The 72,089-nt window shown below is 39.9% G+C and overlaps 1 protein-coding gene across 6 annotated transcripts; it reads left to right on the top strand.

Annotated features, from left to right (window-relative positions):
* The first annotated feature begins 24,173 nt into the window (after positions 1-24,173).
* On the top strand, positions 24,174-62,562 carry RNF152 (ring finger protein 152). Of its 6 annotated transcripts, XM_087961194.1 has the most exons (5): positions 24,174-24,316; positions 26,098-26,220; positions 27,485-27,569; positions 44,300-44,452; positions 61,001-62,562. In XM_087961194.1, the coding sequence occupies exon 5, from the start codon at positions 61,174-61,176 to the stop codon at positions 61,783-61,785; it is 612 nt and encodes a 203-aa protein (XP_087817320.1). In that variant the 5' UTR covers positions 24,174-24,316; positions 26,098-26,220; positions 27,485-27,569; positions 44,300-44,452; positions 61,001-61,173; the 3' UTR covers positions 61,786-62,562. The 6 variants fall into 6 exon arrangements, with proteins under 6 accessions (XP_087817320.1, XP_087817318.1, XP_087817319.1 ...); XM_087961192.1 differs by lacking the exon at positions 44,300-44,452; XM_087961193.1 differs by lacking the exon at positions 44,300-44,452 and having other exon boundaries at positions 27,474-27,569.
* Positions 62,563-72,089: the final 9,527 nt, after the last annotated feature.

Below are 72,089 nucleotides of genomic sequence, written 5' to 3'. Positions count from 1 at the left end.
GGGCAGGGGTGGGCTTCAAAAAATTTAACAACCAGTTCTCTGCCTGGTTGCTGAGTGGTCGTGGCCATGGTAGGTGCGGCCTAGTCAGCCTCTTGCACCACGGCTGGGGAGGGGTGTTTTCGCTCTCCCTGGGCTCCAGAGGCTTTCCTTGAGCCTTCGGGAGAGCAAAAAATGGCCTCCCCGGGCTCTGGAGGCTGTCTGGAGGCTGGGAACAAGCCTGTTTCCAGTCTTCCGGAACTTCCTGGAGGCCTGCTTTTTGCCCTCCCCAAGCCTCCTCACTCCTGCACTTACCTGTGATCCAAAACGGGCCATGTGGGGACTCCTGGGAGGGGTGGGGTGGGTGGGGCCAGCCAGGGGTGAGATTTTCTGGTTTGACAAACTGGCCATAAAATTAACAACCAGATCACCCGAACTGGTGCGAACTGGTAGCAGCCAATCCCTGGGTTGGAGGCCACTGATCTAGGTAATATAGACTATGATTCTGGGTCTCATCTTTTAATATTATTTAATATTATAAATAGACAATATTTTTCCCCTTTTCCAGTCACTTTCCATGGATTGGGAAGGCTGCTCTCAGAAAATGGTACATTTTATGACTAGCAGGTTAATCTGGTTAATATTCATTAGTGTCTTCTAGGGTCATCAGGTACCGGTATTCCTCTACTTAAAACCACAATTGAGCTCAAAATTTCTGTTACTAAGCAAGGCAATTAAGTGAATTTTGCCCCATTTTATGATCTTTTTGCCACGGTTAAGTAAATAACAGAAATTATTAAGTGAATCCAGTTTCCCCCATTGACTTTCCTTGTCAGAAGCTGACTTGGAAGGTTACACGTGGTGATCACATGACCCCTTGACAATGCAACTGTCATAAATGCATGCCAGTTGCCAAGCCCCTGCATTCTGATCATGTGATCATGGGAGTGCTGAAATGGTTGTACAGGTGAAAACCAGTCATAAGTCACTTTTTTTCCAGTGCCGTTGTAAACTTCAATCACTAAATAAATGATTGTAAGTTGAAGATTGCCTGAACTACATCTTTTCTTTTTGTCGTCGTGTAGGTACTAGTTATATTTCCTCAGTTCTTCAGATCTGAAATATAAGCTTTCAGGAATCTACATTTAAAATGAACCAGTAATATTTCAAGTGTATTTAGTGGATTAAAATGGCAACCCCATGTTTATTCGCTAAAGAAATAGCTCTATTGAATACAGTGGCACTTATTCTTAATAATTTAAATCAGAACCAATATATGTAGGGAGAGGGCTTAATCTATCCTTTTCTATCCAGGAAAAAAGCATAGCATATAATATTATGCTCCCAATCATTCCCTTTTTTTTCAGTACAAGCAGTGAAAACCAGATAAAGTTAATGCAAGGTATATATAGTTCAATGTTGAGTTAAACAGCATTATTTTGTGGTGTAAAAACATTTTAAAAACTAATTACTCTAACCAGTGCTGTTGCCCAAACTTGTTACAGATGTGTTGGTAACTATAAAAATACTAAAAAGAGCAAATCTAAACAGGCTCATCCTGGGGAAGTAAGGAACATACATGAGACAACATTGATATTAGTTTGAAGGGGGAAGAATCAGTACATTAATGAATCCAAACTGCACCTGTAGATACGGTAGGTATTAAGTTATCTTGTTCATGGATGAGAAAATAGAACCTGAATGACTTATTCAAGGCCACTAAAGCTTGGAGTTAGAATTTATAATCACAACTCACCTAAGTTTCATATTGCATTAAGACAAGAAGTTTATACTTCGTGCTACTTCTTTCATAAATATATTCAGTACCTCTGCAGGCATTCAAACACTGTTTTGCAGTCCCCTCTTTCATAGAAATTCATTGACAGGGCTGGGAGGTATTCTGCTGTTTGGAGAGATACCTAGAGATTCTAAATGTCTCTGAAATATCTTCTTACTAGCTCGATACCCATGCTTCACTATGAAACTATGTGGTTGGGCTTAGTTTTGGGGGAGGAAAATAAGGGGAAAAAATTCTGCCTCTGCCTACCAGCATCTATTGGTATTCATCTGGCTAGCGTCCTGTTTGGAAACTGAAACAGTATTTGCTGTGTGAGCAAAAAGAAGATAGCAAGGAGCCTGGGTGTGGCTTAGCTCAACTGTTCTGTACTAAAGCTAGTTGGTGCTATGAAACTAAAACTGAAACTCCTCTCTTCTGCTTGTATTTTGCATTTGGAACAGATTTCTTTTCAGGTGGGGAGGGGGAGTAGAACTCCTTAGCATCAGAGTGTGTTAATAATAATATATGAAATACTAATGCTCTGATGGTCATTTCAAAAAATCCTTTCTTAGTGAGCACCTAGAAGCCAAGAGGAACATACGTGCCAAATTTCAAGTTTGTAGGCTTTACAGTTCTGGAGATTTTGTGATGATGTGTGAGTGGTATTACACTTTTATATATATAGATTTACAACTATACAATATTTTGGAAGCAGATTTATCAGAGTGAATTCTTCCCAGTTGTCTATCTCAATGGTCCCCAACCTTTTTTATGCCGCGGCCCGGTACCGGCATCAGCTGGGTGCCGCGGCCTGGTACCGGCATCAGCTGGGTGCCGCGGCCCGGTACCGGCATCAGCTGGGCGCCGCGGCCCGGTACCGGCATCAGCTGAAGCCGCCATCTTGTTTTGATGAAAAAGTGCTTCCAGTGAGCTCACCGGAAGCACTTTTTCATCAAAACAAGATGGCGGCGCCAGCGCTTCCAGTGAGCTTTTCCGGGTAGAAATGGCTTTCTACCTGGAAAAGCTCACCGAGCGCTGAGGCGCCGTCATCTTGTTTTGATGAAAAATGCTTCCGGTGAGCTTTCTACCGGAAAAGCTCACCGGAAGCACTTTTTCATCAAAACAAGATGCGGCGCGCCAGCAAACCAGCGGCCCGGTAGGATTTGTTCCACGGACCGGTATCGGTCCGCGGACCGGTGGTTGGGGACCCCTGGTCTACCTGAAGGCATCTTCTGTTGGAGGATTTTAAACCAGACTGCCTGAGTCTTACTAAACATAAATAACCCTGTGAAGAGAAACTAAGTTCCTTGAAACTTCCCACCGATGATTTGTTACCTGAAAATAGTCTAGGAAGGTAGTCCCAATCTAACTTCACTTTTATTTCAGTGGAAATTACAATAATTGTTTCTGAATGTGTATCTATTCAAATAACTTCATTATGAAAATGAAACCAGTTTCTTTTTCGTCTTCTTTCTTTGGTCAGCGTTATCTATAAGTTGGCCCAATGAACTCTTGTCAGAAAAAAAAAGGGAGGGAGGAGTAGAAGGAATGATTAAATGGGCAATCCCAGAATTGTGATCAAACCGGCCCCCAAACAATTGCATGTCATAAGGAATAGCTTATCTCCTTTTTAATTTTGTGTTGGTTAAGCAAAAGAAGCAATCTAGCTCTCTCCATTCCATAGAAAAGAGCCAGACTTATTCTACTGAATACACAGCCTATCCTGTTTTTGGTGTTATCTTCAGAAGCATGTCTGATCTGAAGTTATCTTCTCGCCAAGCTGTGGGCTATTTTATATTAGCCTAGAGTTGTAACAGTGGTGATAGGAAATGTCACAGGAGACTGATATGAAGTTGAGGGAGCATTTGGGTTTTGGTTTTTTTTTGGGGGGGGACGACAGGGGAGGGTTAACTGACTGAGGAATTCTAGGAATTGAAGTCCACACATCTTAAAAGTTGCCAAGGTTGGAAAACTCTATATGCATATTTCGTGAATCAGGATAGAAGGCTTGTATGTTTCCTAGTTCAAAATATGTGATGCTGATTATTTCTTTATTTGTTGGAGGACGGTCAGGCACAGCTCTGGGACTTCCAGTTGGTCACTTTTGTAGCAACCAGTGAGTTCAACCTGAAATCATGTAATGCATGTAAGGGACAAGGAGACAGAAAAAGGGATCATTTAAGAAATAATTATGTATTCTGAGTTTTGAGGTAGAACTCAAAAGGGGAAGCCTAAATCTCTTAGCTAGATGCTTGTAAGCTTTTTCAGAAGAAGCAAGATTTTATCCCCCCCCACCCCAAAAATCAATTTAATGTGATCATAAACAGATAGCATTTCAAGTTAGGGTGAAAAATAGTGAAAAGGGTAAGAAAAAGTGTTATATCTTCCCTTGTAATGATATTTTTTTTACTTGTTTCTTAATGTACAATACAAGGTGTCCTCAACCTCCTTGCTGGTTGACAATTGGGGCCATTGACTCCATCACTAAGTGAAACATCACGTGACCACAGCCAGCCTTAAGACCTCATTTCTGGTCCAATTATTCAGCATGCGATTGCAGGTCATTAAGTGAGATGTTATGTGATCATGACTTGTGATTTTACTGCCGGCTTCTCCTTTGACTCTACTTCTTCGAAACTGGTTCTGAAACACGCAAATAAAAACCACGTGAATGTAGGGTGCTGTGGTAATTGTAAATTCCTGCTGGTTATGAAGCATCTAATTGTCGTTCACATGATGGTAGGGAGTCTGCCACAGTCTTAAGTACAAGGACTGGTGGTGCCAATGGCGCGATTTGCCAATTCTCTGAACTGCGCAAAATTGTAACAAATGGTTTGCCTGAACCGGTCCAAACCAGCTGAATCCCACCCCTGCTGATCTCCCTTCCTACCCTGTTTCTCCAACAATATGGCCTCCCCCAGTAGGAAGTCCCAGCATGTTTTATAGGCATGAAATGAAATTAAGCCCCTCCCCCCCCCAAATGGGGAGAATGGTGGGGGGCTTGCCGTTAGGAAGTACTTTTGTTGCACACCCGGATATGGTGCTGCCTGCGTTGACCCCGATACGAAGTGCCCCACCAACGCCGAGGTCAACATCCAAGCCGTCGCCGCCCGCCCGAAGATGCAAGGGGGGGGAATTAAGTCACCCCCGAAAAGACGGCCTAGCTATTTTTTTGGGGCTCAAAAAAAAAAAAAGACCCGGCCTTATTATATGAGAAACACGGTAGCTTTTTTTTATAATTCTCCAGCATGCCTGAACCTTGTAGAAGAGGAATCCTGGAAGCTATTTTTAGGGCTTGGTATGCTGAAAGATGGAGCAACGAAAAACAGAACAGTATGAAAATGTAGAACTAACTCTACCAAAGTTGATATGGCTGAAGCATGTTCTCACTTATTGAAGGTATTAATACATCTGAGGTTCTCCCATAATGATACATACAGGTTGTTCTCGGATTTATGATCACAATTGAGTCCCAAATCTCTGTTGCTAAGCGAGACAGTTAAGTGAGTTTTGCTTCATTTTACAACCTTTCTTGCCACCATTGTTAAGTGAGTCACTGCAGTTGTTCACTTAGTAACACAGTGTGTTAAGTGAATCTGGCTTCCCCATTGACTTGATCAGGTCGCAAAAGGGGATCATAGGACCCTGGGGCGCTGCAACTGTCACAAATATGAGACAGTTGCCAAGAGTATGAAAGTTGATCACGTGACCATGGAGATGCTACAAAGATTGCAAGTGTGCAAATGGTCATAAGTCCCTTTTTTCAGGGCCGTTGTAACTTGTATAAGTTGAGGACTGCCTGTACTGACCTTACCAGAGTACAGTACATTCTGCAACCCCCCCCGCCCCAATACACACACTTAAGACTTAGGATAATTTTAAAAGGGGTTTTGATTACAAAGTGAAGTCATGCAATGAGTTTTTACCTATTTATATTTCTATGACTTTTAATGTCTGCAACTAATCAATTGGTTTATAATTAGCTATAGCCTGCACTTGCGGTCACTGAACGTAACATATAAGAATTAAAAGTCTTATTTGCTTTAGCAATGTGAGCTTGACGATGTAACTCTTTGCAATCTCGGTGCTGAAAATAATAAAGCCATATGCATAACTGCTGTTTGTGTTTCATAAATGAGACAGTGCTGCTTTAAACTATGATATTAAGTACTGCTTCACAGAATGGGAATGCCAATGCCCTGTAGCAGCTTCTAACAAAATCCAATATTAAGCCCTTGATTCTCTCATGCTTTCCAGTACATATTTACATTACTGGATTTTGATCTGTCTACCTACCCGTCCACCCACCTTTCTATTATTATACAGTAGTGGCCAAAATTGTGGAAACCTTTTGGGAAAAGTGTCTCCTTATGTATTTTATGCCATCACTACCAAACAGGGTAGATCTTGGTCTCATCACTCCAAATAACACTGTCCCTTGTTCCTCTGTCCAGGTAACATGGGTTTTAGCCCAATCTAGTCTTTTCCACCTTTGCTTGAGAGATAAAAGTGCCTTTTTTCCCACGGAATTCTAGATTTTAGGCCAAATTCCTGCAGTCTGCGCCAAACAGTCCTTGCACTCAACTTCACATTGTATTGCGTCATTTCATCTTGTATACACCCAGATGATTTTCTTTTGTCACGTAGGCACAGTCTCTTAATTCTTCTATCATCGTTTGCTGTTGTGCACCTTTTCCTGCCTTTACCAGTGTGATTTTGTAGTGACCAAGTCTCCTTATCCAGGGCCTCTTCAAAAACTTAGAAATGCCACCTTTGGTTAAGTTTCCACCAATTTTTCTTCTAATTTCTTTATAACTGTAGCCTTGTTCTCTTAATAATACTATTTTACATCACTTTCTGGGCAACCCAACTCTTTGCACCATTACTTTAATTTTATTACATTTTACATGCTCACTAAAGAACACAAAAAACCCCAACCAACTTGATAGCGATCATATAACACACTGACAAATGTCCTCCTCTCAGCTTCAATACATGACATCAATAACTAAATCCTACTGTGATCTGATTGGCTCATTGCCAAAACAAGATGACACCTGATTGGCTCTCTAAACACTCATGCTCATTGGCTACAACCAGATGAAGGAAACTACTTGATGTCAACCTAAGCAAGTTGTGCTTACTTTTTCTGGCTATTTGGCTATAACTTTTCATAGAATACATATAATTGAACAAACTTTGTTGCATTACATTCTTGATTAAATTATCTTTCCATTGATATATAATTTTATGGTACTACTCCAAAAAAGTGGTGTTATTAGCCATCAAAAAAATACACTTTTCCCAAAAGGTTTGCACAATTTTGGCCACTACTTTAAATGGTTGAAGGGGAGGGTTTTTCTCTTAATGAAAAAAGTCATATTTTTTAATTGGTCTAGGTCAGGAGTGTTAAACTCACGTCGTCATGGCAGCATCACGTGACGTATCGGGACTTCCCCCCCTCTTCGCGAATCGGGCATGGACATTGCCAACATGTGACGCATCCGGCCCGTGGGCCAGGAGTTTGACAGCCCTGGTCTAGGTACTTGAACAACACAAAAGAAAGGAAAAATATTTTTTTCTTCTGTTGGCTTTAGAGATGGATGACTACTATTCATACAAAAAATGTGCTTTCACTTTATCCTATTATTTAGCACTGTAAGCAATAATGAAGACAGAATCAAAATTAATACCTTTAAAACAAACTTGATGCTGTGTTACTTGTATCTAACCACACCCTGCTAACCCTGGAGTTGCAGTCTATTGAAATCTGAACAAATAGTAACATGAATCAGATACCTAAAAAAAAAAAAAAAACCACCACCACCACACAAAAAAAACAACAACCTCTGAAGGGTTCACCAGGAACAAACAACCGGTAGATGAAGCTCAGAGACATGCATACTTGGTGCACTGTAAATTATCCAATTCTGTTTAAAATCCCATACATACACTATGGGCAATTTGGAAAAAAGGCAGATTCAACCAAATTTTCTGATTATAGGTGACCTAGATAAAAGAACAATTAGAATCAATTACCCTAGGAAGATCTTCTTAGTTATAGACCCAAGCTTCACAGCGGCTTCCAGAGGATTAAAATATATATATATAATGCTCCTATTTCTTTCTCTCTTTTTTACCATTAATTTAAATGTAAAGGCAATTTGTTTGTTCAAGCATGATTGATAGTATAAATAAGGGGAAAGCCCTTATTTGCGGGAAAATTATTGTAATTTCCAGTTGAGTTTGTACCTAATATACTTTCAAACAATCATGAAATCCAGATCAGAACAAGCACTAACACCACTGAAATCAGGTAGCAAAAAAAAAAAAAAAAAAGAGTTTATGTATTAAATATCAGCAAACATCAAAAACAGTTAACTAGCAAAATGAGACAAAAAGCAGGCACAAGAAACAGGCAAGAATTTACATTATCTTATCTGTATAGCTAACTTCTATCAGAAGGCAAGTTTCAGGGCCACTGGAAACAATAGTATAGAGATAATTAGTGTGGCCTTTTGTTACTCCACTTTTAACCCTTTTATGTACATAATGGCAGCACAACAGAGATTGAAATAGGACACCAGGTGAGCTTTTCCTCTATTCCATACCATTAAAGACACAATTTGGTGGACAGGGCTGATGCATCCCACATTATTTCTATTATTGCTAATAGAAATGGAACATTATTGCTCCAGAAATTAGCATAACCCTCAAAGGAAGTAGCCTCTAGTTGTTCAATTTTTTTCTTAATTTTGCTAGATTTCTATTTTAATAACTGATGATGTTTGTTATTTTATGGATACTTATTTTTTTCTGTGGCTTCCAATTAAGAAACAGTAGAAACACATGGATTTAAAATAAAGTAGTAAACAAATTTATGCAATGCATCCTGAGATTATTGGGCTAGAAAAGGCTTAACCATCAGTCTGTTTGGCAGAGAATTGTTGAATCTCTTCACACATAGGTTATTTATTATCCGGCATAACAGACAAGAAAATTGGAAAACAAAAGAAACAGTGGGTCTGTTTGTAGATTATTGTTCATGGTTTGGAAACATGAGGGGATTATGGCTATCTGATTGCTCTTCATCAAAGAAAGCTAGGAAAAACACTTTTTATATTCCCTTTTGTCAACAAAGCAAATCAGAGACTGCAGGAAATACAGTGAGCAGATTGCATCTGAATCTTCCATGACTATTATTGGCTGCTTACTTGGGGCAATAGAGTGGACAGATGGAAGTTTATTTTTGGCAGTGTGCTTATTTTTTTGATATCAGTCAGATCAGAAGCACAATGCTGATCCAAACCAAGAAGTTAGGTTATTTATTTATTTTTTTAGCATAAAGAGTTTGACCAAGTTTTAATTGTGATATTTGACTGTCAGTTTACCTTCAAGAGCATAGACAACCTTCTACAGTATAGCTAAAACAATGTTTCTCAAACTTGGCAATTTTAAGATGTGTTGACTCCAACTCCCAGAATCCCTCAGCCAGTACACTAACTGCTAGGGAATTCTGGGAGTTGGAGTCCACACATCTTAGATGTCAACTTTGAGAAACACTGAGCTAAAGCTTCAGTGACAGAATGATCACTTGAAATCCAAAGAGCAGGGGTGGGATTAAAAAATCCCAACAACCGGTTCTCTGCCCGGTTGCTGGGTGGGCGTGGCCATGGTGGGCATGGCCTACTGGAACTTCCGGGAGGGCCGTTTTTCACCAGAGGCTACCCTTGGGCCTCTGGGAGGGTGAAAACAGCCTCCCCCTGGCTCTGGAGGCCCTTCAGAAGCCAGAAACAGGCCTGTTTCCAGACTTCTGGAACTTCCAAAAGGGTCATTTTTTGCCCTCTCAGAGCCTCCACACAGACCCTGCACTTACCTGCATCCAAAACAGGCCACATGGAGACTCCTGGGAGGGGCGGGATGGAATGGACGGGGCCAGCCGGTCGGTTCAACTACCAATTTAGCGAACCAGATGTAAATTTAATATCCGGTTTGCCTGAACCAGCTGAATCCCACCCCTGCCAAAGAGATCCCTCAACTGTGAATTTATCTCTATAACCAAAGGAAAGCAGGAAGTGACTTACTCTCAGCAATCTTTGTGATTGGTATGGCTGAACAGACCCAAGAATTATTGGTCTCTAGCAAGCAGCAACTTACAAGGGCAGCTGTTTCTGGAACATAAAAAATAAACTAATAAAAAAGGAGGAGAAGACTGTGCCAGGAGTCAAAACAACAGGAGCAAGAAATCTAGACGATTCTCCATTTTCCTTTAGGTTTATAATCTGCTTGTATTAAGAAGGATTATCCCAGACTTCTGCAAAATTCCTCTTTTCCCTTTCTGTTTTTTTTTTTTTTTTGCAGGCAAAAATGGCTGCCTAGTCCTCTTTTACCAAAACTAGTTATCTAATGGCTCATCTGTTGTTTTTGTCTTCTCTTTTTATTAACTTTGCAGAGAGAGCATCAAATCAGAAATAGTCTTACTGTTTTCTCCCCTGCTAATTAGAAATGCTCCCTGAGATTCCTTGAAAGGGAAATTCTGTAAGTATAGACAGAAGCTTCCTCCACCTTCCCTGGAAATAATAGCAGCTTGGGGAATTGCATGACTTATTGTTGTGAGGGATGTTGTTGATTGTTACGTTCTTGTCCCTCAGCCACCTCCTTTTGGTGATCAGTTTGGAGGAAAAGCAACCGAAATGCCTTTAAATTCCTGCTTCCCTTCTAGTTCTGGATTTCTCACATATAAGACTATCGTACAATATAGCACAACACATTGCCATACTGCTCAGAGCCTTGAATATGCAACATAAACAAGTCAAGGAAATGGCCTGGAGGAACATTCTTGGCATGTTTCCTCACTATCTTAAAATGTTTATTTTCCCTGTCAGGCTGGGATGTAGTGCCTAGCCTTTTAAAACTTTGGAAGCTGCCTGAGATCTTTACCCAGGCAGTTAGTTAAAATGCTAAAATATGGTGTGTGGAGATTTCTCTTGCTTTCTTACTGTTGTGAATGTTCTTGGGACTCATACTATCCCTCATTAAAGCTTAGCAAATTCTTGCTGTTGTGCTAAGCGTGGCTACGATCCCCAAATATGGTCTCTTAACTTTGCTTAACACAGAGTTAAGTATGTGTTTTTGCTTCACCCTTGTGGAATTTGCAAAAGCCTTAAATAATATTCCTGAGGGAAAGGAGCTGCTTGAATCTACAAGGGAGGTGATCTATCTAAGCATTTTTTGCTGTTTGACAGAATGAATGAACTTCTGCAGGCAGCTGGTTTTTAATACAAGCCTTTTTATTTGTAGTTTGAAAGGGCTGCAAACTGGTCATTATATAACTGGATTTTACTACTGGAAAGGGGAAAATGCTTTCTGTATACAGTAAATGGTCACTGCCAAAATAAATTGGCTGGCCTTGGCTGATAGGCTACTTGATCATGAAAGAAAGTCCTTTTGCTGCTCCACCTGAGCAATATTAATTTGTAAGAGAAAAATCCTTTAAATAACTCACCTTCAACTTCCAAGCAACTGGCCCGGATAGATGCTATACAAGCAGCAGCCAAGGGTAGAAATGCATGTGGCAATTGTATGATGATGGCAGCAACCACCCAGAGACCTCCATTTTACTTTTCTTGTCCTGAGACACAAACCTGGACACAATGAAGGTGTCAGGATTCCAGCAATCGCTCTAATTAAATCATGATTCTCAAGCCAAACTTCAAAAAACTTCAAAGGATTCATTAGAGGCGACATACTGGCACTGCCCTGTATAAAGCTAACTCTGGCACACGTAATTTACAGTCACCTGTGACTCTGTTTCCCCCCTCCCCCCTGGGTGTCTTATAAACCAGATTCTCCAATTGAGTACTCTCACAGGCTGGGTGTCATCATTCACATTCTCCAATTAAATACAGTATATTTGTGGGCAGAAACTCTGGTATTTTAGTTACAATCTTTTAAAGATAAGAGTTGGACTGTACTTTCACTTTCAACTGTTCTTCCAGATTTCCTTCCTCCCCCGCTTTTTTAAATGGCAACTACTAAAACAGGCATAGGATTGTTTTATGAGTTGACAGAAGGATTTTTGTGTTGCCTGGTACTTTATTTGGGATGGAAGCATCACAGGAGCATAAACATCCTCCTTGGTGGAAGATTTACGTTACTGATAGTCCTCGGTTTAGGACAATTGATCCCCAAATTTCTATTGCTAAGTAAGACAGTTGTTAAGTGAGACAGTTATTAAGTGACTTTTGCTCCATTTTATGACCTTTCTTGCCACAGTTGTTAGGTGAATCAGTGCTGTTGTTAAGTTAATAACACGGTTGCAAAGCAAATCTGGTTTCCCCATTGACTTTGCTTGTCAGAAGATCGCAAAAGGTGATCACATGAGGCCGGGACAACTGCAACCTTCATAAATATGAACCAATTACTAAGCATCCAAATTTTGATCATATGACCATGGGGAGGCTTCAATGGCCGTAAATGTGAAAAACAGGTCATAAGTCACTTTTCTTAGTGCTGCTGAAACTTTGAATGGTCACTAAACAAATGGTTGTGTAGCTGTTTGCAGATCCACTGTCAGCCTATAAGTTATGGGGAGCTATTATACATAAAATAAGAAATCAGACATACAGCCATTGGTATCTATTAAGAAGGGGACCTCTAACTAAAAAGCTCAAATTATTTCTCAACCTGTGGAAAACCTGGGAGAGAAAATACTTCTTGGGATGACCCAGGGTGGAATACAAAATAAACACAGTCACAAAAAACAGGTGAAGCCCCTTTTATTCCCTCACTTTGCTTCCAAGCTCCAAATATCCTTGATTGGAGACAAAAAAACCTCCCACACAAGCAGTTACAAGAAGGAGGAAATGCCGTTTAAATTATAAAGAGTAAAAAACAACACAAACCAGGCAAGATAAGGGCTTGAAGATGTCCACAGATATCAGAACACACTGGGAAGGATGCCAAACTCAGAGAGGAACAATAAACTAGAGATATTTCCATGCTTTGTTTCCAGCACTCGCTCGTACGCATGTCCGTCCTCTTATCCAGTTGTCACAGCTGCAGCCCATGAAGAGGATCAAGGGCCTCTCCTCCCCAGTAGACCACGTCTCTCCCTTATCCTCTCCTCCCTGCATGCCCTAGGATGGAGATGGGATGGGCCTGGGTGCTCCTCTGACTGCCCAGCTGGCCTCTGCCCTTCCCTAGCCTCCTCCACAACCTCCACAGCCACACTTCCACTCCCTGTCGGCTGATCCTCCTCTCCCTCAGAGTCAGTCTCCACCAGGGGCATGACACTTCTCTTTTCCACAGGTTAATATCCAACTTGAGCTTGGATTGCTTCTCGACAGGGGAAAGCAGAAATAGATCATAGCATTTTGCTGACGTTGCCAGTCAGTCTATAATACATGTTGATTTCTTCATCAGATTTTATGGCATGCAATCATATCTGATCAGTGCAACTGATACAACTTTAGAAACTGTTATCTTTGAAAAGAAAAGCCACTATCTTTATGTATCTGTCTATTCCAAAGATCATTACTATAAGGAAAAGGTTGTTGCCCATTACTTCTGGATTGTTACTCCCGCGTTCCAACATATAGCAGCTAAAAATGAAGTAATTACTGGAGTTCATGTTCATGAGAGACATACTGAGTTATGAAGTGTGATGACAAATTGTTAGGACCGATAAACTTTTTCTTAAGTTCTGTAAAAAATTTAAGAAATTAGCACTTCTATAGAATATAGGTAAACATACAGGATTCAATTATTTTTTTCCTAATATGTACCCCTTTAAAAATATAGTCAATCTTTCTGATACTTTTCTTACACCAAGTATAAAAAAAATTCTGGCTCCATTAGTCATTTGATCAAGTATTTTCAAAAATATTATTAAAAATATAAACCCAGCTCCACTGATCCTTTTCTCAACAGTATACACTATAAAATAGAAGTTAACTAAATTTAAGCAAGAATGCTTTTCTATATAGACAATACATCATCCAGCTTGGCAAATACCGGTATAATTATTTATAATCATGAATATCAAATGTAATCAGTTATAATAATGATATAATGAAATATAATAATTTATAATCATATTTATAATCATATAATCAAATATAATCATTTATAATCATGGCAAATATAATCATAGGTTTCTAAGGGAGCCCAAAAGTTATAGACAATGTAAATAAGCAGATATACAAAAAGAGAGAAATTAGAAACCTAATAATCTTTCTCCATTATTTTTGGTATTTTGTTAAATTTGCTTTTTTATTTTTTTCCTTTATCAACATGTACATAAAACATTAACAATACAATGGATACCTTAACATTAATTAATTGGCTGAAGACCAAAACCTTTATTGTACAATACATACTTTGATGCAAAAGATGCTGTATTCAATTCTGGATTTAAAAATACGATCCTGACATACAAAACTGTAATTAACATTGTTATAATAACTCTTTTTTTATCCTCAATAGTCTAAGTTATCTAAAGATTAAATTGTTAATAATCATCAATTAATACTGTACAAACACCACTGTATCAAAACAATATAATGTGTTAACAATACTTTAAAAATAATAGTGCAGAAAAAATGGAGAACCCCTGTGTTAGCAATTCAAATTCGATTATGAAAAGCAAAATATTTATTTCTATCCAGGTCTTCCAACCTTGGCACTTTAGACTTGTAGGATTCAACTCCCAGAGTTCCTCAACAAGCTTTTCTTGCTGAGGAACTCTGGGAGTTGAAGTCCACAAGTCTTAAATTGCCAAGGTTGGAGACCCTGTCTATACAACCCTAACATCAGTATAGTTTATTTTATTTAAGAAGGGTCATACAAAAATAATGTATCAGAGGGTCTTTTTCTGGAACTGTTAATAATTAATGGGTAAATCTTACAAAACAGCATTAGCCCCTCCTTTCAGAAAATAGCATCAAATAGATGAAAATATCACCCATCGTAAAAATATTATGTATAGGTGTATAGTTAATGTTACTATAACGCGAAGTTGATTCACAAATACTTGTTTATCACTATTTGCCTATAACATCAATGGAGGACTTCAAATACAGTATCTAAATGACTCATCTCAGATCCAATTACCTCAGAAGGAATTTTGCACTATCCCAAAGACAAATACGGTATTTTCAGTAATATCTGCTCTCTAGTACTAGTCAGAGGAATGACTTTAAGTGAAAATTTCTGAATTTGGGGGGGGCGGGGTAGGTGTTAATCAAAAATTGCATCAAAAACTTTTCCTTATCTTCCTAAAATAATAATACTGCACAAATCACTTGTCTAATCTGCAGCACTTCTGACCGAAATGTGAAAACAAATATAAATTTATGTGAAAACAAATATAAATTTGGTCTCTGATTGCCTCCCATTCTTGCTTGAGAAGAAAGCAATCCAGGAAGGTGTTTATCATCTACATTTCTTAGTTTATAAACCTACTGTATTTTCAGTACAATCCAGTACAATTCAGTACTTTCCACATGTAACATACTTTAGCATCTGTAAACCAAAGTGTAATAGATCCGGTTACCTGTAGTTCATCATATCTGGAGAGTATACCAGATTGGGGACTATTGTTTTATTGTTGACCAAGCTTTAGGCTAGTGTTTCTCAACCTCATCAGCTTTAAGATGCGTGCACCTCAATTTCCAACATTGCTGGCTGGGGAATTCTGGGAGTTGAAGTTTATACGTCTTAAAGTGAGAAACACTGCTTTAAATTAATTCTTCAATTTTTTAGTTAAGGGATATCTACCAAGGAAAAGGAGCTTGACACTAGGCTCGCTTGCAATAGTTCTAACACAGGTAGTCCTTGACTTACAACAGTCCATTTAGTGACCAAAGTTACAACAGCACTGAAAAAGTGACTTATGACTGTTTTCACACTTACGACCATTGCAGGATCCACATGGTCACATGATCAAAATTCAGATGCTTGGCAAGTGATATTTAGGAGGGTTGCAGTGTCCTGGGGTCATGTGATCACCTTTTGTGACCATTTGCCAAGCAAATTCAATAAGGATCCAGTTTCAGTTAACAACCGAGTGCAATGATTCATTCACAGGACTTAAGAACTGTGACAAGAAAAGTTGTAAAATGAGGCAAACTCACTTAACAAATGTTTTACTTAGCAACATAAATTTTGGGCACAATTGTGGTTTGTAACTCAAGGACTACTTATCTTCAAAGTTAGCATTAGTGGTGAGGTAATCATAGTACACACCCATGGAGAAGAGTGATAGTAATAAGACTTGTGAAGTTGAAGGAAGAATACTCTCTGAAATAACTTAATCAGTAGTTTACGTTGTGATCCCTGATGGTTGTACATGAAAGGCTGTAAAAGTATATTTATTTATTTATTGAATTTATATTCCCGCCTATTTGCTCATGGCGAGTCTAGGTGGCTTACAGAATGTAAAACCATATTTAAAATAAAAAACAGTAAAAACTAACTAAAAAGAATCAAAGAAATTAATAAAGTACAACAGAACAAAATCTGGAAAAAAAAAAAATCACCCCCAACTCCCACCTCCCGCCCCAACAACAGCGGATGATATGAGTCATTTGATGAGCTCTATCCTGCTCAGGGTTCCCCAGGCCCGCTGGCACAACCAGGTCTTCAGTGCCTTCCGGAAGAGTATTAGTGAGGGGGCCATTCTAATCTCTCGGTGAATGATGTTCCAGAGAGAGGGAGCCATCATGGAGAAGGCCCTTCTTCTGGATCCCACCATGTATATCGCCCTCAGGGATGGGACCCGCAGCTTCCCCGCTCTAATGGGTCAGGTAGGTGACCAGTAAGAGATGTTCCCTCAGATAACCTGGTCCCAAGCCATGAAAGGCTTTAAAGGTGACAACCAGCACCTTGAATATGCAGAAGTTAACCATGAAGTTGTTCACATGTTGTCACTTACCAATTGAGCACCCCATCCCAAATCCATGTTAATCTTGAAAATTAAAAAGTTCCCCATTCTTATCTTTATGAAAGAAAATGGAAAATATAATCCAAGGTTATTTTTTTATACTATGGCCTGTATATGAAATTTTATGGACTCTGCTGTACAGCAATAAGGGGTTATAAACTCAGAGGCAATTCATCACGTGGATTAGACAAGTACACAAATCAGATATGAGTTCTGAGTGAACTATGATAAATGACTCAAACAGGCCCGGTGAAGTCACTGCAAGCACGCATCTCATCAGTATGGACTGATGCAAGCAATACCAATTATGTCAAGTGAACCATATCTCATATTATTTTCTGAAATAGGTGTACTTTAACAAATTTATTCACAAAGTGTGGGTAGTATCAGGGCACCAATGCAATTGTTTCAAACTCTGAAACTTTTTTCTTAATTTCCAGTCCATATATGTCAATATCTGTTGCTTCTTTCATATGGTATGTTGATGCAACTATTATCTTTCCAGATGTCCCAGCTTTTTTCACCCTCATTCATGTAAACAAATCCAATGTGGTTTTATGTTCCCTACTATGTCTGCTGGGTCTTCCTCCCTCTGAACCTGTGTATATATACAGAATATATCCCACTGAAGATAGTGAACCTTATTTCCCACACAGATATTCATAGCATCTTCTGCTAGCATAAAAATGATTGCATGTTTAACAATCATAATTTTAATACACTTGTGCAATTTAATATTTTGAAACAGCAATTTAAAAAGTTATTTGAAACAGTTAAATAATGTGTTATGAATCAATAAAGTAACTAATATAAAATGCAAAGTAGGTTTTGAAGGCCTGCACACCTGATTGCTCTCCTCAAACTTCTCTGCGAGGATTGGTTTGTTATTGGTTATTATTTGAACTTATCGCAAAGACTATTGGTTAATAGGGCAGCAGCCAAGGACTGCTGCCCATAGAGTTTGCTCTGTTCTATTCTATTACTGTTATTATTAAAGAGTTGAAGTCACTGGTCAGATGTCTGGTCTCCTTATTCTCCAAACTTAACACTGGTGGTTGGGATGCAGAGACCGAAGAGCTGACTGATCTACAGAGCAACCAACAGAGCACGTGGTTGAACGCACTATCTGAGCCAAAGAGGCCAGCTACTAATCCTCCGGCTTTGCTCCGCTTCTCCAATGGTCCGGCACCACCCTTTTCTTCTTGTGCTGCGGAAAGAGGCGGCTAATGATCTCCGGCTCCGCTCTGCTTCTCCAACATCCGGCGCCACCCTGTTCTGTGTCAGGCCCAGCAAGTCCGAGCAGCCGGCGCACAGAACAGGGCAGCGCCGGATGTTGGAGAAGCAGAGTGGAGCCGAGAAGAAGCCTCCCCAACTGGCAGCACAAGAAGCCTCCCCAACTGGCCAGGTGCTCTCCTCCTTCTCTGCCTCCTTCTCTGCCTCTCCCCTCTTGCTCCTCACAGTTGCCCTGAGCTGGTGCGGTTCTTTACTTGGGCAGCCAGATGCCCGCAGCAGCGCCCGCAGCAGCAACAGGCAGTTCTGCCCGGGCTCTGCTCAGGTGTCCAGCTGGGGCTGTCAGGAGTTGCTACCACCGGCGCAGCTCCGCGCGGCTCCAGTCCCAAGTTTCCTTGGGAAGGGAAAGGCAAAACCAGGAGCCGCTGAGCCTGAACCTCCGGTGCCGCTGCTGCCGTTGCAAAGCACCGCCGCGGCTCTTCCTTTTTGCCTTTCCTTCCCGAGGCAACGTGGGACTGGAGCCGCGTGGAGCCGTGCCGGCAGTAGCAACTCCTGACTCAGGGGGCCTCCGAGGGGAGGGGGAGGAGAAGAAGGGGGAAGGGGGCGATTCCCAAAAATCTTGTGCTGACCCGGCCCGTCTGTCAAATTTTAAAAGTGAATGCGGCCCCCCGAGCCAAAAAGTTTGCCCACCCCTGATATAGACAATTCATCATCCAGCTTGGCAAATACCGGTATAATTATTTATAATCATGAATATCAAATGTAATCAGTTATAATAATGATATAATGAAATATAATAATTTATAATCATATTTATAATCATATAATCAAATATAATCATTTATAATCATGGCAAATATAATCATAGGTTTCTAAGGGAGCCCAAAAGTTATAGACAATGTAAATAAGCAGATATACAAAAAGAGAGAAATTAGAAACCTAATAATCTTTTTCCATTATTTTTGGTATTTTGTTAAATTTGCTTTTTTATTTTTTTCCTTTATCAACATGTACATAAAACATTAACAATACAATGGATACCTTAACATTAATTAATTGGCTGAAGACCAAAACCTTTATTGTACAATACATACTTTGATGCAAAAGATGCTGTATTCAATTCTGGATTTAAAAAAATACGATCCTGACATACAAAACTGTAATTAACATTGTTATAATAACTCTTTTTTTATCCTCAATAGTCTAAGTTATCTAAAGATTAAATTGTTAATAATCATCAATTAATACTGTACAAACACCACTGTATCAAAACAATATAATGTGTTAACAATACTTTAAAAAATAATAGTGCAGAAAAAATGGAGAACCCCTGTGTTAGCAATTCAAATTCGATTATGAAAAGCAAAATATTTATTTCCTATCCAGCGGTCTCCAACCTTGGCAATTTTAAGACTTGTGGACTTCAACTCCCAGAGTTCCTCAACAAGCTTTGCTTGTTGAGGAACTCTGGGAGTTGAAGTCCACAAGTCTTAAAGTTGCCAAGGTTGGAGACCCCTGTCTATACAACCCTAACATCAGTATAGTTTATTTTATTTAAGAAGGGGTCATACAAAATAATGTATCAGAGGGTCTTTTCTGGAACTGTTAATAATTAATGGGTAAATCTTACAAAACAGCATTAGCCCCCTCCTTTCAGAAAATAGCATCAAATAGATGAAAAATATCACCCATCGTAAAAATATTATGTATAGGTGTATAGTTAATGTTACTATAACGCGAAGTTGATTCACAAATACTTGTTTATCACTATTTGCCTATAACATCAATGGAGGACTTCAAATACAGTATCTAAATGACTCATCTCAGATCCAATTACCTCAGAAGGAATTTTGCACTATCCCAAAGACAAATACGGTATTTTCAGTAATATCTGCTCTCTAGTACTAGTCAGAGGAATGACTTTAAGTGAAAATTTCTGAATTTGTGGGGGGCGGGGTAGGTGTTAATCAAAAATTGCATCAAAAACTTTTCCTTATCTTCCTAAAATAATAATACTGCACAAATCACTTGTCTAATATTTATCTGCAGCACTTCTGACCGAAATGTGAAAACAAATATAAATTTATGTGAAAACAACTATAAATTTGGTCTCTGATTGCCTCCCATTCTTGCTTGAGAAGAAAGCAATCCAGGAAGGTGTTTATCATCTACATTTCTTAGTTTATAAATCTACTGTATTTTCAGTACAATCCAGTAGAATTCAGTACTTTCCACATGTAACATACTTTAGCATCTGTAAACCAAAGTGTAATAGATCCGGTTACCTGTAGTTCATCATATCTGGAGAGTATACCAGATTGGGGACTATTGTTTTATTGTTGACCAAGCTTTAGGCTAGTGTTTCTCAACCTCATCAGCTTTAAGATGCGTGCACCTCAATTTCCAACATTGCTGGCTGGGGAATTCTGGGAGTTGAAGTTTATACGTCTTAAAGTGAGAAACACTGCTTTAAATTAATTCTTCATTTTTTTTTAGTTAAGGGATATCTACCAAGGAAAAGCAGCTTGACACTAGGCTCGCTTGCAATAGTTCTAACACAGGTAGTCCTTGACTTACAATAGTCCATTTAGTGACCAAAGTTACAACAGCACTAAAAAAGTGACTTATGACTGTTTTCACACGACCATTGCAGCATCCACATGGTCACATGATCAAAATTCAGATGCTTGGCAAGTGATATTTAGGAGGGTTGCAGTGTCCTGGGGTCATGTGATCACCTTTTGCGACCTTTTGCCAAGCAAATTCAATAAGAATCCAGTTTCAGTTAACAACCGAGTGCAATGATTCATTCACAGGACTTAAGAACTGTGACAAGAAAAGTTGTAAAATGAGGCAAACTCACTTAACAAACGTTTTACTTAGCAACATAAATTTTGGGCACAATTGTGGTTTGTAACTCAAGGACTACTTATCTTCAAAGTTAGCATTAGTGGTGAGGTAATCATAGTACACACCCATGGAGAAGAGTGATAGTAATAAGGCTTGTGAAGTTGAAGGAAGAATACTCTCTGAAATAACTTAATCAGTAGTTTACGTTGTGATCCCTGATGGTTGTCTATGTAGGTACATGAAAGGCTGTAAAAGTATATTTATTTATTTATTTAATTTATATTCCCGCCTATTTGCCCATGGCGAGTCTAGGTGGCTTACAGAATGTAAAACCATATTTAAAATAAAAAACAGTAAAAACTGTTAGGGATAACATTGTTTACCCTAACTGGTTTGGGTAAAAAATAATAAATAAGTTATCATGGTTTGTTGGTTAAAGTGTGTGTAACTTTAACTACAAGAATGTAATTAAGGGTGTGGTTGTAAAAGCACCATAAAAGAAGCAAGTCAATTGCAGCTCTCTCTCTCTGGCTTAATGATCCCTAATTACTGGATGGATTGATGACTGCGTTTTTCCTTACTGTAACGGAGGAGAGAAAGGAGTGTTGATTTCTCAACGGAGGGAAGAGATAATACGGACTGATTTATTGTAAGTGAACTGACATTGGCTATTCAACACGGATTTTACAAATTGAGTATCCCCGACTGGACTGACTGAAATGATACATGACTAATGGACCGTTTATTTTGACTATGCTATAATTCCTAATGGAATAAACTATATTTTTGATAGCACAAGCGTATCTGTTTTTTACTGCGTGTTAACTAAAATACAAACTTATCTCACACATTTACCTGTCTGCCTATCTGACTACGCTACACATTCTGTTTAGTTTGTTTTCCTTAACACTCGTTGGGGAATTCAGGCTTAACAAAAACTAACTAAAAAGAATCAAAGAAATTAATAAAGTACAACAGAACAAAATCTGGGAAAAAAAAAATAACCCCCAACTCCCACCTCCCGCCCCAACAACAGCGGATGATATGAGTCATTTGATGGGCTCTATCCTGCTCAGGGTTCCCCAGGCCCGCTGGCACAACCAGGTCTTCAGTGCCTTCCGGAAGAGTATTAGTGAGGGGGCCATTCTAATCTCTGGGTGAATGATGTTCCAGAGAGAGGGAGCCATCATGGAGAAGGCCCTTCTTCTGGATCCCACCATGTGTATCGCCCTCAGGGATGGGACCCGCAGCTTCCCCGCTCTAATGGGTCAGGTAGGTGACCAGTAAGAGATGTTCCCTCAGATAACCTGGTCCCAAGCCATGAAAGGCTTTAAAGGTGACAACCAGCACCTTGAATATGCAGAAGTTAACCATGAAGTTGTTCACATGTTGTCACTTACCAATTGAGCACCCCATCCCAAATCCATGTTAATCTTGAAAATTTAAAAAGTTCCCCATTCTTATCTTTATGAAAGAAAATGGAAAATATAATCCAAGGTTATTTTTTTATACTATGGCCTGTATATGAAATTTTATGGACTCTGCTGTACAGCAATAAGGGGGTTATAAACTCAGAGGCAATTCATCACGTGGATTAGACAAGTACACAAATCAGATATGAGTTCTGAGTGAACTATGATAAATGACTCAAACAGGCCCGGTGAAGTCACTGCAAGCACGCATCTCATCAGTATGGACTGATGCAAGCAATACCAATTATGTCAAGTGAACCATATCTCATATTATTTTCTGAAATAGGTGTACTTTAACAAATTTATTCACAAAGTGTGGGTAGTATCAGGGCACCAATGCAATTGTTTCAAACTCTGAAACTTTTTTCTTAATTTCCAGTCCATATATGTCAATATCTGTTGCTTTTTTCATATGGTATGTTGATGCAACTATTATCTTTCCAGATGTCCCAGCTTTTTTCACCCTCATTCATGTAAACAAATCCAATGTGGTTTTATGTTCCCTACTATGTCTGCTGGGTCTTCCTCCCTCTGAACCTGTGTATATATACAGAATATATCCCACTGAAGATAGTGAACCTTATTTCCCACACAGATATTCATAGCATCTTCTGCTAGCATCAAAAATGATTGCATGTTCAACAATCATAATTTTAATACACTTGTGCAATTTAATATTTTGAAACAGCAATTTAAAAAGTTATTTGAAACAGTTAAATAATGGATATATATTTTCTGGATATTAAGCATTGTGCTTTTGCTTAATTAAGGCAGATATAACAGAGGAGATTTTCAGGGACTCAGTTATAATGTTTAAAATTAAATGATGCACCGATTACTGAGAATTCCAGGCTGCTGGCAGGGTCAAGGAGATCTGTGATGGTGTGTAGCTACCTGAAATTCAAAAGGAAGCAGCTTTTTTTTAGAATGGAGATAATGAAGATCAATGGCTCTTGTTGCATTACTTGTTGCAAATACAGCTAATTAGGGATTAAAAGGAAAACAGCAAGAAATCAGTTCAAGCCAAGAACCAGCTGGAAATCAGAAGTATGTGACTTTCAGAGAACTTTGTGAAGGGTGAGCAAGGACACTGGCACTACAATAAACTTTACTGCAGCTCAGCCAACATTGAAAAACACTCCAGAGAAAAATACCCAGGAGATATGCCCGCTAGTATCTTTATTTTTTAAAAAAAAAACATTTTGTTTTTATTTTTGCTGTTCCAGCACTGAATGCAACTCTACACTCTACTTCTGCAGTATAAAATAATAATAATAATCACCTGTTGGATTTCTATGTGTCAGATAGGCGAGGAGTAAAAAGGCACCAGTCAAACGGGGCAGAAAAAAGAAACAGCAACCGAGCTTATGCGTTTGGGAGATGGAATCCAATTGAATCGCGACATTAATTTCCCCTGGATCTCCCGGGCTCCGCTCTTAGCCCCGGAACGAATCTAATGTATTCCTTGGAAAAATACAGAGGAGTTGTTGTTGTTGTTTTTAGTATTTAAAAAGCTTGTTTTTCCTGGAGCAGCCTCACCCTCCCTCCCATCCCCTACCTAGGCGGGCGCGCGCACAGAGGATAACCCAGAATAACCCCACGTATCTCAAGAAGTGGTCTCTAAGCCACCATATGCCATAAACCACCATGTGGGTCGTGTGAAGCCGACAGACCACTACTACTGGGACGCTTTGACCACATCCCCGCCTGGCTCGCTCGGTTAACGCCGGCATTTGTCTTGCAGCGACCGCCTTTGGTCGGCCTCCCTTTTTTTGCAAACACATCGAGCGCTAAGAGGAATTCGGAGAGAAGAAGAGGGATTTTTGCACACTCGGGAGGTGCAAAAAGAAATACAATACCAAGCCCCTCTCCTCAAGGGGGCGGGGCTGGGACACCAAAGGGGCGGAGCTTTACCGCCACGCCTCCCCGTGTGTCTCGCCTTCACATTTGGAGCTCATTCTCCTCCCCCCGCCTGCTACCCCCGCCACCCACAGCTTTGGTCTTCAATTAGCTGCCGACGGTGGAACTGGGAAGGCGCGCGAGGCTGCGAGGATGGGGAGGAGCCATGTAAGCAAAACGTGCGGGGCTTATTTATTTTTCTTTAAAGGAATAAATTTAAAAAAAAAAAACCAACACAAATCCGCAAGCCGCTTCTCCTCTTCGGCTCTCAGGGTTGCGGGATAGCCGGGAAGGGGGAGGGGTGTCACCCACTCTTATGTGGGGCGCGAGAGAAATTAACCTGAGGTGGAATATTTCCACAGGCAGGCAGACAGACAGACAGACAGGCGCACGCGGGGAGCCGTCTGTCTGCGCACACGCGCCGAGTCTGTTTGTGTCATATATATATATATATCTTTTTTTAAGGGAAAAGGTAGCTTAGGTTGCTTAGAGAATGGTGATGATTGCAGAACATCTGATTATGCAAGTTGGCCCATAACTACATACATACATACATACACACATACATACATACATATTACTGTAATGCTGAGACGAGAACTCTTTCGGCACACTCCCCTGTCCCCCCCAGGTTTAACCCCTTCGCCTCTGCAGTCAAACTGTTGCACGCGCGTCGAGGAAGCGGTTTTGGAAGGTCTTGTTAAGTTTTAAAGGACTCCCTCCTGATACAAGAGAATGCCCTGGAGGATTTTGTAAAATATGCGTAGTAGGGGAATTGGTCGTCGTCATCCTCATCATCCTCGTTCTCATCCTCGTTTTTAGATTTTTTCTTTTCATAGGGAAACTCAACCTCATTTGTGTAGATCATGTTGTTTTTTTTAATGTTTCATAGACTGGAGAAGAACCCCCCCCCACCTAGGAAAAAAAAATGCCAAAAGGCAGCCCGATTGAATAAAAGGGATGCTGAAAAAAAAAAGAAGAAGCTTGCAGGGAGTCTTCTACGCTAGGGTGGGCAGGAGGGGTCTGAATTACTACCGAGCGGGCGAGGGGTGTCTCGGAGAAGGGACTTGGTGGTGCGGAGAAAAAGCTTTATATTTCTGCGTAAGCTTTGGTTGCAGCCAGGAGCTGTGAAAAGATAACCTTTCTCTTCAGTCTCTTAGCAGGCAGGGAAAAGACGCTAAAAGCGTCTCATCCCCCTTATGAGAAACCTTTTGCTGTTATTTTTTTTTGGAGGGGGGGGAGGAATTAGGAAAGGAAAGCAAGAAAAGCTGCCTATAAAAGACCCAGCTGCAGCTTGGGTGGTGGTGGTGGAGGGGGAAGGATGAGGAGGTTGTCTGTTTCTCTTTTCTATCTCCAGCCAGAATTCCCCCTTTTTTTTCCCTTCTTCTTCTGGAGGAGGAGATAGGAAGAGAAGAGACAGATGTCTAGGTCTTTTTCTTTTGGGCGATCCTGCTCGACAGGCTGAAGTGATTACTGCAAGGGCAAGGCAAAAAGAACAGGGGGCCTGGGGTGGATGAGCATTGCGGGTCAACCCAAAAGGGGGGAGCATTGTGTGTTTTGTCTCTTGGGAGGGACAGGGCTTTTGTTTCAGAAACCTCAACACCCCCCACCCCTTTGCATCTTTTTTTTTTTAAGGGAAAAGGTAGCTTAGGTTGCTTAGAGAATGGTGATGATTGCAGAACATCTGATTATGCAAGTTGGCCCATAACTATATACAAGCAACTATAGTCTGGCCACATAATCTGTAGTAGCCATAGCTTGCTTGTTCCTGAGGCTGCTGGTGAGGAAGATTGAGGTATCTTTGTAAGCAAGTGAATATTCCTCATTCCTGTGCCCCTCTGGCTCCCAAATATGGGCATATCCTAGCTGAAAAGGCCACTCAGATTGCCTAATTTGTTGGTTGTTGTTACTGCTGCTTTCTAACCCTGGCTTCCTGTAATACACTGCAGCCGGAACAAAGCTCTGTCACAACTGTGCTTCATGCTTGTCGCCTCCAGCCTGCAAGCAGCTGAATGTTTCCCTGGCTCGATATCAGGCAGAAAGGGATGGATGAGACACAATGAGAGATTCAGGTAATGCCATCAAAAATATGTTTGATATCTGTTGCTGTGTGAAAGCTGCTGTTGCTGGAACATTGTCTGTGCATGGCCACTTCGTTGAACTCTCTCTTCGATCTGTGGTTGAATAGCTTTTTTCTTTTCTTTTTTTTAAGTGAGAGGTGCTGAGCCCTGGAGTTGATTTACACATAGATACAAAAGCAAATGAAACTGAAGTAGAAACTACTTGCTTGTTGTTTTTAAATCCCTCCTAAAGGAGGTAGATGTTCAGTCATTCAGAGAACAATGTGGGCTGCTATAATTTTCGAGGAAAATTTTTGAAGAATAATTTTTGAAATTATTTTGAAAATAATTTGGAGACAATAACAGAAAAAGCATCCCTTGTACCATGTTTCATCTGTTTATGACAACCAATTTTGGTTGGTTACTGCTTGGGGAAAAACACTGGTTTTAAAAAACCAGATTATTAGGAAAACAAGTTGTGAAAATGTTTGAAAACTTGTGAAAGATATGAAAGTGGTATACAATTGCTGAGGTTGTGGAGATGGAGAACATAAGCGATGTGTTTGATTAATATGTGGCAGGGGATAAATGTGTGTATGTGTATATATATATGTATATAATGTGTGTATATATATATGTATATAATACACACACACACACAGTTTTTTTTTCACACAAGTTTGTTACCATTGAATCTACAAAGTATGGTCCCTTATTTTGTCCTTGTCTTCTTTCAAAGTGACACTTCTGTGTAACAGAAATTTGGTCATTAAACAAAAAAAGACAAAAAAGATACTCCATAAAATTTCCTTTTTTTCTTCAAGTGCACCAGCTGTGTATGTGTATGTGTGTGTATGTATGTATGTTTTCGGCAGAATCTCATCTGCCATCATCAGGCTTCTGTATTGAAAGAAAATGATGAACACAATACAGAAGCCTGATGATGGCAGATGAGATTCTGCTGAAACGTTGCTACAGCTTTAAAAGCACAACTGTAATGATGTGGGAAAATACCCGAACAAAGCTGAATATCATTTTTATATATATAAAATTTATTTATTTAATATGCCGGTCTCTGCCCCAACCCCATTTTTAAACTCAGGCTGAGGTAAAAGCTTGCCCCAAGAGATAATGAAAAATAACATACTACTTTGAGGGATTATGATGAAATCTGTCACGGATTTCATTTAAGTGATGAGCTTGTCATTGAGGATATGCATAGAGTGACTTTGTTTTGGTTTCTTTATTTATTATTGTGCAATGAGAACCTTTCTAGGAAGAGAATGTTTTGAAGACTATTATTAACTCTCTCTAAACCTGAACTAATATGAAACAAAAGAGCACCAAGAAGAAAAAAAGAGGTGAGGAGAACTCCTGTCTTGTCCCTTCATTTACAATTTTTTTTAAAACTCAGGGGATTGCTCAGCTAAGTGGATAATTTGTAACAGCTGCTGCTTTTTCAAGGTGACATTTCTACAGCTGTCAAGTAAAACCAGGAGAGAGAAAACTTTGGGTACAATCTGTCAACCATTGCTCCTACTAGCTAGTTTTAAAATGCACCTAAGGAATCCTGGTGGTTCATTGGAAAATGACTTAAAATGGGAATTTATTTGGGTAATTATTGAGATTACTTGCTATGTAATCATAAAAATAAGAGTGAGAATTAGGCACGAGCCCCATATTTAGAAAAAAAATCACTTTGTTCATGTTAACAGTCTTAGAATGTTGTGAATGTTCACAATTTTTTTTTTGTACCAACAAAAATCAACAATTTGATTTAGATTTGTTGCATCTGTGTTTCTGGGAACTCTTTTATTTGGAAGTTGTCCACAGGACTCTTTCATAAAATGTATTCATGTAATGTATAAACGGCTTGCTGATTTTAATGAAGTTAATACCTGATCTGTGCTTTGTCTTTAAGTCTTGTGCAGTTCTTCCATTTCAAGTTAATAAAATGAACTTTAATAGGATTAAAGGATATCAAGATAACTTTTGTTTTTGTGAAAACCCAAATAAAACTTTAAAAAAAAAAGATAAATAACTTAGTAAGCTCACTAAAGCTAATACAGATTAGGTTCTCGTCAATGCCTGGAAGAAAACAGGACCAAACTTTTTTCAGGATATACAGTACATGTGCAAGATTTAGTGAGGATATGTTTTCTTATATTAAATTATGAAGTTTTGCATCTAATGCTAAACCATGGCTTAGTTTCATGTGGATGCCATTACCATTCTTTTCCCTCTCTTTTTGTGATGTGGCCAGGAAGCACTTAACACATGTAATCCTAAATGACATATAAGTTATTTAAAATGAAAAAGGATCTCGCAGATGAGGTTGAAAAAGCAGGAAAAAAGAGGCTTTTCAAACGCTGCTCATCCACGCGTAGTGCTTTTCAGCTGTCTGGGTGGCTCAGCTGATGGTTTTTTTTACACACGCGCACGTAGCAAAATGTAGTCACCGAACACCAGTTGAATCCCACCCCTTGGCAGTCCTCAATTTACAGCCATTTGTTTAGTGACTGAAGTTACAACAGCAGTGAAAAAAGTGACATGAGTGTTTTTCACTTATGCCTGTTGCAGCAACCCTGTGGCCATGTGATAAAAAAATCAGTTGCTTGGCCATCGGCAAATGTTCCGTCCTGGGGTCACGTGATCGACCGTCTTTTGTGATCTTCTGACAAAGTCATTGGGAAAGCCAGATTCACTTAACAGCCATGTTATCAAAAGCTTCAGTCATTCACTTAACAACTGTGTCAAGAAAGGTTGTAACATGGAACAAAACTCACTTTTAACAACTGTCTTCCTCGGCAGTGAATTTTTGGGTTCAGTTGTGGTTGTAAGTTGAGGACCACCTGTACTCCAGTTCTGGAAAGAAATTATCTATGGCTGTTGATTCATTTTGGGAGGTTCAACTTTTGTCAGGAATTGTTATTTTAAGATAACAATTCTAAGTGTTTGAATGAAATGGGAACATGTTAGAGACGACTTAGTGGGAAATGTTTTCATTTATTTTTGGTCCCAGTTTTTACAGTAAGTTATTTTTACTGCAAGTGAAATATAAATAACTTTTTTTATTTTCAATATTTGGAGAAGTGTGCCCTTGTTTACTATATATCAGAAAAGGCACAATTCATGAACAAGACAGAGGTACCAGCAGGAGTGTGGGTGTAGATAAAACACTCCACTGAAGACTAGGTACATAAATAGTGATGAATACTGACTAGGAGAATGGTAAACTACTTTGGGAAGAGGAAAAAATGGAAGCAGGCTTTGTGGAGGAAAGTTTTGGCAATGGCTAGTTATAAGAGGTATGCTTGTAGAGTTCAAGAAGGGAAACTCTTAAATAGTTGTTTTTTCAGATGGTTGGAGTGATTCTAATGTAATCTGGGAAGACGGAAAAATATTTGGTATGATGGCCACTTTTTAGGGTGTGGGCTAGGATTCTGAATCTGGGGGGTATTTTGGTCGCAGCACAACTGAGCTTTAAAATCTACAATAAATCTACAGTTAAAAAAAATTGTTTTTTCTTTCTGTATTGGCTGGACCGCAATCGGTGACTTCTTTCACTAATTGTAAAACCTGGACTATACCAGCTGGGTTCACAAAACATGGGTAGGCCAAGCATAGTGATGGAAGTGGGAATTAATAGTTCAGTAGTATCTGGAAGGATGCAGATTTCCCATACCTCTTATCCAGTGGTGGGATTCAATTATTGTTGCCACCAGTTTGGTGGGCGTGGCTTGGTGGGCGCGTTTTGCACGGTGCACACACTTTGCATGCACATGTGCACCAAACACGCACTTTGCACAGGCACAGAGGCGTTTGCGCAGGCGCAGAGGCATTCTAACTCGCCTCCTGCAAGCCTGCACAATCCCGGTCACTTCAGCAGCTGCTGCACGGCACTCTTCTGTGCCGCGCAAAGCAGCTGCGCTTCAAATTCAGTGGATAAAGGTGAGTATGGGAGGCCGGGCAATTGCTCCAACCAGCTCTCCAGAACCAGGCAGAACTGGTTGAATACCACCACTGCTCTTATCTTTAACAGAATTTCCACTGTGACCAACAAATTGCCTCTGGAGTGCTCACAAGCAGAGATGAAAGCTTATTTCTCTTTCCCCATGGTTGCCTTGCAACTGGTATTTGGGGGCCATGGAAGTAACATCGATTCTTCAGTATTAATGGTCATTGATAGACTTGTCTAAATGCTAGTGCCTCTCTCTTTCCTTATACAGTCAAAGATTCTTGTGTATCAATCTGGCATGGTCTTTAGCTAATGCTGCAGCTGAGCACTATTGGAGAGCTTATTCTTTTGGTCAAGAAAGCCTGCGTTACTGAGCTTCTGCTTCTGAATGGCTTAAAATGCACCATATGTACCGCACATACTTCCTGTAGGCGCTGCCAACCAATTCTTCCTGTGGTTAAGACTTATACTATTTATGTATTTATTTAACTTTTGTGTAAATCTGGATAGTAGAAATGGAAATGTCCATTTCTCTTTTTTTTCCTGACTCTTTTAAGGCAGAACTTGGGTATTAATTTACGATTATTGTATATAGTGTACTATTTTACTTTAAATTATTTAAAATAGTATACTTCCAATTGCCTGATTTGCTTTTTCCTAGTGTTGCCTTTCTTCCAAGTCATTTGTATCAGTTCCATTATTGGTGTAATTATAAGGAGAAAATCAATTTTCAAGTTCAAGAAAGATTTTACAAAACCTTGAAAATTTATTTTAAAGAAAAGTTTGAACTAAACGAATAGGCTATAATAAACAAGAAGCCATATTTCTCTTTCAACAGTGTTTCTCCACCCTATGTAAATTTAAGATGCTAAGGAGAAATGGCAAACTACATATAAACAATTGCAAGAAATCCCTGCATAGACATATTTATGAAGCTACCAGTAATCTAGTTTGATCCAAAGGAAATCTTACCTGAAAGCTGAAAGCTAGAGTTAACTAAAAATGAAAGTTTCTGGGGCATTCATTTAAGCAAAAGTAGTTTCGTTGTCTATAGGAATATACTTTGAAATTCATGTTAATGAACTGTAATACTCTGAGAGGATTTTTTGTTGTTATAAACTTGGGTTTTCTTTAAGGAAAAAACAATGTTTGTACTGCCATCTGTAGCTTACCAAATAATATGCATCCCCCCCCCCCAACAATTTTACACAAATGAGAGTCCACTTCCTTTATTTCTGGAATAGGAAAATGAATTTTTCCTTTTTGAAGATCTTGGAGATATAGATAGTATAACTTAAGTTTCTCTACAAGATTAATCATAGTCATTTGGGTCACAGTTGTTTAAAGTTTACCTCAACAGGTAGCAACAGCTGCTGGCTTTGGCTATGTAGAAAACCAAGTAGGATCAAGTTTGGTTAGTTCTTGGATAAATAGGCCGCCTCAGAGGAGTTATGCTACAGTCTATACAAACATACAGATATACACACCTATCCTGGGGAAGATAATGGCAAACCATTTCCATCTTGTCACCAAAAGACCTGAATGGATGTTCCATATAAGACATCAGGACTTTTAAAATCCAATGTACTTTTTCAGAGTAAGAAGTAGATTTTTAAAGATGCAGATGAGAGAACAGAAAATAAACATTAGGCCTTTCTTAATATTCATCTGTATCTTTAATGACCTACTTCTTACTCTGATACATTACATTAGTTTTTAAAAGTAGTTATAAGTGGAGGACCACCGGTACTGCTTTGACTCTAGGAGGGACATACAGTATAGGTAGTCTTCGACTTATGGCCATAATTGAGCCCAAAATTTCTGTTGCTAAGTGAGACAGTTTTGCTCCATTTTATAACCTTTCTTGCCACAGTGGTTAAGTGAATCACTGCAGTTGTTAAGTTAGTAACACAGTTGTTAAGTGAATGGCTTTGTATTGTTAGAAGGTTGCATAAGGTGATCACATGATCCTGGGGCAGTGCAGCCGTCATAAATATGAGTCAGTTGCCAAGCAGCTGAATTTTGATCACGTGACCCTGGAGATGCTGCAATGGTCATAAATGTGAAAATGGTCATAAGTCACTTTTTTCAGTGCTGTTGTAACTTTTAATGGTCACTAAGTGAACTGTTGTAAGTCAAGGACTACCTGTATATGGATTATCTGTAGGCAGTGTTTATATCAACTTCAAATGTTGTATCTGTTTGGCAGGCTATTTGTTTCCCAGAGCTTGGATCATTAGGGACTAGGCTGCTACAAATCTTAATTAATGACTAATCTGCCTCAATCTGGTTGGGTAATCAGTGATAAATTAGGTGATTAAATATAAATATATTTGCATATTTCTAAAACATATCTGTGGCTGCCTTTCTGCATGAAGTTAGAATTTACAGTCCAAACAGATCTCTCTCTAGTGTTACTAGGGTTGTTTTATCACTCCCCACCAGAACTAAAATAGTATTAGAAAGTAATCTGTTTATCAAGATTTGGTTTCTTCAGATTAAACAAAAGTTTTCATTGATCTGGTTCAACTGGTTTTCACTCCACAAGTTGAAACACTGTAAACGCTGTTCATAATATGTAAAATAATATAGATGCCATTTAAGAAGAGTATAATAAAACACATATTCCAGACTAAAGAAAGTTAATCATGCTTATATTCCATCTACATTTCACCTTTTTGGGGGCTTATTGATTTCAATCTTGAAGAAATATGTACAGTTTCCAGGGAGAAAATTGCTATACCGCAACACAACAATAGCTTTTTTATTTTGGCTTACTATCATATGCAGTAAGAGTCATCAGATTTCTAAATCTGATTAGATCTCTAAACAAGAATTTATATCCAACATAATTTTATGGTTAATTGATTGCAAATGCAGTTTATGATTATGTCTGAATGATTACACATGCTTTATTCATGGAGTTTGGGTTCATTCTACATTTGTTTTTGTATCCCATCTAGACTTTTAAAATGACAGTTTGTAAAAACATACTACTGTTGTATAACTTTCTTGAAATACTGTTTATGAACTGTAGTGGTGATATTTTGGAATTTGGTTCAGATAAAACAGTGATTTGAAAAAGGTAACAGGAGGATCAAGTTTTCCTGAAATCAGCTATTGATGGTTATACATTTCCGCATAATAGGCATTGGGTTCATATACCATGTTTTTATACATGTTGTACAGTACTGTATTAGTTTTGCAAAGCAAACTACTGAAGTTGAGATTTTAATATTTTATTGGTTACTTTCAGGGATTTTGAATGACTTTGGTAAAGAACGTCAAATAGTCTAACTCAATGGGAGTAGAAGGGGTCAGCCATTGTATTAAAATGCTTTCAAAGCTAATGGATGAGAAAACCATAAAAGTTCAGGGAAAAGTGGCAATCTAGTAGATTTTAAAATGTGTATTCCAACTTTATTTTGTGACCTTGCTCATCAAATAAAATAAAATACAGATACAGATCTCCTTGTGATGGGAATCAATATTATCTGTCTATAATCTACTAAAACTCATTGTATTTATCTGGTTTTAGTCTCAAGATAAGCCCAAACGATGCAGCAACAGATTTTGACTCAAGGTATCTAACATCCACTAACTTTAAAGAATGTGTAAAAAATCTGGGACCCATTACTCCTATGGAATTGAAATGTCCATGATGTTCACACCAGTTTTATTTTCAAAGTTGTTGCTGTTACAGTGTTTCCTAGTTACATGGTTGTGATTTGCAACACTTCTGGCCTGCTTTCCACAAGCAAAGTCAGTGGGGAAGCCTACAGGAAGTTGGAAGTTTCTCCACCTCCCACTGTTCTTTTGCCCATCCATGGTCATTCTGTTTATTGATGTAGGTAACTTAATATTGACTTATTATTGAAATTCATTTGCTATTACAATTACTTTTCTATTTATGATGTATGCTGTTCTTAGTTGATCATGGCACTGTTCCAGCATTGGACTAAAAAGATACGATCAATCTAAAATTTAATGTTCATTCTGGTCACATCAGACTGCACTATTTTTGAATCAAAGGATGACCCAGTGTGTCACAGGGTTGTGTAGTACTCTATTAAAACTAAGAGTAATATTTTACTTTCAATTTTGACACGACACAGTCTCTTCTAAGATCTAGTTATCTAAATAAGAAAAGATGAAGGAAAATGCATCAAACTATTAATCTTCCCTCATTTTTTTTTTCAGAAAGCGGGATCTGAATTTGATAAAATATTTTATTGCTTTCTTTTCCACATTATAGAAGATGGAGTTGCTTAGCATCATTCCATATTCAATTCCTTGGGAATCTGCTCTGTTAAATCTAATTGTGCTTCTGAGTCCTCTTCTGACGCCGCAACCCCCCCCGCCCTCTCTCCAGGCCCCCTGCTTTAGCTATCCGCCCCCACCCCGGTTTTAAAACTTCGGGTGGGCCCCCCCACCCCCCCCCCCCTTCACGGCCGCTCCTTTAGTCCCCCCCCCCTTTTCCCCCCCCCCCCCCCCCCTCCCTCCGTTTTCTTTTTCTTGTCTGAGGCCGCTGCCAAGATACAGTTCTCCTGTTGGTTACGTGTTAGATTTCAAAAAAACAAAAACCCAAAAGTTAAATTTTCATTAGGGATTTTTAACCCATTGAAAAATCGTGGCTACAATGCATATTATCCCTGGATTTGGGCGGTTCTTGTTTAGGGAGTTTAAAAAAAATAAAAAAAAAAAAAATGATATTTTAAAAACCAGGGCTGTATAGCTCCCAAGCTAATGTATTGCGTCCCTAAGGTGGCACGGGACCCATATATTCACCTGGTATAAAACATAAAAAAAAAAAAGGGAGAAAAAAATAAAAAATTAGAATATACTTATCTCTGTTAATCTCCAAAAGGGGGACCCCCCCCTTTTAGTCCTCTAAGATAAGCCTAACATGGCAACGGCAATCCTCTAAATAAGAAAAACCCATGAGGCAAGGACAAGGACCACTAACTTTAAAGAATGTGTAAAAAATCTGGGACCCATTACTCCTATGGAATTGAAATGTCCATGATGTTCAGACCAGTTTTATTTTCAAAGTTGTTGCTGTTACAGTGTTTCCTAGTTACATGGTTGTGATTTGCAACACTTCTGGCCTGCTTTCCACAAGCAAAGTCAGTGGGGAAGCCTACAGGAAGTTGGAAGTTTCTCCACCTCCCACTGTTCTTTTGCCCATCCATGGTCATTCTGTTTATTGATGTAGGTAACTTAATATTGACTTATTATTGAAATTCATTTGCTATTACAATTACTTTTCTATTTATGATGTATGCTGTTCTTAGTTGATCATGGCACTGTTCCAGCATTGGACTAAAAAAGATACGATCAATCTAAAATTTAATGTTCATTCTGGTCACATCAGACTGCACTATTTTTGAATCAAAGGATGACCCAGTGTGTCACAGGGTTGTGTAGTACTCTATTAAAACTAAGAGTAATATTTTACTTTCAATTTTGACACAGTCTCTTCTAAGATCTAGTTATCTAAATAAGAAAAGATGAAGGAAAATGCATCAAACTATTAATCTTCCCTCATTTTTTTTTTCAGAAAGCGGGATCTGAATTTGATAAAATATTTTATTGCTTTCTTTTCCACATTATAGAAGATGGAGTTGCTTAGCATCATTCCATATTCAATTCCTTGGGAATCTGCTCTGTTAAATCTAATTTTCTTTCCATCTGCTATTAGACGAAAAAATATATTTGGTTTTAGTCTCCAGCCTGTAAACATGGATAGAGAAATATTTTTCTTTGCAACCATAGGATGGATTTCATGGCTCATTAAAAACGTTTTTTAAAGAAAACAAACAACAAAGTCACTCTGTAACTATTTCCTACTGCTACAATGGTTGAGGACCCAATCTTCATTCATTCAGTGCCTTTGCCTTGCCACTCTGAAAACTTTTTCAGAAACTCTTCTTCTGCTGGTTGATGGAAATTATTTTCTGAATGGGATTCTTAAGTTCCTTGGTATTGTTATGTAACCATATGACATGCTGTTTTTTAAAGGATCCAAATTCTCTACATTTTAGAAATATGTTTTAGAAACCATATGTTGTTCTTAGCTTGGTTAACAATTCTTAATACAATTTTAATTTGATAGAGCTAGATAAAGCAATTATGTTTAAAAAAGAAAGGATTCTTGTAATTAGGTTAGGTCACCTCAGTTGATAGTATTTTTGAAGGCTAATCTTTTCCCAGTGTTTGTATAATTGCTTACTGTAACAGTAGGAAAACCTATTTTGCTTGCACACTAGCTTATGGCTGAACTTCAAAACGAAGCTGATCCAGGCACTGTCAGCCACAATTAGATTTTTGAATCAAAGTGGTTTAAAGTAAATTAAAGTTATACTCCAGAGGGTAAGGGAGAGAAGAATGACTTGCAGTATAATGTCTGTGTTCCAGAGGTGGTATTCAGCAGGTTCTGACCAGTTCTGGAGAACCAGTAGCGGAAATTTGAGTAGTTCGAAGAACTGGCAAATATCACCTCTGACTGGAGATTTTATAATATCCTTCCCCTGCCATACCCACAAAGCAATGCGGGTATGAGTATCTGATTTGAGAAACATCACTGAGTTTTGAGAATTTCATTGCACTTCTACAGGGGAAAAAAATCTGTGATCATGTGACCAAGGGTATGCCACAATGCTCCTAAGTCTGAAAAACGGTCATAAGTCACTTTTTTTCAGGGGCGTTGTAACTTCGAACGGTCACTAAACAAACTGTTGTAAATCAAGGACTACCTATACGCTGTAATTGTCTCAAAGTTCCAAGCTGGAAGTGATGTTCAGGACAGGGTCCTACTCTGAAACAATTCTGTTTCTTCATCTGAGTACTATAAACTGTTTCTGTTTGTAAAACTGGTTTCCTGAAACCTGCTGGTCACCCTGGAATAGCCAGATTGATGAAACATCCCAGCAGTCTCTGTAATACTCAGTTTTGAGAACGGTAGGTTTTGTATATGCGTAGTTGTCAGTGATTAGTACTCCAGTGTTTTACTAGTACTTCTCTTGATGCAAAGTGTGTGCTTCTCGAAAGGGTCATGGCAAAAAGAATGATTATCCAGAATGATCCATTTCTCTGCTGAGGTTCACCAGAGAAGCCACATAGGTAAAAGTTTATTTTTGAATTAACAGAGACTTTTTAATAAAGTGCCCAAGTTCTTTGTATGTATATTTTATTTATCTGTTAAGTGATGTCATTGCTAACCATTTGTGATGTATTTGTATTGCGTTCTTCTTACCAAATGATAAAATTGCTGGAGAACCTTCTGAACAAAAGAATGGGCTATGTTAAATTAAAGAACGATGAGTGGGAGAGAAGAAAAAGATGAAGGGTCCTTTTCACCTTTATTTGTGTTGTGTGTTAATTTGCTTGCTGTAATCACACTGTGTGCTTGTGTGTCAGGTAGCGTGGAAATTTCTGCTGTCTGGAGAAGTGCACGTGATGCTCCGTCATTCTGGAGCAACTTTTGGGACCCATATTCATGCATGCGGTTCATGTTTTCTCACTTCTACTATTTTTATTAAAAAAAACTTCCATGAAAACCAATGTTACTTTGAAACAGGGTTGGGTCACTTCGAAAGACGATTGGGTAACCTAAAACCTTTATTCAGCCCTTAGAGTGGGCTCCAGAAGTCTCTGTTCAGCACACCACAGATATTTCATGATAACGTGCCATTTTAATAAGGGTAGCATTTTAAAACTTAAAATTCAAAGCACATGTATTACATTTGTTAACATCATTTCCCAAAGCTGAGAATATGGTATCTCATTTTGTTATATTTTAATGGGGTGTGAGATCATATAAGATCCAGAATAAAATGCTTTTAAGATTGTATTGGAGGAGATCTGCCAGAATTGGACGAATTTCCATGGCAGTGAAATTGTGCAACCAACTAGTATTGAAAACAGCCAGCAAACATTTTGAACCATTTAATATTCTCTCCAGCTGACCAATGGGAGAGTGGAAAAAATGTCAGCCAGTGACTCATCTTTGAACAATTGCAAGGTCTTAAACAATAAGAAATCCTTTGGCAATAAATTGGAATGAAAACAAATTATTGGCACTATCCCATTCATGCTTTCAGTTCATGTCTAAATTTATCTGGTTGGTTATAAGAAAAATCTGAACAATTTCTATTGGGAGAACCTGCTTGTTGCAAAGCCACCATTTCTCCTGTTTTTATTTAACATTCATTGTGAAGCTGGCCTTTTGCAACCAGATACTTTTCACAATCACTGTAACCATAGTTGTTGCTGTGTTGACAAAAGGAGAATGCAGCCAGGATTGATCCAGGCTTTGATGGTTAGCGGACTACTACTGGATGCACAATAGCTCAGAAAAAGAAAGGGATTAAATTGGCAAGTGTCCTTTCTCTGCATTTTTCTTTTCTTGTATTACAAGGAGCCAGGCTGGGTAAGTTCCAGTCAATATGAAATTGCATGGGTAGATGGAAAAGAGAATGTTATATAATTTTAAACTTCTAAAGCTGGAAGGTAGGGCATGACAAAGAGTTTCTACCAGTGGAGAAACCGGATTGCCTACCAAGTCAGCCTTTCAAAATGTTTGCAAAAGAAAACACTTTACAACTAAAGCAATAATAAATTGGCTCAGGTCTTATTCTCTGCCAGCATTTTATTATTGCAGAGTTTCTGTAGTTGTTCTTAAACTTCTTTAGATGAGCCCTAATTATCAGTGTCAGCTGAGAGACCAAATGAGAGCGTCCAAAGTTATTTTACTGACCCTTAGTTGAGATATATCAATATATGATAAACTGTTTTGGCATTGTGATGTCATCTGCAAAAAGAGTTTCCACTGGGTTCTAACCTCACTCTACCCATTGCTTATGAGAAAAGCCTTGTCTTTGAGACTTTCCAGAAGCCAGAAGCCTTCAGGGTAGCAGCCTGCCAGAGCTCAGGGGAACAGGTGAGGGGGCTGCTGCCTAGAAGGTATCTTGTCTTAAGATCTGCTAGGAAAGGGATCTAGAGTGTTTCCACATTATGTGACCTGGTGGCACCAGGGCAGCAGATATCCTCAGAGAATAGCCATACTGCAAATAACTTGGCCCTGTGCCACAAAGACTTTAGGTTCCAAGTTACTCCAGGAGAGGAAGAACTCACGCTTTGATCACATTTGGCACGGAACTGTGTGACAAAGTGCATGTGCTATATAAAGATAAAACCCATAATATAAAATTGCACCATGTTGATGGTGAGGTGAATTTGTATTATAAGTAGACTTTTGATCATTGGCTTGTCCCTGGGAAATACTCTGCTAAGAAGGCAGAAATTAAGATCCATGGGGTTTTCAGATACCAAGGATTTTCTGACTTTTTCCAAGTCATGAAGAAAGAGGTCAAATTGTGGTGATAAAAAAAAAAATTGGCTGTGTTGTCCTTAGTCTTTTACGGAACCCCATCAAGGTCTCACAGAATTTAGGATTCCACCGAATTCTGTTTAAAAAGCTTGTGTCTATGCATTATGCAAAATGTAAAATAGATAAGGATTGTGGCCTAAAAATAAGTGTAAGAGCTCTAGTTATAAATTTTGCAGTCATCTAATCTTGGATAGTATGTTCCATGTCAAATAACTTGACATGTACATTTCAAATCCATATGGTTAATATATTGTCAAGATATATAACTAGATATATATTCCAGGCAAGGCTGTAAAAGCATAAAACTATAAAGTATTTTAAGGACTCCTTAGAGTCTGCACATCACCTTTTTGCAAAGTAATTAAAATGTGAAATTATCACAAATCCTTTTTTTAAATTATGCATGCATCACTTCTTGTTGATAAAGACATTTGAAATGCATCATAACATGATTATGTTTTCTTCAGTTGACTAATACAATGTTAATTGAGTACAAATTAGAACATATCTTGCTATATGTGCTGTTTCATAAGACAGAGACCATCAGTGAATGATACAGATACCTGCCCTTTTGCTTTTTGATGACTGGAACATTTTGTGTTCTGCAGTTTTCTGAACAAAACTATAGCATAAAATCATTGCTATGTTGCAGTGATGGCAAAGTGAAAGTGTGAGCGCGCATGCCAGCACCCACAATGCAGTGCACCCCGCCCCCTGCGCATGTGTGCGCAACACCCCCACTCCGCCCCTTTACCTGCACTGCACATGCGTGCGCCTACCAGCTGATTTTTGTCCTGTTTGAGGTCATTTTCACCCTCCCGAGGCTGCAGAGGCTTTCCTCGAGCCTCCGGGAGGGCGAAAATGGCCTCCCCAAAGCTCTAGAGGCCCTTTGGAGGCTGAAAGCGGGCACTTCTGGTGTTTCCGGAAGTCTCGTTTTTCGGCCTCCCGAGGCTGGAGAGGTTTCCCTTGAGCCTCAGGAGAGCGAAAACGGCCTAAAACAGGCCCAAAAATCAGCTGGGAGGTCCGTGCATGCACAATGCAGGTAAGGGGGCAGGGGTGTTGCATGCACATGCACGGGGGGGCGAGGTGCATAGCATTGTGGATGCAGGCATGCACGCACGTGCTTTTGGCACACCACAACAAAAAGGTTCGCCATCACTGATATATAATATTCCTCCCTCCCTCCTCCTCCTATGTAAATACTCCAACTACCAACTTGACATTCAAAATTTACAGATTAATGATGGCAGCTTCTGATGAAATTTGCAAATGCTGCATACACCATGGAAATGCAGCCATGCCCTTTGATGTCTCTGTGTTTTCTATCTCTTCTTTCCATGTATACATGCGTATATCATAAATATATCATAAAAATAATCTTTCTAATCGCTCCTGTGATTTTGCTTTCCTTTGCATTTGCCTGGTCCATCATTTCATTAGTTCAACAATCATTCTCAAATATGGTCAGTCCTTATTTAAGCAACTATCATTTCGTGACTGTTCACAGTTATGACAGTGATGAAAAAATAACTCTGCGACCAGTCCTCACATTTACAACCTTCACAAGTCTGTAAAGCAAAAAACAAAACAAAACAACAACAAAGTAAGTTCGCACAGTCATGCTTTCACTTAGCAACTGCTTTGCTTATTGACTGAGTTGTTGGTCCCAGTTGTGCTTACTAAACAAGAACTACTTGCACCTTTTCTCTCAGAGATTTTGTTGTTGTTTTCTAATGAAAAATTAAACCTGAAATTAAATCTGAATGCATGCAGCTCAGAGGGTTATTGCTAATGGGTAGATTTCATATTTAAAATAATCACCTTAAAAATGGTTAAGATCCAAAATTCCATGTAACTTCTCTTGAATTAATGTTCCCCTCTGTATAATAACACTGAGAGAATGGAACTGAAATAGAAATATAACAAAAAGGAGAGGAAATGTTCCATAAATTCAAAGTGAAGGAGAAATGTTTAGCCACAATACGTAACATAAGAGATAATATTGATTGTGAAAAAGAAGAAGATGACCATTCCTCAGATTGTTCCAATTCAAATGAGGCAGATAGAATTGGAGATTTTTTTAAAAACATTGCCTAGATTTGTATTACTTTTCACAGTGCCAGTAACCTCTGCAAGTTTAAAACTTGGTTTATACTGCCTCTATCCAAATAATCAAAATTAGCCACTGTTTTGGACTGTTGGATTTGTTCATCTCTGGAGATGGAAACTTAGGTTTGTTGTTTGCATGTAGTAGCAGTTTAAGAGAACAAAACACATTACAGCATATAAATACTTCTTTATTTGGTTGATTGGAAACAGGTTTTCTTGATAACCCAATTTGTATTAGTTTACATATCTGATTTATAACAACTATTGCAGGTTAGTAAGATGACATTCTGTCACTGAAAAATTCATCCTCAATGGCATATTGAGAATAAGAAATGGATTGCAGTTTCTTGAACTTTGTTACTTTTCACACGATGATTATTGCTGAACGACCATAATTGCTGAAACTATATCATTAAATGATTTAATTCTGTGTTAGAAAAAGTAAACTGTCCTAATTGTTCTCAGATTTAGCACCTTCCAGCTTTAAGATTAAACTCTAAAATTTCAAGTTAAGTGTCGCAACATATTTGTTGGTAAGCAGCAAGGGGAAGGCTAATTTAAAATCTATCCTGCTTTTAACATGGTTGAAGAGGACCTTAACAAATAAATCTAATACAGCTGTCACATTTATGAGTCACTAAATCATATTTTAAAAGATTCTGGTTTTTTTACCCCTCTTCTCTGAGAATGTCTCCATTTGCCATGATATTCACAAGAAGCTAAGGTGTAGTTCTACTCAAAGGCAATGGAGTTGAAAAAAAATACTTATTCAGTGCAGTCAAAAGACGTTTCTATCTAAAGTTAGAAGAAAGGATATTAGGCTATTATCAGTCGGTGCCAAAAAAGTTCAGTGTGTTTAATATTTAAAAAAAATGCTGTGTGGTGCTTGTTTAATTCTTTCCATTTTTAGTAATAGGGTTGATGGTATGTTTTTATTAGGGGATTGCTTCTTTAAAAAAATTTTTTTTTTTAGAGAAGAGCGAAGATCAGTGCATGGCACACTGATTTAATGGTTAATCAGGAATAGGCTATCTAGCGCTCATTCTGATTTGTGTAAAGGAGACTGTGCCACTCAAGAATTGAATTGTGTTGATGCTAATGTAAACAGAATTGCAGATTGATTGATTTTTGTTTTCAGTCCATTGGCATTGTTAGATTTGCGCATGCTGCCTCCTAGTAGAGATCTGATGCCCAGATAGGGTACTAAAGAGATTTGGCACCACATTGCAATGTATTGGTACTGCATGCTCTCTGAAGTGTCTGGGAACCTTAAAGACTTCAAGGTCACGGCTATTCTCTAAAAAGGGAATAAACTTACCTCTTGAGAGATAAGGCAGACTGAAATGAGTTAAGGAGACAGACAATTTCAACTGAAATATAGAATTGCGTGAGCTGCAATTTGAAGCACGAATTAACTTCTGAAAATTGGTAATCAAGGACAATTCCACTTATATCCTGCTGCAGAGGTCAAATACTTACATTTAGGGATCTGCATCTGTAATGAACAGTTATGCAGGTAGTCCTCAACTTATGACCACAATGGAGCCCCAAATTTCTGTTGCCAAGTGAGACGTTGGTTGAGTGATTTTTGCCCGTTTTACGACCTTTCTTGTTAAGTGAATCGCTGTAGTTGTTAAGTTAGTAACAAGGTTGTTAAATGAATCTGGCTTCCCCATTGATTTTACTGGTCAGAAAAAAAATCACAGAAGGCAATCACGTGACCTTGGGAAACTGTAACTGTCATAAATATGAGACAAATGCCAAGCTTCAGAATTTTGATCATGTGACAATGGGGATTCTGCAACGGTCGTAAGTATGAAAAAGGGTCATAAGTTACTTTTATTTTCAACGGTCACTAAATGAACTGTTGTAAGTTAAGGACTACCTGTATTGTTCCCTTTCCAATAGTTAGTTAAATGGCATGCAGGGATATAGACAGTTCAAAAAAGAGCTTTATTCTAATCTAATTTTACTACTCTAAAAGTACAATTTTATGAGAAACAGTGGAAAATATTTTTATGCGGTTTAGTTTTAAAGACTATGTAATTCTGCAAATACTCTACGCAGCACTGCTGTCATTGATTAGTGTGAACGTTCTGTTTTGCAATCCTGTGTATTTCACAGCACCCTGCACAATATGGATTGGTTTACATAGAATTTTTTTGTCCAGTACAAATAGTTGAGCATTTCATTTTTGTTGCTAGCACAAAGGTGTCTTTTTGATGCATGTGTTCCACGCACGCTACACATACCAAGATTTTGCTTTCATTGCTTTTTTCTGCTGCCATTGCTTTTAGTTTTGGCTAGGGTTTGCCCATTTAAAAATAAGAATGAAAAATGCATTGACACTGATGCTTAACACAGCACTATTGATTTATTAACAGTGGTGTTTATTTTTTTTTATTTTTTATTTGGCACAGTGCTTGCTGGTTGAAATTTTTCCTTACCGTAGATTGGTTCAAAAGGAAAAACCTGTTTGAAGCTTTCTTTTACAGTTGGTTAAAGTTGACCTGTTTTGCGTTGTAAAGATTTCTTTTTTTTCACCAAGTACCACACACTTGATTGGAATTTGATCTTTCACAAAAATGTGTCTTAGCACGAGACTAAATCTGTCCATATTTATTTATTTTCAGTGCAGCCACAATTGCACACCTGGAGCTATTTGGTGTAAGAGAAAAGGAATTGAAAATATATGGTGCACAGCAGATATAGGAAATACGGCTAGCCCTTGACGTATGACCACAATTGAACCTCAAATGTTGGTTGTTAAGTGAGATATTTGTGAAGTGAGTTTTGCCCCATTTTACGACCTTTCTTGCCACAGTTGTTAAGTGAATCACTGCAATAAGTTAGTAATCTGGTTGAATAAGTGAATCTGGCTTCCCCATTGACTTTGATTGTGAGAAGGTAGCAAAAGTTGATCACATGACCTTGGGATACTGCAACGGTCATAAATAGGAACCAATTGCCAAGCATCTGAATTTTGATCACATAAATCCTGGGGAAGCTACAAAGGCTGTAATTGTGAAAAACAGTCATAAGTCACTTTTTTCAGTGCCGTTGTAACTGTGAACAGTCACTAAATGAATTGTAAGTCAAGGACTACCTGTAAACTTTAAAGTGAATTATGGAACCAGGTTGGGCAACAAATAAGCCAGGATGTAGTGTTAGGCCCCAAATTTTCAGGTTTGATTCTATGGATTTTCCAGATTTCCAAATTTCACAGTTGTTTAATAATAACCACAATTCACCTCTCATTATACTGGTAAAAGGAAGGAAATCTGAACTATGCAGCAATAGAATTCTGTGTAAGGTCTGTGTGAGCTGGGTTCTTGAAACATTATTGTGTGTTCAGAATGATTCTGGCTGATGGAATTTGGAATCCTAGTAAATCACAACAGCAATGCCATTTAGGCTTCTATACTGGCCCATAGTGCTTTACCACGCTCTCTGGGCAGTTTACAATATAGAAGCATTATTCGCATATTGCCCCCAACAATCCTGGCTCTAATTTTACCAACCTCAGAAGAATGAAAGGCTTAGATAACCATGAGTCCCATCAGGCTCGAACTCCAGACTTTTGGGCAGAGTTTGCCTGCAATATTGCACTTTAACCACTGTGTCAAACCCACTGTAAAGTAAATCTAACATGGAGAATACTTGAGGGGCGGGGTTTGGTTTGCCATTAGAAAGACTTCTTGACACACATTTTAATTTATATTGCCTCTGTAATATATTTCTTTGGGTGGTTGACTGGGTGGGTTTTAATAATAGATTTGTCTGGCAAGCATGCAGTAAATGGGCATTGGTAGAAGTTACCGTGAATGCTCTTTCTATCTATGCTGCGAGGGAGCCCAGGATGGGTTGACTCCTTCCTATGATGTCATAGCTGAGTCTGTACTAAGATATAAAAGCCAGCCCCTGGGAGAGACCCCAGCTTTGGCGAAGATACTTGACAGACTGAAAGGTGTCTCTGAAAGCCCAAAATAAATACAGAAATATGTCTTACCCTCTCCAGACGAATCAAGGGAGGGGCTGGGCTCTCTCGCAGCATAGATAGAAAGGGCGTTCACGGTAACTTCTACCAACGCCCATTCTCCTCCATGCTGCATCGAGAGCCCAGGATGGGACATACCAAAGCTTGCATGTCCACAGGCGGGTCCTCGTCTGGCTCATCACACCGACTGTGGAACCACTCGTTGAAGCACCCGACTGCCGAAGGCTGCAGTCGCTGAGGCAAAAGCATCCAGACGGTAGTGTCTGATGAAAGGAGATGGGGATGTCCACGTGGCCGCACGACAAATCTCCTCCAAGGACGCTTGGGTCACCCAGGCAGCAGAAGTGGCCGCGCTTCTGGTAGAGTGCGCCGTCAGACCTCAGGGAACCGGAAGGGCCGCAGCTTTGTAGGCCTGCTCCATGCAAGACCTGACCCACCTGCTAATAGTAGGAGAAGAGGCCTTGTGCCCCAAGTGAGAAGGGAAAAAGGAAACAAACATGGCTTCTGATTTCCTGAAGGAGGAAGTGCGCTTAATTTATATTTTAAGAGCCCTTCTTACGTCTAGCGTGTGCCACTGCTGCTCTAAGTCATGGTGCGGGAGAGGACAGAAGTCAGGCAAAACAATGTCCTGGGACCTGTGAAACCAGGTGTTAACCTTCGGAATAAATGAGGGGTCCAAACGAAGAACAACCCTATCATCGTGAAAGGAACAAAGGTCCAGTCTGATGGAAAGAGCAGCAAGCTCAGAAACTCTCCTGGCAGAAGTGATGGCAACAAGGAACACTACCTTCAGAGTCAGGAAACGGAGAGACACTGTTCTAAGTGGTTCAAAGGGGGGCTTTGTAAGGGCATTAAGGACCAAATGAAAGTCCCTGGAAGGATACCTGTGAACCACCGGAGGGTGCAGGTTGGAAGCCCCTTTCAAAAACCTCCTGACTGAAGTGTGATGGGATAAGGAAGGAAGCGAACCCCATGAAAGGACCATGGAGAGGGCCGCAACCTGCCTGCGTAAGGGCCAAATATTTCTTCAGCCCACGCTGAAGGAAGCTAAGAACTTCTGCCAACTGGGCTGAAGCAGGAGAAAGACCCTCCCTGAGGCACCATCGGGGAAAAGCCTTCCAGGTGGCATCATAGATGCACCTTGTAGAAGGTTTGCAAGAAGCCAGGATAGTGAGGATGAACCTTTCTGGAAGATAAGCCTCCTCTAGCCGCTGCCGCTCAAGTGCTACACGGTCAGCTTGAACCACTGGGGCTCTGGATGGAGCAGGGCCCCCTGGTGAAGGGAGATTAGATGGGCAGGGATCGTCCAAGGAGAAGCCACCGATAGGTTGACCAGGTCCGCAAACCAGGGCCTCCTTGGCCAATAGGATGCCAGGAGGAGCTCTGCACGTTCCTCCAACCTCTTCCAAATTACTGCCGGAATGATGGGAAGCGGGGGAAAGGTGTAGAGGAGACCCTTGGGCCATCTGCACCGAAGAGCATTGGTCCCCTCCACTCCCTGGCAAGGAAACCTGGTGAAGAATCTGGTGACTTGGGCATTTTGAGGAGTGGAGAAAGATCCACCTCCAATGTTCCGAATCTGAGGGAAAGATCCCTGAATAGAGACGGAGGAATGGACCATTCTGTCTGGTCGACTAGGCTTCTGCTGAGCTAGTCAGCCTGGGAGTTGTCGACCCTGGAGATGTGGTCCGCCAAGATCGATAACAGGTGTTTCTCTGCCCATAACCCCAACCGTAGAGCCTCTCTCATGAGGGCTTTGGACTTCGTCCCCCCTTGCCAGTTGACATGAGCCTTTGAGGCCATGTTGTCCATAAGGACTAGAACATGAGAGCCGGTCACTGATTGCCTGAAATGCTTGAGAGCCAGAAAAATGGCTCTGAGCTATAGCCAATTTATGGGAAGGGTCTGTTCGGATCTGGACCAAATGCCCTGAGCTATCTGGCCCTGCATATGGAAACCCCAACCCAGGAGGCTGGCATCAGTGGTTATCACTAGCCTGTCTGGATCCCTGAACAGGAGTCCCCTCCAGATAGATGGGGAATGCCACCAATTGAGAGATCTCCGGATTTGTGGCGGAAGTGAGACCTTGATGGATGAGTGGCTGATTCCTGCTTGTTGGTAGGGAAGCAGGAACCATCGGAGGGGTCGGGAGTGGAGCTGAGCCCACGGGACGATGCCAATACAGGAAACCATCTCCCCCAGAAGTTTGGACAGCAGCGACAGGAGGACAGTTTGATGTTGCTGGATCTGGCTGATGATCTCTGCAAGGCTCTTTCCACGAGCTGGGGACAGGAAAACCTGGCACGACATGGTATCGATGACTGCTCCCAAGTGTTGCAGTTTGGTTGTAGGAGAGAGCTGGCTCTTTTTGGTGTTGATGGAAAATCCGTGGCTCCGGAGACATGACAGGGTAATTTTCAGATCCCGATGGGTCGCAAGGATGGAAGAGGAAAGGATCCAAATGTCGTCCAAGTAGCATTGGATCCTCACTGGAATAGAACACCGAGATGCCACCAATGCTGCCAGAACCTTTGTGAAGACCCTTGGAGCCGATGAGAGGCCGAAGGGAAGTGCTCAATACTGGTAATGGGTATTCTGATAACAGAAACTGAGAAACTGGCAATGATGAGGCCAAATTGGGATGTGGAGGTAAGCCTCAATGAGATCAATGGAAGAGAAGAGGTTGCCCTCCCGAACGCTCTCTAAAATAGAATGCAGAGTCTGCATTTTAAATCGCCTGTATTTTACAAATTGGTTGAGAAATTTTAGATGAAGTATGGCTCGCCACCCCCCTGAGGCTTTGGGAACGATGAAAAGGCGAGATTAAAGCCCACGTCCCCGTTGAGACGGGGGAACAGGTTGAATAGCCCTGATTTCAAGAAGGTGCTGAATGGCCTGATTCATGAGGGCTTGCCTGAGAATGTCCTGAGACACAGGACAGATCAAAAATTTTTTGGGGGTGGGGTTAGGAAGTCCAATTGTAACCCTGACCTAATACTGCTGAGCACCCAGGTGTCCGTCGTTGACTCCTCCCATTTGGAGGCAAAGAAGGCTAGGCGACCTCCAAATGGGTGGGGAGAACGAGGGATTACTTAGAGCGACGGAAGGAACGACCCCCTCCCCCCCGAAAGGGCTGTTTACCAGTAGAAGGTTGTTGCCTGCCAGATGTTTCTGCCCATTGGTCTTGGCGTTGGGAGTATGGCCTGTGAGAGCGGGGGAAGCGAGATGAGGTCTCCGCTCGGAAGGCAGGAGGGCGATAAGGAGCAGGGCGATAGTCGGCTTTCTTCCCAGAGGAAGAGAGAATTTTACGTTTATCTCTGGTTTCGATGAGATAAGGTTCCAGAGCATTGCCAAAAAGCTTATCGCCTGTGAATGGAACTGAAGCCAGCTTCCATTTTTGGCGTGACTCCGCCTGCCAATTTCGGAGCCATAAAAGTCTTCTTGTTGCTACAGAAGATGCCATGGCCTTGGATGCAAATTTGGCGGAATTGAGAGTGGCATCTGCAGTGAATTCCGCCGCTGCAATAATCTTATTAAGGTCTTGGTGAGACCGAAGGTCAGAAGCAGGCAATCTATTCTGGAGTTGGCGCAGCCACCGTATGGATGCCCTGGTGAAGAAGGATGCTGCTGTTGAAGCCCGAACAGCCCAAGCAGCAGCCTGGTGATTGCACTTGAGGGTCTGTTTGGAACGTTTATCATCCGGTTTCAGGATATCTTCTGGCTCCGTGGGAGTACCAGAAGATGAGGATGAAGCCAGAACTGGAATGTCAACAGAAGGCACTGCCAGGGCATTGTCCAGAGCTGCACTGACATTGTAGAAACGCCTATCTAGAGAAGATGGGCGAGGACCTGCCGAAGGAGAAGCGCACTGTTCCTTGATGATGTCCAGGAACAAAATGGGAGAAGGCAAAACCTCTGCATGCACTACAGGTTGGAGAAGAGCGAATCCCCTTGGCTAGAGGGATTTCCTTGTGGCTCGGGAGCCACTTCCTCTGGTGACAGCTTGGCAGTGACCAAGGCCTTGCTGAGTAATGGTCTGAAGAGAGTAGGTTTGAAAACCAATGCAGAGGATGTCTGCTCTGGGCGAGAATCCTCTTCCTCTGAAAAAATTTGGTCAAAAATCTCACCCTCTTCACACTCTGAATGAGAGGAGTAACTGTGTTCAGATGGTGAAGGCCTTCCTCCTCATCAACCTCCTCCCATTCTGGTAGAGAAGAATGGACCCTGAGGTCCTGAGGCCTGTGTAAATCAGGATGATGAGGCAAGGAACTTATAAATTGAGAAGGGAGAAGGGCCTGAACCCTTTCCAGAGGTGGAAGAATTTGCTTGAAGCCTTCAGCCAATCCCTGCCTAATGGCCGATGAGACCACATCTTGGATATCCCTTGGTCTATGCTCAAAGGTAGAGGCCGAAGGCCTACTGCTGTGGGAGTGAAGGTGGCTTCAGGCCTAGATTGAGGAGAGGTTCGAGGCCTGGAGGGAGGGGGAGGAGCATAGGGCACAGAAGCCTGTTGGAAATAAGGCCCAGATCTGCTTAAATCCTGAGGATCTGACTGTACAGCAAGAGCCTCAGGAGACCAGGATGGAGGATGGAAAGGCTCATAGATAACTTCTCCTCCCCTGGGAGGGCTTGGTTGGGGCCCACGAGTATCACCTGAAACATGCTGTAGTTGCACTCCCTTCTGTTGAATAGTTCTGTTGAACTGCCTCTCTAGAGCTGCATGTCTGCGCTTCTCTGCCCTCAATTCAGCCTGAGTTGCCTTCTTAGGGGCTAGAGCCTTAGCTTTGATTTTAGCAGCCACCTCCCTCTGGACTGATTGGGTGCGTTGCCTACGTCTTTTTCTCCTATTGGGCTTAAGAGACTGTTCCACTGGGGGGGAAAGCTCTGCCTGAGCCTTATCTTGCTCCATTTGTAAAATAAAGGCTCTTGCGTTGGAAAGAAGCTTTTTAGAAATTTTTCTATTAAGTTCCTTAGGGTATAAATGGCCCCCGGGCTTACAAAATGGCCACTCACCTCGTGGTGGAAGGCTTGAATCCAAGATGGCCATTGACTACAGGAAAACAGGCTCCAAGATTGAAGAATTGCTCCTTAGGCTATACAGAGCCCCGAGCGAAGTCAGCAAGGGAAAAACACAGCAACCAGCTACACGATCAGCTAGCTTGAGCTCTTATTAGTTTGCCGATCGTGTTTATGATCGCTCCAAACTGCAGGCGTGGGGGAGGTCTGCAGACGCTGCCTAGCTTGCTTGCACAGAGCTCTGTGACGCTGCTCCCAATGTTGTAGGGCTCTCCTGAAAGAGCAGCTGCCCAGATCCCTGGGAGCTGCTTGAAGCGAGGAAAAAAGATACTGAAGATCGCTGGTGATTGCTATCTAACAGAACGCTTTCAGAGACACAGCTACTGACTGAAAGGAGCTGAGTCAAAAGCTGGGGTCTCTCCCGGGGGCTGGCTTATATATCTTAGTACAGACTCAGCTATGAAGTCATAGGAAGGAGTCAACCCATCCTGGGCTCTCGATGCAGCGTGGAGGAGAATGTAAGTTTCAAGTCCCATTTGTTTTTCTACATGTGAAAGCAGTTCAAAGCAGAGAGCTTGGGGATTTTTTGATTTGTCTCCAGTCAAGACCAATTGACTTCATGAACTGAGCCTCACTCAATTATGCCTCTCCCAATTTGGACTGGCAGCTTTTCCAGTTCTCGGAGGACAAGCTCTTGGGATTTGAGTTGCAAATGCCAGAAGTGTTTTATACCATTGGTCTTTACAGAGAACTTGAGCAGACAAGGCCATGTTCAAGCAGCACTAGTTTATTGAAAGCAGATTGTTGCTCTTTGGCACTGCAGTCTGTGATTGCTGTACAATTTGAAGATATGGACAGAAGGCTTTCTTCAGTTAATGGAACCACGAATGACAGTTTTGTGAAGAAATCAGAAGTCAGTAAAGAATCTTTTCTATCATTTTTCCATTTCCACAGCACTGTCGGCAACTCTGTGCTGCTCCTTTGCTTACTCTGTTATACTTCGCATCTTTGGGTTTTACTCTTGCCTCATTGGTCTTTTTACTCATCTTTACCAGACTCTTGCAAGGATGAAAAATTTGATTCCGTGGAATAATGAAACCTGGTATAATGATACAACTGCAATTGAACAGAGATTCTTTATTGTTTTTTTTTTTTGGTTTTGCTGGTTTCCCGTTTTTGCTTTTTGAGATATAGGAGATAAATTTGGATTACTGCAATGCGCCCTACGTGAGGCTGCCCTTGAAGAGCATTCGGAAGCTTCAACTGGTACAGAACACAGCTGAACAACTAATAAATGGTGCTGGTTATTTGGCACATTTAACACTATGATTCCATGAACTACAGTACATTAGTTGCCAGCATGCTTCTAAGATGGGATTTAAGGTGCTGGTTTTCACCTTTAAAGCTCTTCATGTTTTGTGACCCAGTTATCCAAGAAATTACCTTTTCCCAGTTGTTTCTACTTCTCCAATCACATCTGGCAGGCATGTTCTATGTTCCATTGGCCATGGAGTGACAGTGGGGCGCAGGAGTCTTGCCTTTTCTGCCATTGCCCTATGGATCATCCCCCTCCAGACAATAGGGTGGCTTGAAGCCTGCTGGCCTTTCATAGGGCCCTTTAAAGGTCTGGATATGTACTTGTGGCTCCAAGTGTGTGAAGAGTCCCATTTTCTGGTGGGTTGACAACCAAGGATTGTCACATCCTCCTTGACCGCTGTTGCATTTTAATTCTTGTATAGTATGATGGAAATCTGTTTTAATTTATCTTAAGATTGTTCGTTGCCCAGAGTCATTTGCTGAAATGAACGGCCATATGTATTGATTGAATGAATGAATGACTGAATGAATAAATGCATTTGAACTTGGAAGGGGCCAACTCCTTCTCCCGTTGCAAATAGAACTAAAAAAATATGGTACTCTATTCTCCTTCATATCAATTTTTAAACCAAAGTTTTAATATGTTTTAAGGCATGTTATCTTAGCCTTCCCTAATGTGTCATTCTGCTAGCTAAATGGGACCATAAATTCTATGCTGCAAAAATCTGGGACACCATTAGATGACAGCAAAAAAAATATAGACATCTACTTAAAAAATTCTATCTAATGACCACTTGGATTTTTATAGCTCAGATCTGCCAGCCTAAATAGGGAGTTATCAGAAGACTCTCAGCAAATAAAAAGTTAGTCGCAGGAATGTGCTAAAACAAACATTTTACATACACAAAAGCTAGGAGCCTTATTTCAGAGATCTGTTTAATGTATGGTAAGAGCGGTAATAGTAGTGGTGGTGCTACTACTAGTTGTAATAGTAATGATAATAGAAAGTGTCTGGCTCATTAATCACAATTCTCCAGACACTCACATTTGGCGTAACCTGAAATTGAATAGTTTCAGACATGACTTAGAATAACAGAGTTGGAAGGGACCTTGAAGGTCATCTAGTCCAACCTCCTGCTCGAGCAGGAGAGTCTATTCCAACTATTAGCCTCTACCTAGGATCGAACTCACAGCCTCCTGATTGTGAGGCAAGAGCTCCACCTCTAGGCCACCGGAGATGGTCCTGGAAGGGGCCTTGATGCTCTCTGAGCTTGGTTGTTTTCTTGCAGACATTTCATTACTCTAGTTTGTCTATTGAAATCTCTTTCGAGACATGACTTGGCTAGACTAAAGTCCTTATTGCAGGCAAGAGTGACTCAACATTTGACAGTGGCACAAAGAAGACAGAACTTTTCTAGCTGTCTCTGAGGCAGAATGTAAGCGCTAGACATTTTCTTTCCTTCCTTTTGAGTTAACAAAAACCTGGCTGGTCCCTTGACAGCCTTATGAGGCATCTGAGATTGTTTACATAATAGTTCTCTCTAATTTGGGAATCACTGGTTCCACTGTGCTGGTCTCAACCCTAACTATAATATCAAATCATTTCCTTAACAAATCATGATAGAGTCATTTTAGCAACCGTGCTCATGGAAAAATTAACAGAATAGCAGACAAGTAAAGGACATTTTTTGGACATTTCTATACATGAAGTTTGTCCTACCACCTCACAGTTTCTGCAGTGATATGAACATCTCCAGATGTCCACCATCAGCATGATAACACGTCTTCCACCTTCAACCTTCAATTCACTCATCTGCTTTTTGAGGGAAAGGCATAATGTCTCCTCAAAGTAGCCAGGAACTACTGGGAGAAGCACCATGATGTCGTGGCATTTTGGTTTCTGGGACAGGAGAAGGCTAGATGAGACAGTGCCTCCAACTCCTGCCTCCAACTCCATATTGCAAAATTATCAATGCAATTTTTTTCTGGGGCAACAGCAACTTGCAAAGTTACTTGGTTCAACTTTATAAGACTTGGAAAGCCCCATGCAGGAGCTTTTCCTTAGATGAACAGGAAATTTTGCTTTTCTAATATGTAATAACACAATATGTTTATATGTCTTTGCATTTTATAATAGTATACGTCTTGCCATTGCATGGAACAGCTATAATTAATTTCTGTAATAAGTTGGCCAGCTTAATATATACTGATTTTATATGATTTCAGCTTGGTTATCTGGCAATCTCTGTGAAATGGTATGTGAGAATGACTTTGGGCGATCTGTGTGTTTGTGTTTGGGTGTATGTGAAGAGTTGCTGCCTAGAGAAAGATCAGATAAGAGAGGGCATAGCCTGCAGCTGCCTAATGGGCAGAGAACGAAACTTGGAAAGGATCCTCCCTAAATTCCCAGACAGTATAAGAGATGGCAGAAGATTTGTATTGTCAGATTTGCAAGACTCTATTAAAGAAGCCTTACAATAAAGTAGAATTAGCTCATCTGGTTCTGTTTCTTGCCTGGTCCACTTGGGAAGACTGATGCTAGATTGGTAAGAAGAGTTTTTTTGTAAAGTAATCTATTTTAACTGAAATTGCTTCATCGGGCAGAGTGTCTGTGAAGAGAATACTAAAATTGGAATGTTGACCGAGAAAGGCAAGGAGGATTGCAGGAAACTTTTCCCTTTTGCCCATAAAATATTTAAAGGTAAAGATCCCTGTCCAGTCAGGTCTTAATCCAGGGGATGGTGCTCATCATTGTTTCTTAGCTGAGTGAGCCAGCGTTGTCTGCAGACATTTCCGTGGTCATGTGGTCAGCATGACTATACATCGAGGTGCACAGAATGGTGGTACCTCTTCATCTTTTTGCATTTAGCAATAACAATAGCACTTAGACTTATACAGCGCTTTATAGTACTTGCAGCACTCTCTCAGCCAGGGGTGTCAAACTCAAAAGTCGTCACGGTGGCATCACATGATGTATCGGGATTTCCTCCCTTCGCTAAACCGGGTGAGGGTGTGGCCAGCATGTGCCACGAGTTTGACAGCCCTGCTCTAAGCAGTTTATAAAGTCAGCATATTATCCCCCAACAATCTGGGTGCTCATTTTACTGAACTCGGAGATGAAAGGCAGAGTCAACATTGAGCCGGTTAGGATTGAACTCCTGGCAGTGGGCAGACCACCATGCTTTCAAACTGTTAGGTGGGCCAGAGCTGGGGCGGGTAACGAGAGCTCACCCCATCATGTGGTGCTTGGGTCTTGAACCCTGGCTGTCAGCTTTCCGTCTGACAAGCTCACTCATATTTATTATGGGTGCTGAACCATCGCAACCATAAAAATATCTACTGAATGAAGGGTAGAATTATACAGGGAATCGAAAATGTCTTGCTTTCTTAAAAAAAAAAATGTTTTCAAAATATATTAAGAAATGTTTAGCCCTCCCTCCCTCAAATGACTGTGGCACACTTTAATACTAATGATAAAGCATAAGTAAATAATAATAAAAGGAGAGTGATATGGTTTAAAAAATGCCACTTTAGCAAAGCAAATGAAAAACCTGGTAACTACCTGTTGAAAGCCAAAACCAAAATTTTTTTTTGGCTGCTGTTGGAAGAGCAGAAAAGCTGATGCCAGACCAATTTTTCTCCCCCCTCTCTCTCATAGCATTTGCGGTTATCCCATCAGATTTCATTTCCACAAGATTCAAATGAAAAGTGGAAGTAGAGCTTAATACAGTCCATGGGACAAACATTTAGAACTTCAAGTAGGGATAAAACAATTGAAGTATTGTATCTACAACTTCCAAGCCAGAGTGCCATCATGACAGGAATACCACGTGGGTGATATTCTTGTTCTTCACTACAGCTGAGTCGAATTTGATTAAAAAAATAATACCAGTCCCTAATGTTCTGTTGACACCTGTGCCCTGCCATCTAATCATAAACTATTATAAGTTTTACAGTAGAGCAACACATTCATTTTGTTCCTCCTTAAATGGCTGGTGAGCCTTCTATAAAATCCAAGTGGCTGTTTAATTTACACACTATCTAAAAGACAGATGTCTTCCGAGCAGTTAGAAAACAAAGGGATATTAATAACACCAAGTAAAAAAGTGATAGCAATTTCATTCTTGTGGCTTTTATACAGTGTGTTAGGTACAGAATGGTGTGGAGGTTGTATAATCAGGAACTCTAAATTGGCCTATCTCTTTACTTTTTAGACAAATGTCTTAAGATGCTCCAAAAGTTGAAATCTCATCCCTATCTCTCTGTCCTTATGCATTTGTTTGAAAAGTTCTCACGAACCTATGTAAGTTATTTGAGTTGTTAAAGAGAAGCAAACAGTGCATGAGACACACTTGTTTGGTAATTTTCCACAGATTAGTATCTAACCACAGATTTACAGACCTTGTGGAAGATACTTTTATAGCAGAAGGGTGGGAATTGTAAAATAATTTGTGAAGACTCAAACATACGCATCCTATTATATTTTAATGCATTTCATTCCGGCAGTAAATTTCTCGTGTGCAACCCTGAACCTTTCCTGTTTTCTGCCCTCACACCCTCTCCCCCCACTCCATGGCCTTAGGGCGGCAAACATTGCCATATTTATATCACGCATAGTGTGTAATGGTTTCTAAGGAAGCTTAATGTATTTGGGGAGTTTGCATTCTGAAGCTTCCTTGGTTAAAGGCAATGTGCTGCCTAGTTACAAGCTTGATCTTAACCCTGCCGAATAGCAGTGTGTATATAAATGCATACCCTTGTCCAGAGTTTGCAACTTCAGGAGTCATAGGGGACTTTGCTAGCAATCTCTTTCACAAGACCAGCAGGCATACTGTGAAGAACTGCATTTACACTTCAGGAACAATGTCACTTTCAATAATCTTTTTTTCCCCTTAAATAAAATTAGCTTAAACTAATTTGTGATCCTCCCCCTCCCCTTTACTCCTTTATGCTGTTAATGCACCTCTTTCTCTTCCTTGGAGACTTTTGCCTGTGGTTTTTTCATACACCATTAGTTTTTATTAACATTAGTAGATATAGCTCAGCCTGCAGAGCTTTCAGCTGCTATGAAATCTGCACTAACCAAGGATATTAATCATGATTCTGATTGTCTCTGTCTTTTGGTCTCACTTGAGTGTCACTGCCTTCCAGCCCTTCTCTCTCCCTACTCTTCGTCCTTTAAGAGTTCTAAAGATATCCCTGACTGTCTTTCTCAGTTGTCTCAGTCAGCAATATTTTCTTGGCTGTCATCAGATAGTCCAAAGTACTAATGACAAAACGGTGTTTTTGACTACTGCTGAAGTCAGCTATACCCTCATATAACATCTGAGCAGATTTGTGCATAACATCTTTGCAAGCACAGACCACAATTGTGGTAGGCTCTATTGATGGGACGAATATCCTGGATTTTTCCTGGCATTGGGTTGTGTGGGAATGTGGCTTACACGAGTTTCCCTGAAATGGGTACCTCTAGGTGTTTTCAGACTTCTGATGTGATAAGTCTTCTGGAAGTTGCCATGCCAACGCATCTGGGAGTGCTAGATTTGGGGAAACTAGACCAAGTTGTAGTCTCGCTGCATATACATTTAAAATGCAGTGGATATAAGTTCAAATCCATTTAAACCCTTGTACAGCAGTTATTTCTCAGTTTAAACTAACCAGAAGAGTATGTATTAGTGTGTGTGTGTGTGTGTGTGTGTGTGCTCAGTCTGAGGAGGGTTCAGATAAAAAGTACTATCTGTACTTTAATTCAGGCTTTATATCATCAAAGCTCATTTGGTTCTCCACCTGGTTCCCACAGTACACAACTTGACTAGCACTGAAAATGTTACCTAGTTTGCAAGAAATGTCTGCAAGAAAACAAACCAAGGTCAGAGAGCACCAAGGACCCCACAACTGGTTATATTTCTGAATCCATCCTGCAAATTCTGAAGACATGCAGAATCTCGCCTCTTACTGCACTTTTCTCTGAAGAAAAACTGCTTTATCTAAAAGAAAAGCTTCAAAAGGCACCAAAACAATATTAAAGGTTGAATTTAATATCACTTTAAATCTGCGATTCCCAAAGTATGTGCTGGGGGGCACCCCAGGGGGCTGCAGCAAACTGACACTGATGTCATAGCGAATTTTACATTTTACCTCATGTGAACTACTAGCTTTAGGTAGTGCATAGTTTTGGCCTAGGGGGTGAAAAAAATTCCTGAGACATTCAGGGCACCATGAATCAAGACATTATGAAAACTTCTGCTATATGTGTTTTATTGAAATTATGTATGAAATTATGTTTGAGTAATTTCAATCCATTTTAAAGTATCTCTAAATTAAGGTATTTGATAGTATTTGGTAGTACTATATGTGTGTGCATACATACAAAATGTGCATACTCTCATAAACATATACATACACCAGAGATAATCTACATATTTATTTACTTTTGCTACCTTGGACTTATATCTATATACTGCTCCAAACTAAGGGTAGCAAGCTGGGCTACATAGACACTGAAATTGTGCTGAATTTAGATTTGCCATGCCTTATGGCCACTGGACCATGAAACGTCCTACCAGGGATTTGATAGTTTTTAGTTATCTTTATTCTAAGATTCTTGAATTACTTTACATCTCTCAGGGTATTGTCTTGGCAGAACCATTCAAAGACAAACAAAATTAAAATAGTATTAAAATAGCCTATTAAAAGGAGACACTAAAAGAGGTGTTATACAGAAATATATGACAGATAAATGAATGGAGGATAGCTACTTTTTTTTTCGCAAGAGTCCATTTGGTAAACTTCTCTAGTACCAAAATCCAAATTAGAATCTTTTGACCTAGTATACTACAAGCTGTTTTAGGAGGAAGATGCTATTCTTCTGGGTTTCTTCCACTCTTGTAGCCTGAAATCCATTCTATTGGCTTACTATGCTACCTGTTTAGATATAACCTGTAAGATATAACCTTTGTTTGTAAATTTTTTTATACATCATTTCTTTCCCAAGGTTGTCTATGTACACATAGACACCCCCACACTCACACCATATTTACCAAAAGAACTGGAATCCCCTTGGCGTTCACTTAATAGTAGTTATCTCAGCTTCTTCATGTCTTGGTGTTGTGTTTTACTCTAGATCTTTTGTAGTGGACTGATCAAAACAATCTAAATATTTCTTCAGCAATGCAAACATAAAAAATACTGTATCAAAGGTTACTAATCCCTCCTGCTTTCACAGTGACTATCCAGAAGTTTATGTTATTATATTATAGGATATTACCAAAGTAGTAACATCACAGGGCAATCCAGCAATCCAATTCCCTTAAGAATTGTTTTCTTAAATAACTCAGAGTTATTTCCAAAAAGTTAGTTACTTTATTCTTCAGTAGCTGCCTTTGAAAAACTAATTTTCTTATGTAAATGTGCATGTCCATCTGTTTGCCATGTAACTCTTGCAGATTAATACAGGATTAGAATTTCAGAAATATGACATAATTCATACAAATGTATTGTACATTTTTACATTACATTACAACCCTAACCCTCTCTCAACTGCGTCATGCAGATTTTAATAGAAACAGGGAAAGAATACAAGGCTTAGCAAGAATTGTAGTAATCAGAGAGTAGTTTGGGATAGATGTTAGCATCCCTCAAATCCTGATCACATCACCAAAGCAACAAGACAAAAAACAGATCCACTGTATAACTCACAACAAGTGTTTGACCCTCAATAATTTTTATGTAAACCTCCCAGAGTCTGTTCAGTAGTAAAATGGGCAGTGTATAACTTCAGTTAACAAAAATAAATAATCTGGATCAGGTCCATAGTGGCCATGAACTCCTCCTGCACTGCTTCATTCTTCACAGCCAAAAAATGAGGTTGAAATCTCCCGCTATTATAAAGCTGGAAAACTCTACCAACAATCTCTGCATAGAGTTGAGCTGCTTGGACTTGTGGTACAGTTCAGACAAAAAGCTTGTGATATTCTGGAAAAGTTGCCTGTTAGGTCTACTACTATTACATAACTACTTCCCATATTGCTATCTACAGTTGCGGGTTCCCCATTTGACCTGTATGGTGCACAAGTTATGCTTACATAGCATTTCCCAAACATCAAAAAGAGAAGTTAAATAGAATTTGCACGGCTGTGATGCTCTTTCTATTTGATTATTATCTAGAGAGAAAAGAATGCAATGATCAGAAAAAAAGGAAAACATTGTAAAACTGGTGCTGTCCAGAGTATAATTTTGTTAAAGTCCTCCTTTAGAAGATAACATGACTAGCTCCATGCCATTATCAAAACGATAGAACTGCAGGTTTCACTGCCCAAGGATTGCTTTTGCAAATATAGATGTTGCATAAATCAATATGTTGCTGTATTTATTAAACATACAAGCTCTTCTTGCGTATGTTTCGGTGCCTTATCCAAACATAAGCAGTACCTAGCTAAACCAGTTGGGACACATTTCCCAGAATATCTAGTAAGCAAAGCCATGCCAAAGAATGAGATTGAAGAAGTCTGTTCTAATCCATTTCAGTGAGGTCTTACACTATACCTAAGGTGTACAACGTATATGGGGATTTCCATTAAAATGCAACAGAAGATCATACAATGCATATATGAGAATGACATGTGATAACTTGCAACATAATGATTGAGAAGTTGTTTAAATGTTTCTTCCTCTACTTGCCTTGTATTGTTCAGCCCTTTGTTAACAAATTATGAAGTTTTTTCCTAAAGCTCATAATAATTAATCACTCTTCTCCCTTTTTCCTGCAAGCAGATAGTGTTTTTGTTACTGGCTGAATAAACATGGAGATTCAGGCGCTAGCTTGAAAGGTTTTCTTTAAAGGTCTTTATTTGGCTGCAGCCTGCATTTTTTTTAATGATTGCTGTTGTTGTGACAATGCTTAGGGGAATCTCAAGTTGAGAAGCCCTTTCTGTTCCTTTGCATTCATAAATCTCTTCCTCCCTCTGGTATTTTAATAGATCTTTATTTATTTTTCCCCCCTCAGATGCTGATGGACCTCCAGTTAGATGCTTCCTTCTAGACTTCATATTGTCATTTGTTTGGTAGCAGAATACAAAGTAGTCATCGTGGGCGGACAAGGAAAGCTCTGGGCACCGGGTTTTGGACTGGACTGCCAAGTCAGCGTGATCTCTTTTGCTTTTCAATAGTTGGGCAACCATGGAGACTCTGTCCCAGGACATTCTGCTGGAGTGTCAGATTTGTTTCAATTACTACAGCCCACGGAGGAGACCCAAGTTACTGGACTGTAAGCATACTTGTTGTTCCGTTTGCCTTCAGCAGATGAGGACCAGCCAGAAGGACCTGAGGTGTCCATGGTGCCGAGGTGTCACTAAACTCCCACCTGGGTTCTCTGTCTCCCAGTTGCCAGATGATCCGGAGGTCGTTGCCGTGATTGCAATACCCCACACTTCAGAGCACACTCCAGTCTTCATCAAACTTCCTAGCAATGGGTGTTACATGTTGCCCTTGCCCATCTCCAAAGAGAGGTCTCTATTGCCTGGAGACATTGGCTGTCGTCTCTTGCCAAGCAGCCAACAGAAGTCTCTCACTGTGGTCACGATCCCAGCCGAGCAACAACCACTGCAGGCTGGGGTGCCGCAGGTTACAGGAGATGAGGAGCAAGACCAGAGGGGCATTGTGAAGAGCTCCACCTGGTCAGGGGTTTGCACTGTCATCCTGGTGGCCTGTGTCCTAGTTTTTCTTCTTGGTATTGTCCTCCACAACATGTCATGCATCTCCAAACGTTTCACTGTGATCTCCTGCGGCTGAAAGGAGGCTGCAGCAAGCTCCTCTCGTGAGCTAGATTTAGGGGTTTGGGAGGGTGGTATTGATGGTGACGGGAGGCCAGGAGGTGAAATGCTGTCACATGGACTGAATCATTTAAGCCAGGAAAGCTGATTGACAGTCCAGAGTCTGCTGTAAAAAGTAGGACAGCAAGACCCGTTGATAGAGTGTGAGGCATATCCGGTGCTTCTCTGCTGGTGACGATTTCAAAGAAGACTGCATGCATACTCACTTAGCAAATGATCTGTAATCTATAATGATTTCATCATGTTATGAGATTAAAGATGTCTATTTAGCTGGTTCTACTGTACAGGTCATGATCTCTCTCCCTTTCTTTCTCTCTGTCTCTTCAGAGTAGTTGATTTACAAATGAAAATGCTGTATGTTCAAGTAGAATTAAACATTGGAATGAAGACCGTCAATCTACCCAGTGTTCTCCAGACATAGCAAAAATGTAGTTTTCTCTTTATTTTCCAATAGCCGCAGGGAAAATTATGAAATGTAATCATTTAGGCCATGAGGACTTTTTTTTTGTATCTTTCAAATTGCACATTCATGAAAGTGGTTTTAAAAATTTGTCCCACAGGTTATCGAAAGGGAACATTTTTTTAAAGTATTGAAAATCTTCTAGATGTAATATATGTGTATGTTTATGCTCATTCTATTTTCTTCTGTAGTTTAAATGATTTTGTTCGTTTGTTTTTTTAAAAAATTGAAATGAGACCATAAGCATAAAAGCAATAAAGGAAGCTAGGAAGGAAATCAAGATGTCTGGCCAAAATGATTGTCTCTGTGTTCTTCTGTCAAACACCACTTGAATATGTAAGTTCTCATGGTACTTCACATGCATACTGTATACTGGTCATATGATTCAGAAATAGTAGAGGTCATGTTACCCAAGAGAGAATACGTTTACCGAAATGGCAGAATCAATGGTTTTTATTAAAATTTCTTATCCTCCAGAATGCAAGTTGAAGTTCAAAGGAGACATAACATAATAGCTATGTTTGTAGATGCTTATTTATTATTGCAGCTGTGAGATATTGGTGGGCATCATGACTGTGATGCAAAATAGATAAACCTATATTGGGCTGTCCCCTGTAATGAAAGGCTTTTACAGTGTGAAAATGTTGCCATAATAAAAATAGATAAGAGGGCAAAATAAGGGCATAGTAGTCAAATGATAATTCAACTGAAGTTAAAACCATGTAGGCCAAGCTCCTTCCTTATTTAAATGTTCATATTGACAAGTATTACAGGATGAATTGTCTTCTACAGATATTGAACAGCTTTGTCCATAATCAGGAAAGGGTTTGTGTTTATAGCAGGGAAGGAAAATCTGAAACTAGTGACTCCCATAAAAAGCTTTGGTTGTTATATTGAGGGAAAAATCATGAAACCTGTATTGGTGGCAGTTTAGCTGCTGAATCATGCCATCTGGAACCAATGACTGCAGTTTATCATGTGCTCAAAGAACCTCTACTAACTTGACCATTTTTTCAGGAAACGTTCATTATCTCAAGATGTTCAAAAAAAGGCATGTTACTTTTATAGTGTAATAATTCCAACTGAGGCACAACAGAGACAAGTTGGAAAGCTGCCAGAGAAAAGCTACTTAACTAAGGGACTGAGGGCTTGGAGCTCCAAAAGAGACAAGAGGTGAGACATCACAAAATAAAAAATGGAGGTGCTTTTATTCCTTGCCTTAACCTCCATTTTGGTCTATCATGTAGTAAGCTTTTAACACATTTCCCATTTTCTTCAGATTAGTGTAAGGACTGGACATAGCCAGGGGTGTGATTCAACCGCTGTAACAACTGGTTTGGTGAGCACGTGCTTTGTGAGCGCACAGAGGGTTTGCTACTGACCACCTGGAATCCTGCAATCACCCTGTGTGTTAAACAGCTGATGCGTGGCAATCCGTTGTGCCGCGTGAATCAGCTGAGTTTGAAAATCAGGAAATTAAGGTCAGAATAGACCTGGGGCAGGTGGGCGGGCCCAACACCTAATCATGTGGTTGCTCACAGATGATCCTCGGAGCTAACGGTTTGGCCGAATCAGGCCGGACCGGTAGAATCCCACCCCTGGACATAGCGATTTCTTCACTGATGATAGAAAGCATTAGGAAGAACTCTGTTTGTCACAATTTTCATTTCTCCATGATACATTCTTCACCTGATGGGCCTTCATATCTCTCTCTACTTTTAATGGTGCCATGTCTTTGTATCATACCAAACTGTTGTCCAGTTTGGTATTTAAGTAGTTTACTTAGACAAATGTTTTTGCCATAAATTAGAAATTGCTTGTTTCTTTCCCCTTTAACTTATGGCTAAACTAGAAGATCTGTAGGATTGTGGAATGCAACTCCTGTTAGGCTCTGCTGCTTCTTGCATGTGAGTGGTAATATATCTGAAGGAGCAAGCGCTATCATAGCTTCAATAATGCCTGTAGTTAAACAAACACAAATTACATTCAAACAATTCAATGTATTCATTAATTATCCCAAGTCAAACATTATTCTGAATTCCTAAAGAAACAAAATCTCCCTGTTCCCTAAAAGTAATCATTATGGTAGGAAGATATTAAAGCATACTATTGACTTCTCAGCTTAATTCCTAAAACATAATTATTAACATTGTTAACAATAGTGTTGCATAGGGGGAGAGGGGAAACTCCTTTTGAAATATTTGTATTAGTCAGTGGTCAGTTCCATATAATTTGATGGTAACAAGACAAATTATTGGGTACGTGATAGGAAAAAACCCGAAGTTCTATCCTAGCAGAATGATATTCACTAATATGAGTTATGAGTATGAGTTTATGTTCTGTAATAACTATTTTCTTTAGTAGAAATTTGAGAGATGGACATAAAATAACAAGATCTAAGCAAGGTTATGTTTGGGATTTTGAAAGCATATGATGGAGATTTTCACAAGTAACTAATTATATCATAAAATATGATTATAAAACCCATTTACCATACAGAAAATGAGTAAATTTGCTTCTAGACCCTAAGAGCCCAGCTGACACCTCTAGGATTTCCTAAGTGTAGATGTTAGATCTGGAGGAACTTATTACTTGCTAGGAACTATGTTGTGCCCTCTAGTTGAAGGAGACTTTGGCTAAGGTCTAAGAATTAAGGTTATAATACATTATAAAGAATGCCAAGAGTTACATAATTTTGTTTGTTTAAAACATCATAAATTGTGGAATACCATGTTCTACACTCCACAGGGGTCTCCTGTGAAAATTAATATGGAGGATGATTGAAGTTGCTCCCACATCTAGGAGAACAAGCTACAATTCCTATTATTCTGAGTCTCACAGGCTAATTTGCTGAAAGTTTGCTCCCCAACTGGTGGGGCTGTCAGAAGGAGGCTGAGATGTTAAATTCCTATGTTGTGCTCAGGTAGATCTTGATGGCTCATCTGATGTCTGATTTGTGCCAGTCCCCCTCTCTAATTGGACTTGGAACTAGATAAAAGGAAGGTAAGTAAGTTCACTTGCTGGCTGTAGTGAAAGGCTGAATTCATCTTATGACATTGGGTCAAGGCACAGAATGCCCCCAATTATAATATCCATCTAGCAGTAGAAGTTGTAAAAAACGGAGTAGGTCATAGCTATTAGCAGTGCCCCTTTCTATGTCAGTTGCTGTAGGCTTGATTCATACTAGGATTACTTAGTGGGATCTGCTCAGTAGGTGATAGATGGCCGTCAGAACCAGGTGATTTTTGTTGCCTTGATGGAATGAAGTAATCCTGGGTTGAGGGCTGAGGAAATCTGGGATAGAGCTGTATGATAGAAGTTTTATGTATTCATAAGAGAACGAATTTCATTTAGTCTCCCATTTACTTTAAAGTTGAGATGGGTCGCTGTTGTTAGTATTTCTCTTTTTGTTGGCAAGAGAAGGCACATCTTCTAGACTGAGTCTGGGGTGATTTGTTCAGACGGTTTCTGACTCCTCAGAACGATCTGTGTCCTGTCTGGTCTAAGGATATAAGACAAGTGTAAAGATGAAAAGAATGGGAGATACAGCATGACATCTGCTGTCTTAAATCTCTTATTTTTATTGATTGGGACAAAGCTTTCTTTTTGTCCTTGATTGTTAGTAGGACTTCATCTTGAGCCTCTCTGAACTTCTTGCCTTTGAATGAGCCTAATATTAGGCTTTGTTTGAATTTACATTACAGATTTTGCAGCCATTGTTGCCTCTTCATGGTGACATTCATCACTGCATCCTTGGCTAAGAACCAGGTCTCCTGCTCAGTGCTGCAAAGTCTCTTATTTTCCTGTCATTTAGATATTTTGGAGTGTCTTACCTGACTATTTATTATAGCCGTGTACAGCAGCAATCTAGGACTACCTAAGATAAAATATAGAGTTTTATCTTAGGGAAGAAGACAGAGAATACCTTTGCTATCCATAGATCTGTTAAAGAATATGTGGGAATGGAATATACTGTAGTTTGATTACTAAGGTTTTGATAAATTTTCCTGAGAAGACGAAGTCTGATTTTTGGAGGAATGGGACAACTCCTTGAAGTGGACTATTTGATTGGTCTTGAAATAGCACTATCCAAGTTATATATCTATAGATGTGGGGACTGCTAAAGATTGAATTTGTGAAAGATCTCTTTCTATGAAAGCAGTTGTTGGACTTAAAGGAAGCAAAGTAGGAAGAGTATGGCTACTTTTGAAATTTAGTGTTGGAGAAGATTCACAAGAATATCTGGGACAGCCGAGGAAACAAACAAACAAAAATGCATCATTGAACAACAGTTCTTGTTTGAAGCACACATTATCCTCATTGAGGCACCTTATGCAAAGACCTAACTTTCTGGAAAAGATTATAATGCTGGAAAAGATGAAAGAGAAGGAGAGGACATCCAACAGTCATGTGAATGGACTCAAAAGTGCCAATGGGTGTACCATTGGAAGACCTGAAGGACCAAGTAAGGGATAAATTGACATGGAGAAAATCTGTTCGATTACTAAGAGTCAGCAACAACTTGATGGCACATAGTCAGTCAGTCAGTCAATTGGAAGTTATCCTACTTCCCAGGAAAGGAACAAGGGAAGATCAAGGAAAAGAGAGTTTGAGTTAGAGCCACATACACTGCTCAAAAAAATAAAGGGAACACAAACAACACAATGTAACTCCAAGTCAATCACACTTCTGTGAAATCAAACTGTCCACTTAGATAGCAACACTGATTGACAACCAATTTCACATGCTGTTGTGCAAATGGAATAGACAACAGGTGGAAAGCATAGGCAGTTAGCAAGACATGCCCAATAAAGGAGTGGTTCTGCAGGTGGTGACCACAGACCACTTCTCAGTTCCTATGCTTTCTGGCTGATGGTTTGGTCACTTTTGAGTGCTGGCAGTGCTTTCACTCTAGTGGTATCATGTGACAGAGTCTACAACCCACAAAAGTGGCTCAGGTAGTGCAGCTCATCCAGGATGGCACATCAATGCGAGCTGTGGCAAGAAGGTTTGCTGTGTCTGTCAGCATAGTGTCCAGAGCATGGAGGCGCTACCAGGAGACAGGCCAGTACATCAGGAGACATGGAGGAGGTCGTAGGAGGGAAACAACCCAGCATCAGGACCGCTACCTCCGCCTTTGTGCAAGGAGGGACAGGAGAAGCACTGCCAGAGCCCTGCAAAATGAGCTCCAGCTGGCCACAAATGTGCATGTAGCTGCTCAAACGGTCAGAAACAGACTCCTTGAGGGTGGTATGAGGGCCCGATGTCCACAGGTGGGGGTTGTGCTTACAGCTCAACACCGTGCAGGACGTTTCGCATTTGTCAGAGAAACACTAAGTTTGGCAATTTTGCCATTGGCTCCCTGTGCTCTTCACAGATGAAAGCAGGTTCACACTGAGCACATGTGACAGACGTGACAGAATCTGGAGATGCCATGGAGAACGTTCTGCTGCCTGCAACATCCTTCAGCATGACCGGTTTGGCAGTGGGTCAGTAATGGTGTGGGGTGGCATTTCTTTAGGTGGCTGCACAGCCCTCCATGTGCTCGCCAGAGGTAGCCTGACTGCCATTAGGTACCTAGATGAGATCCTCAGACCCCTTGTGAGACCATATGCTGGTGCGGTTGGCCCTGGGTTCCTCCTAATGCACGACAATGCTAGACCTCATGTGGCTGGAGTGTGTCAGCAGTTCCTGCAAGACGAAGGCATTGATGCTATGGACTGGCCTGCACGTTCCCCAGACCTGAATCCAATTGAGCACATCTGGGACATCATGTCTCACTCCATCCACCAACGCCATGTTGCACCACAGACTGTCCAGGAGTTGGGGGATGCTTTAGTCCAGGTGTGGGAGGAGATCCCTCAGGAAACCATCTGCTACCTCATCAGGAGCATGCCCAGGCATTGTAGGGAGGTCATACAGACACATGGAGGCCACACACACTACTGAGTCTCATTTTGACTTGTTTTAAGGACAAGACATCAAAGTTGGATCAGCCTGTAGTGTTTTTTTCCACTTTGATTTTGAGTGTAACTCCAAATCCAGACCTCCATTGGTTGCTAAATTTGATTTCCATTGATAATTTTTGTGTGATTTTGTTGTCAGCACATTCAACTATGTAATGAACGAAGTATTTAATAAGAATATTTCATTCATTCAGATCTAGGATGTCTTATTTTAGTGTTCCCTTTATTTTTTTGAGCAGTGTATATTGGTCAGTGAGCAGATCCTATTGGAAGAGCCCAAGAAGACAAAGAGTTCAGAAGCATGGTCTTGTGCATTACAGCCTGCACAAAAGACCGTTTTTCCTAACTGATTCCCTTTATATGTGTTAGGGTGGAAAATTGGGAAGTTGTTATCTGGAGACAATTAACTTTAAAAAAAAATCTAAAATGTACAGTATTGGCTTTGGTAGGGTTTTCAGGAGGCAGAATCTAATGCAATTAATAGATATCAGAAATTGAAAAGTTAATGAACTATGTCCCTATGGAGATGCATGTAAACTCATATTCCTAATTCATAAAGTGCCATTATGCATCGTGTGGTTCATTTTGAACTGCTAATAACAGGTTGAAAGATAAATAATAAGATAATCTAAATGCTTCTGCTTGTCTACTTATTAGACTCAGCGCTGGGCTGGATAAGAAACAATTATAATTATTTACTATATTTATTATAATTACTATTTACCCTTCATTTTTAAGAATTCAACCAAAGAACACAACATATAATAAATCCTGTTAAGATATATGTAGTACATCTTTAACAATCAAAGTGTGTTGATTGCAGCTCAACTGCTGAAAATTAAAATAAGTGAAGAGAATAAAATTAAGGGAAATTTAACTTCTATCCATAACTTAGATTGAAAGACAGAATGAGTAGTGAGCATTCTATTTATTTTTAACTGGACTTTGGCAACCATGCTTGTTTTATATCTCATGTATGAAATTATCCACATATACTAAGCGCTTGTGGATATCAAATAATACATTCTACCTTGACAGCTTTGGCCTTCCTCTAAAGTTTGGATGGAAAAGGAATATGTCTCGCTTGTAACTATGGTGCAGGTTCCCTGAAAGCACAACAGCCTTTCCGTTTAGGACTTGTGAGTGTTTGGCCAAGTTTGGCTTTGGTGTGAATCTGAAGAAAAAGGTTCTGAGACTGTTGTGAAAGAACCCAATATGAATCAGCTTCAGAGGTGAAACTAGGTACAGATAACACTCAACTTACAACTGTTCATTTAGTGACTGTTCAAAGTTCAAATGGCAATGAAAAAAGTGACTTATGACCGTTTTTTTTCACAGTTATGATCTTTGAAGCACCCCCCATGATCATGTGATGAAAATTCACATAACAACCAGATTACTAAGCTATCAACTGCAGTGATTCACTTAAACTGTGGCAAGAAATGTCGTAAAATGGGGCAAAACTCAATAAGTGTCTCACTTAACAACAGAAATGTTGGGCTCAATTGTGGTCATAAGTCAAGGACTACTTGTATAGTTGCCCAAAGGGGCTATTGTTAACAAATGGATTTGGAAAGAAGAGATGTAGATGTAGGGTTATAAAGTAAGAGTTGTAAGAACTGGCTTTGTTTTTGCTGGAATTCAAAGCAATATAATTAAATGTAACCTACTTAGGATATAATCCTAAGGATATAATTGTCCTCACCTTATGTATGAAATGCAGCTGGATTTACGGCCAGTCACTGTCTCAGCTCAACTCACCTTACAGGTTGTTATTGTGGAGAAAATTGGAGGAAGAAGTAATATTAGATATGTTGGCCTCCTTGAGTGGTTTATAAAAATAAGACGAGATTTAAAAATACCTAAAAGGAAATCCAAATCAAAATGATACTTTCCCTGAATTTTTAACCTTCCATTAATCCTGAGAGATTGTTTACCTCAGTGGTTCTCTAACATTGTATTTTAATTTCCACCAATCACTCAGTTGAGACACATTTGTCTGTGTGTATGAGAGAGAAAGAGAGATGGTGGCATTAATAGAGAAGTTGGCTCTCACTTTGCTTGTTGTTCTGGCACTCAGCCATTTTTCCATATTTGTCACCACCCTGGCCTACTCAGGTTGGCATGAAAAATGGCATTTAATAAGTTGCCAGAATCCTGCAAATTGTAATCTACACTTTGGGGAGAAAACCTGATTTATTCTTTTCCATGCAGTGCTCATTTTTCTACTTCTGAGGAACTGGAGATCCAGCATCCCAAGGCCAGACATGTGGTATGCTTTTCCCGATAGAAGCGACAAGCTTGTTGGATTTGTTTTTTGCTCACGTATCTCATGTTTGGGTGTGCTAATTGCTCACAAAGTCAGCACTACTTCAGCCATGGAATGGCTCAATTCTGCTTGCAACATCCAACTCCAGCTTTGATGCAAAATACAGCTGACTTCCTGATTTTCTTTCAGCAATACATACCAATAATAGAGTTAGAACTCTGCCAGTTTTAATCCTAGAAATGTAACCAATTGCTGGGCTATTTCCATGTTAAGATCTGATAGCTCAACATAACACTGAGATTTATTAGTAGAATCAAGAGTCCACTGTGGTTTTTATCGCATGAAAAAGAGGCATCCTCCTCCCCAAATAAAGCCTGCTTGGCTTGTTCTGTAGTAAGATAGCTTGTCACAGGGACAAGATGAAATAAATATTTGTTTGAGAGATGCATAGAAACTCTTGGTTACTCCACGCTTTTGTGAAGAGGCAATTGTACAATGACTTCAAAGAGCTGTTCCTTAGATAATATTTATCTACCTAAGAATCTGGGGCAGAACTACAGAAGATTTTTTAATAGATTAGTGACCTTTTCTTGATAGTCTCTCCCTCCCTCCTCTTTCTTGCTCATCTCTCAGCTTCCCTGTATCAACGCTGTGTGGCACAACAATAAATATTTGCAAGCCAGTATTGACCTTCAAGCACATTATTTCATCCTTATTCAAAGCTGTTGGATAAATTGCCTGATGGTTCAGGTCCATATCTTCCTCAGATTAAGGGGTTTAGATCTTGCTAGGATCACAGAAAGGTAACAACTATTTGGAAGATATGATTTCAAGACACACTTGAAAATATTCAAACAAGGCATTGCTTTTTTAACAAAATGTTCCTAAACATTCTCTTGAATAGGAACACTTCCAAGTATTATATCTGAAGAAAAATGATCCCAGCAACACATAAGCTTCTACCCCTATTTTCCACACCATCACTACCAATTAATATTCCGAGGTCAGTACAGTATAGCATAGAGTTGCCATTAATAAAGAAAATATTTCAGCTTTAAAAAGACAAAACATTTTAGGTGATGTTTATTAGCCAATTATTTGAAGGTTAGAGGGGAATATTGGAATGAAGGTTTTATTCCTTTCCCCTTAAAAACGTACGTTTATTATGAAGTCCACACTTTTACACATAAATGAAATCACTTCATATACAGTACCTGAATTCGTATTTGACTATTTCCCCTTTCTAATAAAGCTTACATTTGAGTCTGGACTGATAACAAGAGACTCTGAACTCTGCTGAAATGTACTTTGCTTCAGTCTTCTGTCTGACAGATTTATCATGATTTTATGGAGCTGATGTCAGCGAAGGTAAGATAGTACTAGCAATGCAGTTTTGATAATGTGCAAGAGAGTTGTAGCTAATGCCAGACATTCAATTGAATCACAAAGCCGCCAGTCCATGTTTTATTGGGAGTTCATTTGTTGCAATGCTGCTTGGATTTGTTGTTATTATTATTATTTTTTTAAAAAAATACCAATTGTGCATTTCCTTTCTATTGTGACATAAA

The sequence above is a fragment of the Notechis scutatus genome, chromosome 3 (assembly GCF_049901735.1).
Source record: "Notechis scutatus isolate UNSWTSFEM ecotype Mainland chromosome 3, rNotScu1.2, whole genome shotgun sequence".
Classification (NCBI taxonomy): domain Eukaryota; kingdom Metazoa; phylum Chordata; class Lepidosauria; order Squamata; family Elapidae; genus Notechis; species Notechis scutatus.
This window is presented reverse-complemented; position numbering and strand designations above follow the sequence as displayed.

What these genes read in the sequence shown, in the direction of transcription:
- RNF152 (XM_026675379.2), top strand. Translation starts at nt 61,174, where the DNA reads ATGGAGACTCTGTCCCAGGACATTCTGCTGGAGTGTCAGATTTGTTTC.